General features: G+C 47.8%; 1 protein-coding gene and 1 long non-coding RNA gene across 3 annotated transcripts; both read right to left on the bottom strand.

Moving 5' to 3' along the window:
• Positions 1-6,951: 6,951 nt before the first annotated feature.
• Positions 6,952-16,757, bottom strand: LOC134473104 (uncharacterized). Its single transcript, XR_010043216.1, has 5 exons — positions 16,636-16,757; positions 16,340-16,402; positions 15,810-16,060; positions 7,663-7,789; positions 6,952-7,499 (listed from the first exon to the last, which is right to left on the bottom strand). It is a non-coding gene; the product is annotated as an uncharacterized LOC134473104 (long non-coding RNA).
• Positions 16,758-43,706: 26,949 nt separating this feature from the next.
• Slc30a10 (solute carrier family 30 member 10) lies at positions 43,707-56,965 on the bottom strand. 2 transcript variants are annotated; one of them, XR_010043270.1, is made up of 5 exons: positions 56,340-56,965; positions 55,786-55,860; positions 51,828-52,067; positions 45,441-49,258; positions 43,707-45,068 (listed from the first exon to the last, which is right to left on the bottom strand). XR_010043270.1 is itself a non-coding variant. In XM_003474528.5 (4 exons), exons 1-4 carry the CDS (start codon positions 56,935-56,937, stop codon positions 48,768-48,770), a joined length of 1,404 nt encoding a protein of 467 aa, XP_003474576.1. In that variant the 5' UTR covers positions 56,938-56,965; the 3' UTR covers positions 43,707-48,767. The 2 variants fall into 2 exon arrangements, 1 of the variants encoding a protein (XP_003474576.1); XM_003474528.5 differs by having other exon boundaries at positions 43,707-49,258.
• Positions 56,966-71,364: the final 14,399 nt, after the last annotated feature.

The raw sequence follows: 71,364 nt of genomic DNA, 5'->3' as shown, positions 1-71,364 counted from the left end.
CACACACAAGAATCGAGCCCTGTCATTTGTATGAAACTGGGGGACCTAGCATAAAGTAAAACAGACGAGAGGGAGCAGAAAGACCAAAAGCTCCGGGTCTCACAAGGTCAGTCTTGCAGAAGCTGAGACAGAATCTGAGGTCACCAGAGGCAGGAGCCTGTGGGGAAGAGGGGAGGGGAGGTGGAGAGAGGGGACCCAGCCATGGCTGGGCAAGGGGAAGAAGTGGGCCAGCGCACAGTCGGGGGACTGTGGCCCCCAAGAGCCCACAGAGGGGAGATCCTCAGTCTCTCCCCGCAAGGAAACAGCAAGCACCAGAAGGGCTGGGGCTGCCGATGGTGAGGATCTACTCCTGACCTGGGCACCTCATAAATGCACCCAAGTATGCATAAATCGACCCTTAAAAGTGAAAAATTATTGAAATACATGAGCAATAGCAATGGCTGGAAATACCTATGTGCACTTGGCTCAAGGTCTTTCTGCCCTTTTATAAAGTTGAGGAGATGCCTGGTGCCATTTAGTTTAGAATTCTTCAGGAGTGGAATTAGGCTTGGGGACAAGAGAGGCTAAGGGAGTGCGGATGCTGCTGTACACTAGCAAAAAGAGCTTCATCGTGGCTAGATGACCAAAGTTCCTGTAAGGCTGTTTACAGTTCTGTATGCGTATTTTTTTCCTCAGGGTGACCTAACTGATATGTTGATCAATGCTCCCCCTCTATAAACAATTGTAAATCTCTAAAAACCTAACCTAATTGATGTTAACCATTGTTGCCCTCTACAAATAACAGATGTGGTGCTAAAATAAGCTGACAAAAGATTGCTAATTACTGCTAGACTTCTCTGTTCTCTGCTAAGGAAAACAAAGGTCTCCCTCATTAGCAGACTTCCTGATCCATGCCCATAACCCCTTACTTTGTAAACTGTGATATGTATATAAAGGCTGCAAGTATGGAGGGATGACACACAGCTTTTGCAAACTCCAACTGCACTGTGTTGCTGGGCCCAGGATAAAATAAATCAGCGCTGCTTTTTAAAATATGTTTTTGCCCCATTTTTTGAACTCAAATTTGGGGACTCGTTTGTGGATTACAAGAGATGCCACCCCAAAACCCAGTGCTTTGTGAAGCTGGTGTGCGATAATAATCCATTTAAAAGAAGCAGCCTAGCCAGGGGTACAGCTCAGGGGCCCAGCGCCTGCCAGGAGAGTGTGATTGTGAGTTTGATCCCCAATACAAAAACAAACAAACAAAAAGCAGCCTATCCAATTTCTAGTTTTTAAAATTTATGTTTTCCTTGTAAATCTGCATTAAATGAGTTTTCTTTCTGCGACCATCTGAAAATAATGTGTGTTCCCCACATAATAAATATAAATTTATAGATCACACTGAAAAAAGGAATATGGATTTACTGAACTTTGAGTTACTACAAGAAAAAAAATCTTCGCTAAAACGATTATCCCAGTAAGCACACAAATCCCTCAGCAGCTTTCTTAAAAATGAATGCAGCATTAAAATCTAAAAATACTGCTCAGATTGGATTTTCTGTGTATCCAGCATAAATAATATAGATAATCAAGGAATATCATTTGACTAAGATTTTTATACTGTCTGCAACAAGATTTTAATCTATTTCTTTAAGCCGATGCAGGATTTTATTTTTTGAATAAGGTGCGAGTTGAGTTTAAGATGACTCTTCACCCACCTATGTGTCCCTTGAGCTGGCGACTGTTGTAGAAAAATAACTCTTTCATTTTAACCCACTTTCAAATGCTGGGCCTGTGTTCTCTGCGCAAATAAAACAAACCCTGAACTTCAGCACTGGTGGCTGCTGCTTCGGGAGGGTGACTGTGAGAGAAGGCTCAGGAGAGAAGGAGCGGGCTTCAGAGAAGCCCCTCCTCTTTCCAGGACAAGCAGAGGGAGCCCCCTGACCTCCAAGAGTGGCCCTATCACCCACCTTTGCTGTGACAAAGCCTCTGCTATTGGCTTAATCTTCCTTGTAAATCAAACAAGTAGACCTGCATCTAAAAAGCCTGTCCGTTCCGAGGACTGAGTGGAAGGCTGGGGAGGTCGCTGCTGGCTGGTTTGGTTTCCGAGTTACCCTCACTGAAACAGCATTGCACAGACAAGAGCACACAGCGAGCATTTGAAAACAGGTTGACAGTAAAAACTGCAGATCGATTTTCCACAACAGTTGCCAATCAAGGAAAACATATGATGGCCATGAACTGCACCCAACCCAGCCACAGCGCCTGGCACATTTGGGACTTGGTTCTGGAAAGGACAGTCTCCTCCCTTTTCCTGGACCACCTCAGAACCCCCCTTCACATGACCCTGAAGCCACCTGTCCCAGATTGCCTGTTCCCTGCCTGAGCCTGCAAGGATGCCCTGGGGAGCCCCAGCTCCCTCTCCTGCAGGTCCCTAGGAAAGGGCCACCCTTAGGAGGTGCAGCTGGTGGCTGCTCTCCTCCAACCACCAGTAAGCACAGGGGACTCTCTGTAAGCAGTGAGGCTGTGGAGCAGAAACCCTAGGCAAAAGGTTTTTGCTTGTATAGGTTGCTCTTTGAAAACATTTGGGAATCATCAAACAAAAGGAAAATCACAGGTATTACATTCCATCCCTCCCCCTGGGACCGAAGATCCCTATCTTTGCTGTTGCAAACAGTCAGTAAACATGTGAGTGCAGGTGTTGCAGGGAAGGGGACTTCATGGCCTGGGTCCTCCCATCAAGTCAGGTTGCAGGATCACTGGGCAGTTCCATTTCTGCCTCCGAGCATCACTCCCAAGGAACTGGCAGGCTCCATCTGCGGGGAATTCCAATCCAGCACCTTTATGGGCTCTGTCACACTGGCAGCTGGAACCTGAGGTCAGACAATGTGGGCAGTGATTGCCCACAGTATTTGTTTTGGCAAACCCTGTTTGTAACACTAATTTAGCTCCGTATGATCAAAATGTAATTGTAACTATCAAGTGAGGCGTGACCAACTCTCCACAGCTCAAGCCCATGACAACTGCAGAGCCCAGGAAAATGGAACCCGGACAGGGATGGCGGACAGGGAGGAACCTGCAGGGTCCCCCCACCTGAGGACTGGGAGGTTCAGCATCCCACCACCCCTAAAAGGCTCCCTGATTGCTTGTGAATTATGCATCAGTTCTGTTCCTCTTTATCAGCAGAGACTAAAGGATAGGTCATTGACCCCAGGAATCTAATGAGGAAGGTTAAGGGGGTCTGAATCCCGCCGCCTCCAAAGGTGCAGCATCCAATAGGGCTCTGGGGGCATCAGTAGGAAACAGGTGCTGATCCGAAGTGGGGATGGCGGGGCGGATCTGCAGGGAGATGAGGCCAGAGCCGAGTGCAGAGGGAAGGACCAGGCCTCGATGTTGCTGGAGCCCTGAGAGGTTGTCCAGTTGCAGCTGGGAATTGAGGCTGGAGTTCAGCAGAGGGGCCAGGCTGGGAGCAGAAGCTGAGAGCCAGCAGCACCCAAGGGTGGCTGACACCATGAGCCCAGTCACACCTTCCATTTCTGATCACCAAAAAAGTAAACCATCAGTACGTCGCTGGTCGCTTTGCTGGGTGGGGCTCGAGCACCTCAGGTCTGGGGGGCCTCCCCTGTGTCCAGGCCACCAGCCACCTCTCCGGTGAGTCCTGGCTGCTGTCACTGCCATGCCACTGCACGCCTCCAGGGGGACCAGCCACAGCACCTGCCTTAGCAGGAGCCCAGCAGCCCTGGCGGTAGGGACCAGAGCCCCAAGGCCCTGGCACCTCCCAGAACCTCTGGACTCGAGTGAGGTGCCACCTCCTTGGAGTGAGGAGGGCAGAGGACCAGTGACCAGTCACGTGTTTCTCCCGCTGTGTGCATCCATCCTGCGCCCTACACAAGTCTCTCAGCCACGCAGAACTTCGCAACGCGTGCTGTGCCATTCAGAGCCTCCAGAGAACAGAGGCGAAGGGCTATGCAGAGGGCCACGGAGGCAGAAGAGGTTCATTCCGAGGACCTGAGCTGTGCAGTGGTGGCATTTCCCGGGCTAATTAGATTTTTATCTCACACCTGACAACTAAAAACCACAAACTGCTAGTAAGATAGTAAACTGGCACAAGTTCCAGAGGGAAAAGTGGCGACGTAGGGCAAAGAGACACTTAGATCAAAGGTCAGCCAAAACAGATGACCATCTTAAGAATGGATTGGGCAGGAGGGCAACTGTGTTTGTGCAAGTGTTTGTAGCAACACTGTTTACAAAGGGAAACTCAGAGAGGACCTAAATAGGCGACCTGCATGAACCGGCTAAGTAAATGATGTCACCTCCATAAAATTGTGGCATTAAACAGGGTGATGTTAACACGTTACCACATATCACTAAGTAGATAGAGAACATTACAAAACAATGCGTGTTTTATTTCTTTTTTTAACCTTTGGATTATTTAGAAATATGTCATTTAATATCCAATTACTTGGAAATTTTCGGACAATGTTCTATTTCCTGATGTCTAGTTTAATTTCACAATAGCCTAATAACACGTTCTTCATGATAGCAAACTTTTTAAATTTAGTGGAATGTTGTTTCTCCTCAAGCCTTAAGTTTGTCTGGAAATTCATGAGTACTTAAATGCAAAGAGTGAAACTCGTGATCTAGTGAGGGGTGGCAGACCACTCTGGACTGCAGTGTTGCGTGGGTCGGTAAGGCACTCACTGATTTCTGGTGGCTCCGCCCTGTCAGTAGCTACAGAGTTGGCAGAGTTAACCTAACCCTCAGGGAGGGCTGTGTCTCTCACTGCTGTCCTGCCACCTTTTCCTCCGTGTGTTTTGGAGCGTGCTTACCGGCCACGTGCGTATTTACAGTCTGCTATCTTCCTTCTGGTGTGCTCCTTCTGTGCTGTGTGACGTCCTGCTTTCATTCCTGGACACGGCCTTTATTTCGGGTCCACTTTTTACCAACATTGACACTCTGCTCTTTGGTGAGGGCTTACCCGGTATGGTTTCTAACAGCTTTCATCTCTACCCTACCTAGATCCTCACATTTCAAATATATTTCATGTGGGTAGCACGCTGGGGTCACACTTTTGATCTAGTTGACAATCTCCAATCATCTGTTAATGGCTATACTTCTCTGGCTACTTTAACTCTGCCTTCTTGTGACTAACCCCACCTTCCTGTTGTTAGATTTTTGTTGGACACACAGGTTCTCTCCTCACCCACCCGCACCCCTCCCCACCCCACCCCACCCCCGTTTGCCTCCTTTTGAGTTGAGTGTTTTTAGTTTATTGCCTTCCTGCTCTGTTTTGTTTGCTAAGGATTGCTGCGGGGTTCCAGCGTGCATCTTTCACATGAAGTAGGAGAGAGAAGAGTAACTTAACTTTTACTGCGCTTACGCATTGTTTTCTTCTCACAAATGAATGACTTGTTTAGTGAAATAGTTTCTTTCATTTTTTTAACTTGGGGACTGGAGATGTAATTCTGTGTTAGGGCCCCTGAGACTCGGATTTGACCTCCAGCCCTGCAAGAACAATCAAGCAAAAAAATTAATTTCTCACACTGCAAAGGAAAGAACCAACCGAGTGAAGAGAGCCTACAGAATGGGGCAACACTTTGGACAGAAGATGAACATCTAGAACATATGAAGAATTCAAAAAACGTTACACCAAACATAATAGCGCAGTGAATAAGCAAGCAAATGTTATTAGCTGTTTCCTTGATAACAGCCATTCTTCCTGAAGTGAAATGGAATTTCTGCATCGTTTTAATCTGCATCTGTCTAATAACCAGTGATGTTTCACACTTTTTCATATGTTTAGGGTTGCTGTTTCTACTTCTGAGAAATTTCTAGGCATCCCAGATGCCCGTGTTTGAATTGGGTCTTTGAATTTGGCGGATCTGATTTTTTCCCAGTTTTTTATATGTTCTAGTTTGTTGGTCTGAAGAAGAGCTAGAAAAACACTTTTTCATTCTGTGTCTTTTCGCTTTGGTGGTGATTTCATTTGCTATGCAATAGCTTTTTAATAAGGTCCCAGTTGTTGATTTTTTGTAACATTTCCTGTGTGCTTGTGGTTTTGATCATAAAATCTTTATCTATACCTATCTCTCCCAGAGTTCTACCTGTTCTCTTTCAGTACATTGAGTGCTTCTGTTTTATTTAGATTTTTGATCCATTTTTTATTTTAGTTTAGTGCATGGTTACAGACAAGGATCTAGTTTTAGTCTTCAGCATTTTTGGAGAGCCAGTTTTTCCAGCGCCATTTATTAAAGAGGCTGTCTTTCTTTAGTGAACATTTTGGCCTCTTTGTCAGAGATCAGGAGGCCGAGTGAGTTTGGGTTTGTGTCTGCATCTTCTAATCTGTTCCACTGATCCTCAGGTTTGGTTTTGCCAGTACCAGTCTTTTTTTATCTGTAGTATAATTTAAGTCAGGGATCATGATGCCACTGCTTTGCATTTGTTACTCAGAAGGATTTTTCTATTCTGCGTCCGGTTCCAAATGAATTTTAGAAATTTTTCTCTGATTCTGTGAGGTATGCTAATGGTATTTTGGTTGGGATTGCGTTAATCTGTATAACAGTTTGCGAGTATGGCCATTTTCACTATGTTGGTTCTTCCTACCCAAGGGCAAGGGATATCTTTTCATTTCCTGGTATCCTCCTCCATCTCCTTTGGCAGAGATGTGGGGGGAAAAGAACCCTTCTCAATAGTTGGTGAGAGTGTAGATTGGCACAATCACTGTAGAAATCAGCATGGAGAGTCCTCCAAAAAGTAGGATTAGAAGTACCATTTGACCCAGGTATTCCCCTTGGGTATCTTTCATGAAGAACTAAAAGCATCACACCACAGCAATATATGGGAACCCAGGTTTACAGCAGCACATTTTGTAAACAACAGATCTTGAAAACAACCTAAATGTCCAGCAATCGATGAATAATAAAAAGCATGCGTTTTAAAGAAACGAAATTGAGACATTGATAGCTAATGAATGGACTTTGAGACCATAATCATAAGTGAAATAAATCAGACACACAGGGGTAAATATCCTCTTATCCCTCTGGAGTGAGACACTAAAAATGTAAGAACCAAAACGCACAATAGATATTGTGAAATAGGAAGAAATTGTTCAAAAGGAAACAGGAAACTACGAAAGTGGGGAGGGAGAAAAAAGGAAAGGAAAAATGAGAAAAAGAGGGTAACCTGAAAACTGAGCTTTGTGGACAGGGAAGGGAAGAGGGTGGGGACAAATCAAGGTGTATCCTGTACAGGAACAAACTGCCTGGGATGGATGTGATCACTGTCTATGCTTTATTTAACAAAACAATGGGCAAACGAATTGAACAGACACTTCTCAAAAGAAGTACAGATTACCAATAAAAATAGGGGAGGGTGAGACCAATGTCATCGCCATTAGAGAAACGCAGAACCAGAACCACACTGAGGCAGGCGCCTCTCGCCCAGTCAGCACAACCGTCGTGGAGTACGGAGAAGGTAAGTGTCAGCGAGGGCGTGGAAGAGACAGGACACGCTCTGCGTGGCTGGGAGAGAAGGGATTAGTGCAGTCGCTGTGGAAATGAGGAAGGGGTTTCCTCAGGAAACTAAAGCCACCGCTTCAGTGGAGGCGGCTTTCCCACTCCATGCTGTGTACCCAGCGGAATCAAAGCGAGAGTCCCATGATGCCACCCACAAACCCACACTTACTGAGGCACAACTCACAGCACTGAGGTGTGGGTCCAGCCTGTGTGTGCATCCACAGGTGAATGGACAAAGAAATGGGCACACACGAAGGGGATCTTCCTCAACTGGTGGAAGAGTAACATTGTGTCACCTGCAACAAAATGGATTAAATAAACTGCAGGATATGGTAAACTCAATAAGCCAGACTTAAAACAAGTATCACGTTCTCTGTAAATGTGAAATTAAAAAGAAAAACACTGAAGTAGAAAGGAGACTATGATAAGAAGAAATGAGAAAGGCAAGACAAGAGGCAGCACAATTCCTGACTTGCAATTATACCACAAAACTACTGTGATAAAAACAGCATGGTACTGGGAAAAACACAGACCTGAGGATCAATGGAACAGATCAGAAGATGCAGACACAACTCCAGACACACTCAGGCACCTTATCTCTAATCAAACTGGGTACCTCTTTAATAAATGACGCTGGAAAAATGGCTTTCTACATGCCAAAGACTAAAAGTAGACCCATATTTTATCACCAGCATTAAAGTCAGAATGGATCAAAGATCTAAATAATAAAACAGAAACATGCAGTCTACTGAAGGGGAAGCAGACAGGAGACATGGGTGTAGGCAGAGAATTCATGAACAAAATCCAAACTGTACAGAAGTACCTAAAAGAATCAACAACTGGGACCTCATCTTATTAAAAAGCTTTTGCACATCAAAAGAAATCACCAACAGAGTGAAGAGACAACCAACAGAGTGGGAAACAATTTTAGCTAACTGTCCCTCAGACAAAGGACTTTTTATCTAGAACATACAAAGAACTGAAAAAAATCAAAACCCGTAAATTCAAAGACTCAATCCAAAAATGGGCATCAAAGATGAATACACACTTCTCAGAGGAAATACAAACACAAATAAAGATATTTTTTAAATGTTTTAAATCACTGATCATTCGAGAAAAGCAAATTGAAACAACACTGAGATCCCATCTCACTCCAGAAAGAATGGCCATCACCAAGAAATCAACCAATAACAAATGCTGGAGAGGCTGTGGGGAAGAAGGAACTCTCCTGCACTGTAGGTAGGAGTGCAGCCTGGTGCAACCACTATGGAAATCAGTCTGAAGACTCCTTAAATCTAGGACTAGAGGTCCCATTTGACCCAGCTATTCTCTTTTTTGGTATCGTCTCAGAATTAAAAACATCATACCACAGCTGTATTTGTGCACCATGTTCACAGCACAATTAATCCTGGAATCAACCCAAATGCCCATCAACTGACGAATGGATATGAAGACATGGTATTTTTACACAATGGAGTACTACACAGCCATAAAGAAGGCTAAACTTGAGACTGTTATAGATAAATGGATACAACTTGAGACCTAACTCATTAGTGAAACAAATCAGACTCATGTCTGTTGTCTTCCTGTTGTAAGAAACTGCAAGAGCAAATAAGGTCTAAAATGTACAATAGGTTTTGTGAAATAGGAAGAAATTGCTAAAAAGGAACTAGAATGGGAAAAAGGGTAAAGGAAGGAAAGGAAAAAGAAAAAATGCAAGTTAGTTATACTATCTGTGTCTTTTAGCTCCTAGAAAAAAGATTTGTGGTTACATCGATTGGAGAACTTTTTATACTCATATCTTGTACTCTGAATAACTACCTTAAAGATAAAATATACAAGTATTAGTTATTCTCCTACCATCTTTTTTTTATTTAAAGGGGAAAAAACAGAAGAAAGGGTAGAAATAATACAGAATTTCAGAAAAATAAACAGTAAGAAATCACTAGTTGATACGTTACATATTGTCATCTTCGAAATAGTTGCTCAAGTTACAAAATTAAAGCATACAAAGTGATATTCAAATAATGACACTACCAACAGTTCTGCTCAATGATCCAACAAAAACTTAGTAATATGGTTATCTGTCCTACACACTTGTTTTTTATCTTAAAGAGGGTAAGATTAAACATGACAAAACAAAACAGTTCATAAGGAAACAATTTAAAGTAACACAGATTTCAAAGCAAGTCCACTGGAGATCTTCACTGTCTATCTTATCATCTCTAGTTTTCTTCCAAACAGTTGTCCCCATCTTCACACATATTAAATACATACTGAACATTATAGAACTAATCAGATCATTACAGGATAATGAAGGCTTTTTACATCTTCAAGACCTGATTTTGGGGAAGTCAATGATGACTACCATAATGTCTCTCATTCTCTTCAAAGTAGTTGCCTTTATCTTTACGTATGCTGAAATTGAACATAAGAGACTAGACTAATATCACTCTGAACAGTGAATAATAGTATCGCTAGATTATATCATAATGCTACAGAATTAGCATTGGGTTTCTTAGTATCTTTTCTTCTTCAGAGTATCTGTTCATTACATCATGTATTATATAATCTGTTCCCATAAATAGTTTAGAAATTCTTCCCATGTGTGAATCTCTACATGTATATCTATCCTTTCTGTATTTTAGGGAAAAACAGATCAAAACAAGACAACAAAACAAATTCTTAGAAAAATATGCAATGAAAAAGACATATAAGACCACAATATTAGGTAATCTACAGTAGTTACTATGTTTTTTCTTGTTATTTTGAATAGAATTGTCCACCACATCAGGCATTATATAGTTAAGCATAGCATTACATAGCTATTTTTATAAAAAACACAACTTTGAAGACATTGTGGGACTTGAAAGCAGTTAATGATCAAAACGGTTATGGGTGTCTTTTACATCTTGTCATCTTCAGAGTAGTTGTCTCTACTTTTAGACTTGATACTATCACGCATACCAAATTCAAATAAAATCAGTCAATGCAAAATAGTGGTCTAACAAACCAGCTTCAAATAAGATCAGTCATAGTAAGACAATGTAAGTAATACAGGGTTTTAGTTTAAGTTAATAGGAAATTAAGGATAGTTACCATGGTATAACTTGTTATTTTTGGGTTAGCTTTCTGTGCCCTCAAATCTCATATGAATAGACAGACCTGAACAAAATATAATCAAACTAAACAGAACAGTAAGACTACTGTGGCTTTTAAATTCTGATACACTTTTAGCAATGTCCTCTGCCTTCCTTTTTTAGGCAATTCCTCCCCTTTCCCTTTCTCAGGATGCTTTGTATATTTTGGGTCCCACTAGCTCCTATAGTTTTTAGATTAGGGGTCAACCTGCTATCTATCTGAGTGTTGCTGAACCTTTTTACCCCTGACCTTGATCTCTAGCTTTACTCCATTACTAACTAAAGTCATAGGGTTTTCCTTCCATCCAGTTGTATAGTTCTACACTGCACATAAGTGTCATAGCTTTCCAACCTATCTGTGGCTGCTGGACGAGTTGTCCCTATTTCTCTCTGGTTTCCTGTCACATATAGCATCGTTTTCTCATCTTTGACTTTCAGTTTATTAACCCTCTTTCAGGTTGAGTGTATCTCCTATTCAGAGCCTCTCAATGGATCCTGCCTCCTAGTCTACTCTACCTGTGTTTCTTTTTTTGCTAGTGTATCAGGGCTATCTATATTAAAGATTATAGCTTACCGTCTCTGCCTCATCTCTGCTATTTTATTCTTCTGTCATTATTTGTCCACTTTACTCCTTCATTCCACTGTCTGCCCCATTCATTGAGGCCTCTCTGCCACTGTTGCTGGAATCCTGGTCTTTTTTCCTCTCTCTCTCTGGAATGTCCTTCAGTATTTTTTGTAGGATTGGATTGGTGGCGATGAATCCCCACAGTTCCTCCTTGTCTTGAAAATATCTTGTTTCTCCATTAATTTTGAGAGTTTTTCCAGGTATCAGTAAAGACTGCTTGGTTGGAAGTTATTTTCTTTCAGGGCTTGGACTGTTTCCCCCCAGGCTCCCAGGTTCTTCTTGATTTGAGACTTTGTGTTGATAAGTCTGTCGTTATTTTGATGATTTGTCCTTTGTAGGTGATCTGCTTCTTTTCTCTGGCCACTTTTAATATTCATTCTTGTGGTGGATTTCTGGTATCTTGATTATTATATGTTTGACTGTAGATCTGTTTTGGTTGTAGGTAGCTGGAGTTCTGTATGCCTCATTTATCTGGATATCATTTTTTTCCCTATGCTTGGGAAGTTTTCCTTAATTATATCTGTGAATAGTCTTTGTAGTTCATTTGTGGTTACTCCTGCTTCTTTGTTCACATTTTTTATTCTTAAGTTACAGATCCTCTTGTCGTCTTCTACCCTTTGAATTGTTTCTTCCTGGTTCCTTGTTATTTTTAAGAGATCTTTTCTTTCATGATCACACATCATAAATCTCTCTTCAAGTTTCAAAAGGCTAACTTTAGTTTCTGTCAAGGCATTTTGCCAGCTTTCAATGGAGTTTTTAGTTTCCTGGTAGTCTCTTTGGATCTGTTTCATGTATTCTAGATTTTGTTTATATTCTTCATCAAAGATTTCTCTTCCTTTTCTGAGTTTCTCCACTCTTCCACCTGTGTTCTCTTAGGAGGGACTTGTCATTTCTTAATTAATCTTTTTATATCTTGCCTCACTTGCATCAGAAGTACGGTTTTAAATTCATCTATGAGGTCACAAAGGCATTTCTTTATGTCCACTGATGCTGTGTCTAATATTGCATGATTACTGCACTGGTTCTCTTCTGTATTTACCTCTCCTGGGCTTATTTTCCCAGGGTCAGCAACTGGAGGGGTTTTTTTAATTTCTATCTCTTGTCATGTTTCTGTTTTCTTTCAGACAGGTGTGTCCTAGGGGTCTTTGGCCCTCTCCATATTGCTTAGGGTCTTTCTGAAGCATGCTGACTGGGTTTTGCTGCCCTCCCCAATTTGCTGTTATCTGAGGTACATGCAGGGGCACAAGAATGGTGCAGGCTAGCCTCTAGCCTCGGAACCAGTTGACCCACAAATTCCTTCAGCGATTTAGGATGTCACAGAGTTGGACCTTTTTGTCCCTGGCTATTGGGTGCCCAGAGGCACAGCTCAGCCCCAGCAGAGCCCACCTATCCTCTCTGCACCAGGGGCAGTCGACTGATACTGCCATGGTGCCGGATTCTGCCCAACTCCAAGATGTCCTCCAGCCAGCAACAGCAGCTGTGGGACCCAATCCCCACCACTCACCCAGAATCAATGCAGCTTCTCCTCTTGACTCCACTCCACACCACACTGCGTCCTCCCACCAAGAGCTCAGGACTCAACAGTTCTCCTTATTGGCAGCCATGGCTTCAGCTCCACCTTGAATCACCTGACTCCACGGCACTCCCAGTACAGCATGGACGGTTTCAGTGAGCATGCAGGGCTCCAGCCCTACACTTGCGTTTTTCCTTCCTCTGCAGAGGTAGATTCTAGCTTGATGTGGTTTTTCCACATCTAGATCAGCATCCTGCCTCTTCAGAACACTGCGTGGTGCCACGCTCGGCTTTGGCGCCCAGGCACATGGTCCTCTCCATGGCCTCCTCTGGCTCAGGGCCCCGGGACCCAATTTCCAGTACTCACCAAAAGCCAATAAAGCTCTACCCCTTGGTTCCATTCTAGACTGTGTCGCATCTTCCCATCAAGGTGCCAGGGACTCATCGACTCCCGTTATCAGCAGCTGCGGCTTCAGCGTGACTTTGGATCATCTGACTCCAGGGCACGCCCAGCAAAGCGCAAATGGGTCTCAGTGAGCGCGTCAGGCTACAGCCCTTCACCTGTGCTTTTCCTTCCTCTTCCTAATTGTATTTTTCCCTTCAGTTTCCTCCTGGCTTAATAAAAATCATCCTCCAATCGTCTGGCCCTCTCCATGCTGTCAAATTCTAGCATCTGAGCTGCCTTCCCACAGAGACTCTCCATCCAGCCCTCTATCAAGCCGCCATTTTTCCCTACCTCCTACATCTTTTTTAAATAGAATAAAACTAAACAAAATAAAATAGAATAAATCCAGTCAGAACAGAACAATGAAAGTGATACAGCGCTTTAAAACAAGATAATAGGAAATCAGCAAAGTCTACCATAAGGCCTCTGGTTATCTTTAGAATAGCTGCCTATATCATCAGACATAATAAAATCAAACAAAACACTAAAATCAGCCAAAACAAAATAATGAAATCGTTACAGAACTTCAAAACAAGATAATAGAAAATCAATAATGGCTTCCATAATGTATCTTGCCGTCTTAAAAACAGTTGCCCATTCCATCAGACAAAATAAAATCAAACAAAACAAAGCAATGAAAATGAAACAGGAGTTCAAAACAAGATAACAGAAAATTACAATGTCTACCACCTTTCCTTTTCAGATGTTTCCTCCCCATCACTTTCACAATATCTATTGTACATTTTGGACCCTACTAACTCCCTCAGCTTTCTATACTAGGAAGACACATGGTGTTCACCCATGTGAGTCCAAACCATTTCACCCAAGAGCATGAGCTCACATTGCATCCATTTACCTATAAGAGCCTTGAGATCATCCTTCTTCCTAGCCGAGTAGCTTTCCACTGTATGAAAATACCATGCCTTCCTTTTCCATGCTGTGGCTGATGGGCAAGCTACCCCTGCCTTCTTCTGGGTTCTCATTGCATGAAGCATTGCCTTCTCTTCAGTCTTCAGTGCATGAATTTCCTTTCAAGTCAAATGTGTTTCTTGTATAAAGCATATTGATGAGCCTTGCCTCCCAATCCATTCTGCCTGTGTTTCTTTTTATTCGAGAACTGAGGCCATCTACATTCATGGTTACCATCAACATGCACTGGTTCATCTCTGGGATGCTATCCTCCTGCTGTTGGCTCCCACTTTTCCCCTCCACTCAATTCCTTGCCCCACTTGGTGCTCCCCCTCATAACCAACTTATATCAAACTCCAAATTCCTGGAAACATGATCATCTTTATTTCTCTCTAGAATGTCCTTCAGCACTCTCTGTAGGGTTGGTTTGGTGGTCATGAATTCCTTCAGTTGTTTGTCATGGAAGTATCTTATTCCTCCATTAATTTTGAGAGATAGTTTTGCAGGGTAGATCAATCTGGGTTGGAAGTTTGGGGTTTTTTTTTTTCAGGACTTGAAATACTTCACTCGAAGCTCTTCTTGACTTGATGGTTTGTGTTGAGAAGTCTGTCACGGTTCTGATAGGTTTTCCTTTATAGGTGATCTGTTCTTTTTCTCTAGTAGACTTTAATATTCTGTTCTTGTGCTGAATTTCTGGGCTCTTGATTATTATATGTCTGGGTGTAGATCTATTTTGGTTATGGCTAGTTGGAGTTCTATATGTTTCACTTATTTGTATGTCAGGTCCTTTTCCCATGACTGGGAAGTTTTCTGCTATTACTTCTATAAATGGTATTTTTGTGTCATTTGTGTTGACCCGTGCTATCTTATCATTTTATGAAATTTCATTTTACCTTTTCCCATACAATAAAATAAAAAAGAAGAAGAAAGGAATAATGGAAGGGGAGGTATAAGAGAAGGTGATGGGGTGGATAGGGTCAAAATACATTCCATACACTTGTGAAAATACCACACTGACACCAATATTCATTATAATTAATGTGCATAATAAAATGCATTTTTAAAACTTCAAAGCACTTATTAGGTTCCTATCCTGGTTCCATAACAAAAGAAAGAGCAGAATTTCCAGCTGCACTGCCCTGCTGAAAACCAAAACCAAAGCAGTGCTCTTAGGAGCCCAGACACTGCCTGCACACCCCATGCATTACTAGTGTCTGTGTCTCCTCAATGAGACCCAGGCCACAGGAGCTCCATTTTCTACTTTATTAAGTATATATCACTGAAGACCATAACTATAATCATTCTTATCATTAAAAATAAAAATTATGCCCAGGTACAATGGTGCATGTCTACAATCAGATCTACTCAGGAGGCTGAGGCAGGAGGATCACCAAGTTCAAGGCCAGCTCTCTGAGGCAAATTAGAAAACAAATAAAAACAAAAATTATAGTCCCTCTACTCAAATTTTGAGTCTACATTGTAATTTCTTACGAACTAATTATATCAAAGCCCAATGTGTATACAAGGTAAATGGCATTGACTTACTATGAATAAAGTCTAAGAAATACAGGCGTATTCCTGACCCTTTCCAAACAGTAAAGTCCCTCACTTAGGTATGATTTCTATCCCAGGAGAATTTCACAAGTCGATTCATCCCCACGTCTGACAAAGTGACTCTTAGATACCTTTGACACAAATATGCAATGAGAATCATAAAACTCCAAGCCTCCTCTGCAGCGTGGCTTTCCTCTGCTTGCTGACATCACAGGCTCTGACCAAGCGCTGCACAGTGAGCACACGGCGGCACAAGGCGACAGTGTCCGGCAAACACGGCAGTTCCCACCGTGACTTCTCCGCATCTACGCATCCTCCTAATGTGAGGTCCACTCGCGTGGGTGACAGTCCACAACTAGACTGTCCGTAACTCAGGGGCGCACTGCAGCGTAAAACGATATAAAGTAAGTAAAGGAAGAGAGAGATAAATTACTTTGTTGGTGAACTCATAAGATTTTCCAAGGGCACATAAATATTTTATTTCCTTGCCTCAGTGCCCCCAGTACCACTGTCCAGTTGAGAAGACAGCTTGGAGACCGGTCCCATGCAAGGGAAGTGAAGATTATGACCACTTCGAAGTGATCATATACTCAAAGTGACTTTTCCAAACCAGCTTTTACAAAACTGGTTATCCGTGAAAATCACTCCTGCAAAACCCAACCTGTTCAAGATGAGCTTCCTCTGCGATGTGGCCCACAGGATCCCGGCCAGCTCCATCCATCTGCTATATAAAATAAGAGCTTGTATGAATCGGGTCTCTGTCCACCCACTGGAGACTAAGGTAAGCCACCGTTCTGAGCATTGCCCACCTCTCCTCTGGTTCTCCGAGATACTTGACATTGTTTTTAAGCACCAGTCACTCTGCTCTATCTTAATGGTGAACGACACAGAACCTACTTCCCTCAAACCCCAAACCTGGCCGCAGCTACAGGGGAAACAGCCTTAAACAGCACTCACTTTGCAGGTCAGTAAGAAAACCTGGGTTCAGCTGTCCTCTGCAACACACAGAGAATCAAAAATTTTGTCCCTGATGTTTGCTTCATTGTCCCATGGTGCGATTTGAAATCTCCAAGTTTCCAAGGCCAGATCACAAGACTCTGCACAACTGAACTTCGCTCCCCTAAAATATATGTGCAATAAAAGAATGAAACACCATTACTACGCTGTCAGCATTTACATATATTAAGAAGATAATATATAAATATTATTTATTATTATATTTATATTATTTATATTATTATTTATAATAAATATAAATATTTATTATATATTATAATATATATTATATATTAAATTTATAAATACTGCCCATTCATCTTAAATGCCCATGATGAATAATGGAAAGTTTAATTAATTTAAAAATAAGACACATGGGCGTTTCTGTGTAAATACTTTGTGACCTTCTGGACTCCTGGAAAAGATTGCAAACTCATAAAACCTTTGCTACACCTCGTGATGGGGAGGCTTGGCTCCTTTTGCCAGGTAAAAGTGTCACGTAATAGAGTCATTAAAATGATAACAGCCTAATACCACGCTGTGATCCTGTAATTTATTCTTTTTTATGTGCTTTATTCTTATTTATGAAATAATTCGTGTGGCAGTCAATATTTTTTGCAAGCAAACTTTTTTTTACTTTAAAATCAAGTTTGAAAGTCTCATTAAATGACATACAGGATTTTTTAGCTGAGTTACCATTCAGTAACAGCACAATTTAGTTAAGGTTAGAGAGTGGATGTCAATGAAACCCATATTTAAATCATGTGTGTTGGGATGTGCCGTAGTGGGGGAAATCCATTAAACAGACAAACATAAATTTTCCCTGAAAAAGACATCAGTGAAAGCAATGTCTGTTCTAGCTTAGCATGAAACACATCCTCAGGCTTTTGGCAAAGCTGATGGGAAGTTATCTCCTGACACAGAGGTAGATTATTCCTTTTCTCCAGGGTTTGCGGACCTGGAAAATAAGGTGTCTGCGTGGCTACTAATCACACGCACATCAGCTGGCAGCCTGGCTCATTTCCAGCAGATCTTATCACACAGAGTTTTAGCCTCTTACTAAGCACCCCTCCACTCTTCAGTTCCTAATAAACACAGGGCGAAGCCGTCTCCGTCCTTCTGAAATGAGATGGGATCTGTTTTCATGTCTGAAAGCAAAGGCCTACGTGAATTTAAACTCTCACTGTGGATCAAGACCATCCCTCTTTGGCACTGTCTTCTACAACTAAAAGGTTTCCAGGTTCCCTACTTTGTTAAAGCCAGGACACTGGTCAATGGAAGGAAAACCAGCTCCTCCAAAATAGATCACAAGCTGAACCCCCAAAACACCCCTGTGAACCCTCAGGGCTGTTGAACACTGCTAACCCCTTCTTCTCTGACACAGTCCCGAAGGTCTCCTGACACTCCATGTCCTGAGTCGCAGGTGCTGATCTCTGAGGGCTGAACCCTGGTCACCTTCCTCACCTGGAAGCACTGTGGCTGCCCCCCTGGCTTCAGTGACTAGGGCGCTGTCACCAGAGCTCTTAGGAGGTTAGGATTAAACCCCGCGCTCCTAGGGAAACGCCCTCCCCAATCTGGTTACCTGTTTCATCTCACCAGGAAAAAAAAATCCAGCAGTTTGAAACACTGAGGATTTAGCCATGCAAAGTAAAGATCATTCCAAGACTACAGGGAACACCATCTTTTACCTTTTTATTGAAGTAATGTAAACATTACATAACTTTATCATTTTATGAGCCTTTGAACCCAAGGGCCTTCTCTCCTCCTTTGCTTCCTAAACCCACTGAACCTGAACTCACTGAACCTGTCACCACCACCAGGTTAATGGAAGCGCAGGGTCCAGTGTCCCTGCACTGTGATATCCTGTGATGGACGGGGTGGAACTGCTTCTTCACCAGTGGACACCGCGCTACGCCGAGGAGGTGACCTGCAGTGTGACATTCAGAACATTAGGAATGGCAGGGCATTCAGAAAAGGGCCACTGCCCAGTGAGCGAGCGGGGACTAGGGGGAGAGAGAGGAGCAGGGCAGTAGAGAGGATGCTTAACGGGGTGCCCAAAAACTTAGCCATCAAGATAACCACGCTTTGTTCCAATCCTTTTAAGAATCTGTGAAGAACACTATCAAACAGTCACATAAAAATGGATTTGACCCTGAGCTGACACTGTGATCCCAGAAATCTCCCACTTCCTGGATCCCCTGTTTGTAGCTCTGCCTGCATCAAAACTCCTTGCAAAACTCCAGAGCCTGATGTGAATGAGCCTACCAAGCGTCTTCCAGGAAGATGTTGGGGTGGGGGAGGACAAGAATTTTCTGGGGCTGGGTCTCTGGGGGACACCAGTGGGGTGGCGCCACATTAATGCTGTTTCTGTCACAGGTTGTTGGAATCTAAAGTCACTATTATACTGGCCTCTCAAACTGGACTTCTAGATCCTGGACAGAAGGGGGCACTGCCGAGCCACTGATCGAGGCTTTGAATTAATGTCTGCTTTCAACCTGTAAAATTCGCTAGCGTCCATTGCAGGAGTGAGCAGAAAGAGCACAGGATTTTCCCAACAGACGTGTTTGGCATAGGTTCCTCCGCTGCTGTAAATTTATCTGCCTACAAAAGATCTTAAAAACTGATCCAATTCTGGAAGCAGGGAACCTTGTTTTGGAAGAACAGGTTAAATAATATACAATTGTAATAAAAATATATAATTGTGGTGGTGGTAATTATGGAGATGGTAGTGATATTGGTGATAGAGATGACTGTAACAATGGTGATGAAGATGAAGATGATGGTGATGCCATGATGGTGATGATGGTGATGACGGTGATGCTGATGGTGGTGGTGATAGTGGTGATGACAGTGATGGTATTGATGGCAGTTATGATTGATACATTGTGTCAACTTGAGAAGTTTAGAGGTTTAACTGAGAGACTCAGCAGGGAGCCAGATCCTTACTTTGTAAATATCTTCATCCTGTGCAACAGGAGGGCACAGAGATTTTGTGAGTGCTACATCTGCCCTGAAGGGCAGTGGTCTGAGTACAATATAAGGGAAGAAAAGAGGCTGGCTTCCCCCTCTTTTGCTCTGGCTGCTTCTGCTGGCTGCTGCCTTGAAGTGTTGCCCCTGTGCCATGAGCCACCCTTCCTTGGAGCCAGCTGATTATGAGCTAAAACCTCCACAAACTGTGAGCTAAATAAACCTTTCCTTCCTTCATTTTGGGTATTGGGTAATTTGTCCCATCAATGACAGAAAAGTAATCAAGACGATGGTGCTGTTGCGCTCCTGTTGCTGGTGATGATGATGATGGCGATGGTGATGTTGGTGACAGTGATGGTGACGATGGTGATGATGGTGGTGATGATGGTGATAGTGATGACAATGATGGAGATGATAGACGTAAGGTATCAGTTCTGTTCATCACTACCGTCACTGTAAATGACTTCCTAATTTTTAAGTTGAGCTGTAGTATTTCATCTGAATCTATTTTAAGGATGCCTATCTTAGTTAAACACACAGCAGGTCACCTCCTGAAACACAGTGTCTCAGGTCATTAATGCCAAAAACTGGGCAACAAATAAGAATTTGGTCAAAACCATTCTGTAAGCTTCAATAGGATTCGTCCAGCTACCTTTAAATACAAATCCTTCTCCCCCGAACAGAAAGTGATTGCTCATTTTATTCTTAGCTCAGTTCAGCACCACAAGTCCATAGGCTAAAATACCAAATGGTCTCTTGCTTGCACATAGGGGCTTTTTCCCCTTTCCAAGTGTCTAGAGGTGAAAGAACATGTCCTAATTTACTTCATTTCCTCTTTCCTGGTTCTACAAAAAATATCAAAATGAACAGGATCCACAGAGACTTTTTGAAACTAAAGGACCATTTTAAGCTTTGATGCTTAACTTGAAAGCATCATTTTCCTCAGGGAAATAGCAATGGTTAAACCAGCTCTGGGAAGTTCACAGACCACTCCTGAGAGGCTGGACTAGCTCAGGTCATGCAGTAGTAATACAGACCCTGCCAGTATATCAGGAAGGCTCACGCTAACCAGTTGCATCCTACACACCTAAGCTTTGAGACACACTGTGATGTGTGTGTGATGAAGACCTCACATCAAAGTTACAAAATACTATACAACAAAACAGGGGTTCAGAGCTAGAGGGACCAGCGTCTCCACCAATCACATTGTCTTGCACTTTCGTCTTTAGTCATCACAAGGAAAGGGAGGCACCTGGGAGCACAATATTCACCATTTTTACCATAGACATTGTCTAAAATGCAGAGGACACTTCAAGCTAATTAGCAAAATATCAATAAGTGCAATAGACTAATAGGTTAAACTCTTTACAATGTATAATTTGTCGAAATGCCAGAAAATAATTTCCTAGAAATAATTTAACAAGAAATAGAATTTAAATTTTGAAAAGATCTTGGTCAACTTTTATGCAGATTTGTAAATCACTCTTTAAGATGTCTTTATTCTACCAACTTATCATGTTTCATACTAAAATTCACAGTATGAAATTCATGTTTCATACTAAAAATTTTCTGTCAACAAGATGTTACTTCACCATTTATCCAAATGTTTCTCTGCTTGTTTAGATATTATGCATTGACAACATGAGTAACTGTGAAAAGCTTAGATATTTATAAAATACTCAATTCCTCTGTCAACCTTGGAAATCCTAAGTTTGCTTTGACTACTCCCTTGGCAAACTTGTAAAGCAGTAAGTCTTAGCTCATACTTGAGACTTAAATTCTACATCACACTTTGGAGTTCCGCATTGCCCAGCTGGGCAAAGCCATAATTAGGCTCTTTAAGTTTTCTTCTAAGCCAATATTTTCTACAAATTTTCCTCAGCAAATGGCGAATCTACCAGGTTCTAGTAGCACATATAAAACAACGTCCTAATGAGTAAAAGATTTGAAAAAATTAGCGTTTGATATTAAGGGCTTTTTTTTTTCTTTGTGAACTTCCTGAGTTAATTAATACCCTGATGTATAATGTTACAACCAAAATGAGAATTCTATCAGAAAGATTATTTACTTATGAAATTATCAAATAAATTTTCAGATTATTTTTTGAAAAAAACCAAACAGCTAAATAGTATTTAGTAAATAGAAATATTAAGTTGCAGTACAGTTAGGTAAGCTGATTCTCAATCAAAACTGTTGAGTGACTCCATAGCAGTCACTGTAAGGTCATTTCACTTCAGTTAACACAGAACAAGACCAAGTACAGCCTGACGATTCAACTCCAAAGCACTGAGGACCCTACATGAGAACACAGAGACTTCAATGCACTCAAAGCATTCCAAAGGCCTCCATCTTACTTTGCAGGATATATAAACTCAGTGCTTCAAGGGTACATTAAATACACAAGAATTATCCTCAAAAGAAGTGACGACGCTGGGACCTTTGTTCCACCCCCGCTATTGCCACTGATCATTCCTGCACAGGGGCAGAACTGATTGTAAGGACCACACATTTTAGCTTTGATTGTTCTGCTAACTTCTTCCACATGAGATTTCTAATTAATGTTGTTTGGGTTACATAATTTAATTCACTTGAAAATGGGGGTAGAGGTGGAAATGCTATTAAAAATAACCAAAAGTAATAAATAAGACTGCCTATACTAGAGAAAGCACGAGTTTATTTTGCAGAGCTGTTGGGTATACAATTAAAACACCGACACAGAACTAATGCTATTTAGACATTTACTTTAGAGTTTCAAGGTGGCTGAGAATATTAACCATTCTGATTGAGTAACTGAGAGGAAATGGAACCTTGGCCTTGCTAACGACTTGCACGAGTGCTGAGTGCCGTGCCAGGCAAATGAGCTTCTTATTTTGAAATTTGCTGTTGACATTCATAATTCATTGCATCTCTTAAAACCTTGAGCTTCGCCAAGCTTGCTTAGAAGCTAAGCACTTAAAGGAGGCAGTTTTCAAACTCTACTGAGTATGAAACTCACTAATGAGTTTCAAACTCAAAATATTCTTAAAAGAAAACATTCATTTTAATTTCATGTTTTAGAACCAATAACACTTTTGTTTATAAAAACAATGTGACAGATTAAAAATCATTTACTTGAGCAAGTTCATTTTTGTTCCTAATTTTTGTATCATGCACCATGATATTGATATACAAGACCAGAATGAAGACAGCATGGAATTTGTGGTTTCAGTAGATCTTTTTCTAAATGTATAACGTGCATTAAAAATGCATTAATGAACATGGAATTCAATGTCTTCTTCCTAAACCTTTCTTCCTTGTGCATTCCCTAGGAGTCTAATATCTCTGGAAATCTCATATTATCTGCAATAGTTACAACATTGAAAGCTAGAACTATGAAATGATAACAGTTTGACCGAGCGAGCTGAGTCTCTGAGTGATACTTGAGGGTGAAGAGCATCTGGGGTGCTTGCTACCCTCTCCGAGGAGCAGTACAGCCTCATAGCTGAGACTGGGCGCCCTGGACCAGGCTGGTCCCGCTCCAATCCCCACTCATCACTTACCAGCAGGGTGGCACTGGGGGAACCCATTGGTCTACCCTCCGGTGTCAGGAATTGCCTGTTCAGTGGGGCCTTGCAGAGAGCTAGCGAGCAGAGCCTGGAGTTCTGACAGGTGTGCCGCACCTGTGAGTGCTGACCCTTTTACTTAAATTCCCTTCTTTTTATAAAGTTGCTCTTGTCATCAAAATAGTGGTTCTACCCTCTGCACGTCTCCGCCTCTGCCTCCCCTTTAATACCCCATCACGGCAGGAACAGCTAGTTCCTCCCGGCTTCCTCCCCGACTTCCTCCTGGCCGCCAATCTCACCGTGAAGTAGTAACCTGCCTGGCTTTGGTTAACTCCTTGCCATCAAAAATGAGGCTACGTAACCCTAACACCTGATTAACACATGTGGTCTTGTTTAAAATGCACTTTTTAAATTTCTGTGCAACAATAAAATGCAGTTTGGTGATCGTCAAGGCACACGATACCTGCCAATAAATGGTCGAAATGAAAAAGACCCCTCCCTGTCAGATCATGTGGCCAGCGGTGTCTATGCAAACAGCATCACGCAGGAAGGAGCAGTCCACTCCTTAACTCAGCCAGATGTGTTTAATGATTTCCCTTTGCATCCTAGAGGAAACCAGAATTCAATGCTGAAACTGGTGACTTTCTACTACAGTATCTAGGAGCAGTTCTGTGAGCCCTGATTAGAGCTTTTCTTTTGCACTAAGGAATCAACCTAGCTCTCTGAAAATAATGTTCATTTTGTATTCCGCTTGTGAAGTTGTTGCAGGACTACAATGTTACTGCGATTTCCTGCACCGCGCAGTGCTTTAATAAATGAAGAAGGGTCTTAGATTCAGCCGCAGGGACGATATGAAATCCATGTCCGGCGCCATGCCTGTCATCGTTACTCCCATTCTTAATGGTTTCTGCAGCCTCAGTGAAATAAAACGGATCACTGCAGCCTAATTTTACCCCCTTTCCCCAGCAATGGCCGAGGGAAAAGGATCGGTGTCTTGCAAATCTGCTATCCCAAAGCAAAACCACACCAGCTCCCCTTATGAATCACAGCACACCCCCTCTTCCTGAGCTGAATGAAACCAGCTTGGCAGCCACTCAAAAGTGAGATTCTGCTTCACACTGAGCAGTCACCCGGGCAGCTGGAGCTTTTGAAGGGAGACCTTTGAGAGCCCTCACACGCATCTCGTTAGCCTGGATCAGCACAGTGAGGCTGAGCCGTACACAGAGTCTCTCTGGCAGCACAAGCTGGCTGGGTTCTCAGGGAGCTGAGGAGAGACACAAAGACCCTCTTTCTTACGGGAAAGAATACATTTAAAAGGAAAACTATACGAACACATTTTTTACTGAGTAAAGATCAGATTCTAGAAGCCAAAAAAAGTAGATTTCTATTGCTTGTTAAAATAATATTTATTATAATATGAGGTACATATGAAAAACAAAGTTGTTATGCACTTTAGATCATTCACAGCTTTAAGAATTTAGTCAAAATGTCCACATTAATTTAACCTGAGTGGCCATGTTTTGCGAAAATTCAGTCCCCAGCCCACAGTGTGAAGTTACAGCGGCGGGTTTCTTTGGGGTCCGCATCCCCAAGTTGTGCTGGCCTGAGTGATGTCTTCGCTCAGTGTAAGCTTCTGTAAAACCCCTGTAGCTCAAGGCTGCCACTTCCTGAGCTCTGAATAATTCATTCAGGATGAGTAATTTTCTACCCTATGCCTCAGTTTCCAGATGTGCAAAGTGGGAATCATAATAATGCCCGCTTCACAGGGCTCTTGAGGTAAACATAAAGTGCCCAGTGCAGAGTAAGTGCCTGACTCATGTAAATTACTACCTGTTATTCTCTGAGCTCTGAGTAATGAAACTACCAACATTCAAGCCTCAAACAGAAGCAGACAGTGAGGAGCAGAATTTCAGCTCCCCCGAGGAAACAGGAACTGGACCCAAGCAGGGTCTGCACACAGAGCCAGAGGCCAGGTCTGCACACAAGGCTCTGGCCCCAGCTGCTCCCACATCGAGCCACGGCAAAGAGAGGAGGCCGCTGCCCAGGCCTGCTCACGGCAAGACACAGGCACCCCACGCCCTGGCTGCATTTCCCTAACATGAATCCTACTGAAGGGAGAAGGCTCCAGGATGGGGTTGCCTCCTCCCCCAAGGAGGTCTTCCTGCACATGCACAGGTTCTCAGGAGGAAAAGAGGGAGGGAGGGAGAAGGACAGAGCAAGGGGAGGGGAGGGGAGGGGAGGGGAGGGAAGAAGGGAAGCTGGCAAAGAGGAAGAGAAAGGAAGGGAGAGAGAGAGAGAGAGAACAAGATCAAGGTGTGCTACATATATGTATCAACACCTAAAGTGAATGTATCTCTATGGATGGTAAATATATACTAATTTAAGAGAAAGAAAGAAAGATAGGAAGAAAGAAAGAAAGAAAGAAAGAAAGAAAGAAAGAAAGAAAGAAAGAAAGAAAGAAAGAAAACCTGAAACTTATTCTTTGAAAAGCTCAGGAAAAAAGAGAAGGCACAGTAAGCAGTGTGAGGGCAAAGGGACAGGCTACTGTAAACCAGCAGAAATGTTTTACATCAGAAGAGCACACTAAGAACACGCCTACTACAGCAGATTTGGAAACTTGGATGAAACATGCAAGCAGCTAAAAAACATAAATTACCACGTTTCTCTGTCCCTACCTATTCATCTCAAAACAGTGGCAGACTAGATAGACCAAAAGGTCAGTTGGCCAGGAAGATATTGGAGCAAGGAAGTTTTATTTCCACACCATCTCTTATGTGTCTCTTGTGAGATCATATAGTAACAAGTATTTGAGATCATATAATAACAAAAGGGACAGTCGACCAGGAAGATATAACAACTATAAAATATGTCAGCATCCAATAGTCCAGCACTTAAATATATAAGTAAATACTGATAAAACTAAAGGGAGAAATAGCAATAAAATAACATAGACTTCCACACCTGCTTTCCTGTAATGGACAAAAGATGCAGACGAAGACAGCAAGGAAGGGAGGCCTGCAGGACACACAGACGGTCTGACAGACAGCGCAGGGCCAGCTTCAGGGCACTGGAATCGCGGTAAGGCTCTCCCCAGCGCGGTGGGGTGAAGTCAGAGGTGGACAACAGAGAGAGCCCTACAGAGTCCGCAAAGACGTGGAAATTTAACAACAGACTCCTGAGTAACCAGGGGGCCCGAAAGTCAAAAGGGAAACTGGAAAGTGTCTTGAAATGAATGAAAACAAAATATACACAAACTCTCAGGATACAACAAAGGGAGTGTCAAGAGGGAAAGTTATAACAATAGACACACAGCCAGGAGCAAGATGTCACATCAAAGCCAACTTTACCCCTCAAGGAACTCGAAAAAGAACAAACTAAGCCCAAAGTCAGAAAAAGTAAGAAAGATTAAAACATATAAGTGGGGAAATAGGCAGGGGAAACGCCATCAAGGCAAAGAGTTGCTTTTAAAATTTACATAAATGAATACAATTGACAAACATTTACCTAGACCAAGAAAAGACTGAAATAAGTTGTTGTTAAAACTAATGCTATAGGAGCTGGAGATTTAGCTCAGCGGCATAAGCGCCTGCCTTGCAAGCAGGCAGTCGTGAGTTCGATCCCCGGTACCAATAAAAAGAAAAAAGACAAAAAAAAACTAATGCTATAGAAATAAAAAGGATCTTTAGAGACTGCTATGGGCAGAAATATACCAGAAAATCGGATAATTTAAGGGAATGGACAAACTCTTAGAAGCATACAACATAGCAATACAGAACCACAGGAGAATACAAAATATTAACAGACTTAAAATCAGTAAGGAAATCGAATCAATATCAAAAAAATTCTGAACAGAAAAAGTCAGCACCTCTTGAGAATCAGCCAGGCTGGGACAGGGAGAAGCCCACCAAGCAGCCACTAGCCCACCTCTCTGGTGAGCTGTGGGGGCCAGGGAGAGACAAGCCAGCTGGCAGCTCCCCTAAGCCTACTGGTACAAGAAGCAACTGAACGCTTGCATTGTTGGTTGACTTTGCAAACCTGGGTCCAGCAGTCTGAGCATCCACTGAGAGGATAACAGTGCGCAATATAGCAAATGTGGGGGATTTCCTTCTATCTGGTCTTTGAAATCCAGTATTGTTCTCAACATTTTGTTCCAATTACCTGTTTTAGTTTGTTTGATATTCTGTTTTGATTGGTTTTGTTTTGTTTTAGTTTGATTTTACTATAACTGATGGAACAGACAACTATTGTGAGGATAACAAGATACACTGCGGTAGCTGTTGTTGTTTTCCTAGTATCCTGCTTTGAAGTTCTGTACCAATTTCGCTGCTTTATTTTGATTGGCTTTATTCTGTTTTGTTTTGGTGGATTTTATTATCTTTAGAATAAAAAAAATTCTGAACAAATAAGGCTGAGGACCAAATGGGTTGGTTTATTGATGAATTTTATCAAGTATTCCAAGAAGAATTAACACCAGTTCTCCATTTCTTTTCCCTTTGTGTGTGTAGGGGGTGGTTAGGTAGGCTCTCACAATGCAGCCTAGGCTGGCCAAGATTTCACAGTGATCCTCCTGAGTGCTGGAATTACAGGCACGTATTGCTATACCTAGCTTCTCAATCTCTTCTTTTTAAAAATTGGAACATTCCAAACTTATTTTCTGAGGTCAGCATTACCCTGACACCAAAAGCCTACAAGAAAACTAAGGGTGAGATCCCTGATGAACATTGATAAAAAAATTTTTTTCAGCAAAATCCTAGCAACAACATTCAGCAAGACATTAAAAGGATCAGATGCCACGGCTGGATGGTCTGGGGGCAGGCTCAGGTGTAAGGATTTGTCAGCAGGGGTCTGAATGGGCATCCAGTGCCCTGAACTAGAACCTTGACCAACTGAGGCAGGAGTAGAGCTGAGCCAGAAGCAAACAGACCCTTCAGAGTGGCACTGCAGCCACGAATTCAATCAACCCCAAAAGTTAGAGGACAATGCATTTCCATTGTTCCCCCAAAGGAGCAAAATAAGGAAGATGAGCAAAGATACCTTGGATTATTTATACAGATGCTAAGAATGTCATTCAGGGGAAGAGACCTTGCCTGGTGTGTACAAAGCTCAATCTCTGACACTGAAACTATATGTGCTTGTGTGTACCTATTATGTGTGTGAGTTTAGATGTAACAGAAAATGGTCCCCAGGAGTACACTTCAGCTTCTTAGCTGCCCCAGTGAGAGTTTCTGTTACAGTTCCTGTTACTATTGTTTCCCAGAAATGGCTGGCCACTGAGATACACAGCTGGTCACTATGATATATATTGTAAGAACAGAATTAAAGACAGCCAGTACTCTACCTCTGTATACCCACTGTACATAAAACTTCCCTCCCTGTGTCTTCAGTACCAGATGTTTTGAAAGATAATTGATTTCCTGTCAGTGACCATCCAATGTTAGAATAAATCTGCCTCCGAAGCTTGGGTACCATTTTGGTGTTTCTGTCTGCTGATGCACTTGGTGCATCATCCAGGAAGACTGACCATGCTGACCTCTTTGGTCACCAGTCATGGCTCTCACAGATGGAGCAAGAACCTCTCTAAGTCTTAATGGGAAAGTGTGCCCTTGAGATTTCGTGAGTCCCTTAGAGGTCTTAGGTGGCTCCCTGTGTGGCTCACATCAGATCCCAAAGGGAGGATGATGCAGTCTGTCTGCCTACAGGACTGATTCCGGTAAGACACCTCCAGGGGCAGACCAGTGGTCTGTCTGTCAGCCCTGCTCAGCTCAAGCAGAAGGAGAGACTGGTATCACCTCTCATTGGTCAGGACCATCTTCAAGGGAAGGATGATTGGAATGTTTAACCTCTGAGTGGCTGTTGAATGCATGTGAATGGAGTGAATGGAGCAGAAAGCATAATTAATAGGCTGCTCTGTCTGTGCACCAAGACTAGAAAACATTGGTCACAGTAGCTGGTTGGGCCCTCACCTGTGGGTCCATGGCGACTGACATATGGCACAATGGAGGTCTTGCACCCTTCTAAGTTAGGCTGTGCCTAATTCTACTTGAGTGGCACAGCCAGCTGGGCATCTGAATGCTGTCTACTCTCTCTCTCTCTCTCTCTCTCTCTCTCTCTCTCTCTCTCTCTCTGTGTGTGTGTGTGTGTGTGTGTCCCTCTCCTCTCTCTCAGGAGTACCCCATTTGTCTATTGTGTTACCCAGAAACCTGATAAAAGAAACATACCTGATGTCTATAAGCAAATCCAGTCTGATAGACAACCATATCCTCTTGCTATGATTTTTAAGGGCTATGAACATTTTTTAAAATTTCAGATTAAAAGATAAGAATTCTCAAAAGCTTCCATGTCCATACTGGGGGCCAGTCTATGATTTTCCTGGTAATTAATGGAACTAAACTCTCTACTTTCAAAAGTTCCCTCTGTCAAAAAGTTGGGCCATCATCGGGACAGATGAGATTCTTGCCTCTTACCCCTTCTGCCAGACACAAACTTGCAGTCTAGGAGGACATCTCACCAAACATGAATTCCTGTCACCAAACCAATCAGCTTCCCTCTCATTTAACTCTGCACTATCCCCAAAAGGAAGATGATGCCTGCATCAGTCTAAGACAGATAACCGCAATCCTGAAATACTGAAAACTCTCCTCCCAGAGTATGAGCCAAGACTCACCACTGGGCCTGACCACCAATTATGCCCCAGCCACATCTCAGCCACCTAAAGGAGTTTGGAATCCTGATAGATTGCTGATCACCGTGAAACCCTCCTACCTTTGACTGGGAAGATCCTAGATAGGATGCAAAGGGACAACTCACTTGGATCATTGCCACAAGGGGTTAAGAATTCTCCCACTATTGTGAGGTAGGCTCTGACACCACATTTGGCCACTCTGAGAGAGCCCATTTCTCTGTCCTTTCCTGCTTGCTGTCATGGTCCCGCAAGAAACGAATGCAATTACACATTTAGAAGCTTCAAAACTGCAAAATGCTTATAGACTGTCAAACTGCCAAAATATACTTCTCCTGCCTGTAAAGCCAGCTCAAGACCTGTGAGTTGTGAGCACTGCTGCGACTGCCCCCCACATACATTGCTGCAGTCTTCTGCCCCCCTAGCCTGCGGGCACATCTGTCTGGGCCTAGAGAGATCCCTTTCTCTGCTTTCAATTGGTTGATCATCCAGCTCCTCTTTATTTCTCAATGAAAAGACCCAAGTTGTTAATTCGAAGCTTAATTAACCTGAACTCAACCTCTCAGAGTTCAACAGCTTGTTTACTCTCTCAAAAAAAGCCCTCACAACTGACCTCATTAGTTTCCTATGACAAAGTTTTACTGTACTTCTCATTAATGACCCCCAAGTTGCCAGCTGGAAAAACACGAAAACTCTGCTGCAATATCTGGCAAACTCTGGCTACAAGGTATCTCGGGAAAAGGTCCTGTCTACAGCCCCAACCTTGAGAATTCTAGATGTAACTGGAATTCAACTCCTTTGTTGATAAATGATGACTTGTGGCTTCAAAGACGTTTACTCAGACTGTCTGCGCCTGGGCGCACCTAGTGGCCTATCTGTGCCAATACCTGAACCCAGCTGCTAAGGGCTGCCTCCTCCTTTGCCTCTGTGCTCTAACAACCATTGCCCTTTTGATCAAAACCTGACAAGCTCACCTTAGGCTGAGAGTTACCTGTCCACGTGTCACATGCTGTGCTGGACCTCACCCAGTACCAAGAACCCTTACGCAAAATCCTCACCTGATTCTGTGGCAATAAAACTACTCAGTCATGCTAGGTACCTGCCCACTGGGCTGGGCCCACCAGACCACAACTGCCTGGCACTGATTGGTGAATTGTTCTTGAGCTGACCACATGTAAAAATGAACCCCCTGACAGATACTGAGTACACCCTGTCTAAGGATAGAAGTAGTTCTGTTATGAATGCAGTCAGGCTATATACACATTTATAGTCACACTGGACCAAGTTATTATGGCCAAGACTCTGAACAGGGATGGTCTGCACAATGAATTACTACTGATTCCTGATGCTGTCTGCCAATGATACCAAACTCACACTCAAAACAATCTGGTCCAGAGGCCTGAGCTCCCTCCTGGGATCTCACTCAATAAACAGAGACAGACCTACCCCCACCATATGTTCTGCAAGCTTGAGCCACAGCTCTGGCACAAGCAGCCAACTCAGGCTTCAGTATCTGTGTCACGGACAGTAGACTCTCCCCATTTAAAGATATACAGATAAACTTCCCAGAAATAAAATCTTACAGAGGTTACAAATATCTGTCAGTGCTCATCTGCACCTGTTCAGGCTTCCCCAAGACATCCCCTACCCATGCTGAGACAAAAAGTTTATAGGATCCCTCAGTGAGAAACCATCCCTAGATACAGCCTAACCTTGATTACTGGCAGTGATAATTGGTCTACATCTGTAGCAGAGATACAACTGGCAGAACTATTAAAGGTTAAATAGAAATTGCATACAACATACAGGATATAAATCTCTAAAAGGTTAAAAAATGGAAATACAACCCTACAGGAACAGCTTATAACTTTAAGTTATAAGTTTAGCTAAAAGACCAGCTATCCCATAGACACCCCTGTACACATATGACCCAGATGCATATTAATTACCTCTACAAGTTTAAGAAATCTAGCTTTATACCCACTATTCCAGAGTTAGAAGAGCCTATCCATTGCTGAAGAATTTATCTGGACCAGTAGCTCCTCTGAAGCTCACTCTAAAGAGACAACACTCAAAGCCAAGCTCTGGTCTCTCCAGATGCTGACCAGTCCACACACGGCTGAAGCCTGAAGATGCCATTCACAGGACTGCTCTATATCTCAATGTATTATTCCCTTGATTTTTGTGCCTTTTCAGATTGCCTAGCCCAGTTTTGCTTTCCTGTCAGCTTGTGTATTCATTTGTTTGCTCTCCACTCTCCTGCTAGCAGGCTGTCTCCCTTATTCTACAATTGGCCAAGATTTGACAAGCATCTAAAGTGCACTGGACATGCTCCAGGGCCAAGCTGACTCCCCGGGCAGAGCAGTGTTAAAAAATATCTCTTCCTCAAGGCAACTTATGGAGAGACCCTATAATACGGCAATCTTTTCAATCCTGGGACCTTGGCTAGGGCACATCCTAAGACCACTGACAGCCCTAATGTTACGGTTTCTAGCTGGGCCTTGTCTCAAAAGATCATATCTAACATGCCCAGTAAAGATTTGCTGGGGACACTAAAAGAGGGGGCAAATGCCACCCCCCAGTCAGTGTACTTCAGTTTGTTCGCTGCCCAGGTAACAGTTCCTGTTACTCCTGTCTCCTAGAAACGGCTGGTCACTGTGATGCACAGCTGGTGGCTACCATGCAACCAAAGACAGCCAAGTACTCAGCTTCTTGCTTTCAACCCCATAAAAACCTCCCTCCCTGAGCCTTTGGGACCTGAAATTTTGAAAGATAGTTGATTCCTTGTCAGTACCCATCCAACATTAAATAAATTTGCCTCCAAATCCTGGGTGTTGCTTCAGTGTTTCTGTCCCCCATTGCATCGATACATATTTATACAAAAATTACACAATATACATACATCAATATGGAGTCAGCTACAGTGGCACCTCAGTCCACTGAGTTAATTCTTTCCACAATTCTGGTCACAACCCGAATTGGTTGTGAACCAAATCAAATTTAATGATTAGGTTTAATGTTGGCCTTGTGGCAAAGCTGCCAAAGAGCAGAGAGAAGTCTCAAAAGGAAAGGTTAAGGATAAAGAAAAAGAAAAGAATAAGAAGTAATTGTCTTCAAAAGAGTGAGATGGCAGATATTCTATCAGAAACCACAAAGGTCAAAGACAAAGGAATGACACATTCCCATTCTAAAGGAAAGGGGCTGCAAATGGATCTCTGCCTAATGCAGAGATGCTAGAGGCTATAGACAGCACATAAACAGAGCAGAGCCATGAAACAAACACACATCTGTGTGACCAGGAGATAGGGTCCCTCTAGTGGTGCTGGCTTCACCGGTCAGCCTTGTTAGCAAATGAATGAGTCCAGCCCTTCACACACACTGCTCAGGTGTTAATTCAGGGAGGACAGTGAGCCTATACGTGAATGGCAAATAAATACTTTAGAAAATTCTATAGCTGGTGGTGGTGGTGCACACCTACAATCCCAGTACCTGGGAGGCTGAGGCAGGAGGATTGCAATGAGTTCAACACCAGCCTGGGCTACATAGCAAGACTCTGTTGAAGAAGAAGAAGAAGAAGGAGGAGGAGGAGGAGGAGGAGGAGAAGGAGAAGAAGAAGGAAAAGGAGCAGGAGGAGGAGAAGGAGGAGGAGAAGGAGGAGGAGGAGAAGGAGAAGGAGAAAGGAGAAGGAGAAAGGAGAAGGAGAAGGAAGAGAAGGAGAAGAAGGAGGAGGAGGAGAAGGAGAAGAAGAAAGAGGAGGAGGAAGAAGAGGGGGAGGAGGAGGAGGAGGAGAAGAAGGAGGAGGAGGAGGAGGAGGAGAAGGAGGAGAAGGGGAAGGAGAAGGAGAAGAAAGAGACACAGAGACAGACAGAGAGAAGCAAAACCCAGTAAACATCAATGACATAAAAAAAGAAAAACTGATGAATTGGACAAAATTAAAATTAAGAAATTCTGTCTATCAAAGACACTATCAAAATAGTGGAAAAAGTAAGCCCCAAGTTGGAAAAGAGACTTTTACTGGTTGACTGCAGAATGGCCACATTTCTTCACACACACACACCACACGCACACACACGTTCTGCTCACTACCTCTGCATTCTGACCTACCTGAGGGGGGAGAGAGGAATTTGCACACACTACACTACTTAGCTGCAAGGGATCCTGAGCAGCCACAGGACAGGCCCCGCTTATGGAGAGAATGTGGGTGCTGTGGTGCACCTGGCCATCTCTACTACGTTACTGAGTGGAAAAATTCCTTCTACCAAACCTTTGGGTCATCTTGGTACAGTAGAGCCGATTCATATGGCTCTCCTAAGACTCCAAAGGCTTGTTCTTCCCCATGTTCCTCTCTTTGATTCATACCAGACACAAAACCTTATGAACAACTGTGAGAAAATCTGGTTTTTACCACTGATAATAGGATCACTGATGTTGAAGATTATAAATCAGTGGCTGCAAATATACAATGTCTGGGAAGTATTTTTAACTTGTAAAATACTTCTGAAATAAGGACACTGATATTTGGTTATAACCTGGGATTCTTAAATCAATTAAGTTACCCTTTGGGGCACTAAAATTTCTAGGACTTGAAATTGGCATTTCAAGATAGCTATCCTAAGTTCGAGACCAACCTGGGCTACAAAGGGAGTCCAAGGCCAGTCTGAACTGCATGGCAAGACCCTGTCTCAAAAGGCAAAAATAAAAAAGTATCCTGAGACTCTCCTGCTGCTTTAAGACCTCAGTGATCCCGCACCAGGAAAATGCAGTTGCCAGGTACTCAGAGGAAACCTTCAACCCCAAGCATAAGTGCACAAAGGTAATTGTCACAATCAAATGCTAGGCTTCCTTTCATGAGATCATGAAACCAACATTCAATAAAAGCCCAATAAAATATTGTTTAAAAAAAAAAACTCCTTCTTTTTTTGGCTTGTGCCGTGGGGAAATTCACCTTGCAGTAAAACTAACAAGGAAAAAGAAACAAATACATTTTAAATTCTTGGAAAGCAGATGGAAATTACATGAATTTTAAGAAAAGCGTGCTCATGTTTTGAAGTACACGTCGTCTGTGTGCCAGAGAAGAGTCGCTCTGGTTCACGTGCCTCAGAGTCCTTCAAACGCCTGCTTTTGCCTCCTGGTTTTGCCATTTAACACAAGATGTTTTAGACAAATTGCCTCCCTGTCTGGCTTTGGTTTTCTCACTAAAATCAGACCAAGGAAGGGGTGCTAAGAACAGCAACTTCATATACTCACAATGACTGGTACAGCAACACTTGCTAACCGCCCAGTATTACTATATTCATTATATTACCATATTCAAAGAAAACACACCCAGCTCCACCTCAGGCCAATCACCCAGGACCCTGGCGGTGAGGCCCAGACATAAACTCCCAGCCAGTGGCTCCAGGGTACAGACAGCACTGAGCCACGGGACAAGACATTGTCATAACTTTAGGCTCCAGGTGGAAATTCATATATTATTATGCTAATTGTTTTATGTCTAGATGGTAAAATTACTAGGGATTTCAACTTTCTTTTTCTGTATGTGATTTCAAATTCTTCTATAGTGATTATTAGTAAAATGTTACATTTCTGACATCACACTGACAGGTCTACTATGCAGACATCTCTGTATTATGTGCAAGGCCCCAGCTGTCAACAAAATGACTTTGCATTTGAGATCTAAGCGATCTTAAGCCTATCAGGTGTACAGAGCCTGCTGTAGAAGAACAGCCTGCAGAAATGAATAAATAAAGTCCCACAGGGACTCAGAAAGAAACAGGCTGGGGAGGGGGCTCTGCCTGGGCTTTGAGTGGGAAGTGACCTTTAATGCAGGTGGAAGGGCTCACAGTGCTCCAGCAGGACAAAGGGTCCCCAGGCACAGGAGGAGCAAGTCTGGGTCACCAGCATGGGGAACAAGGAGAAGGGGGTAACAGGAAACGGCCAGAGAAAAGGTGGAGGTGGCCACCCAAGGTTAAATTCAGGAGCCGGGGGCTTTTCCCACAGACAACAGGAATGGTTTGAAGAACTCCAGCCAGGGGCAGGCAGAACCAGCTCTTTTCTTTGTAAAGATGACCGTGAAATTCTGCGCAGGTGGAATGAAAAGAAAACACAACCATCAGGGAGGCAGGTGTAGCCAGCCAGGTGAGCCCCTCCTGCTGTCCAGGCAGGCCACCTCGGAACGGTCCCCTCGGCTGTCCACATCTGCCCCTCTGCCACGCTCCTTCCTGATTTCTTAAACCCTCCACTGCCTCTGTTCTGTCTTCTAAATTCACCATCACCATGGTAAATCCCGTGGTCCCCACAGGTGACTCCTCAGGGGCGCGTCCTCCCTGCCCTGGACTCCAGTGACCTTCACCTCCATTCCCCTGTGGCCGCCCAGCTCACGGCCCCACCCTCAGGCCCAGGAACTTGCTTGCTCTGTGGTCTTAAGCCTGGATTCCTGTACCCACCTGCTCTTCCCTCCCCGTATCACACTCCAACCCTGCGCTCTTCTGAGCAGCTCTGTGACCCTCACATCTCCGCCATCATCCCTCTTTGGTGACCCCTTCTGGCCACAAGTCCACCCACCTCTCAGTGAAGCCAGGGCCATCAGAGGAAGACTCCTAACATACTTTCCTCAGCTACCATGTCACCTGCCCCCTTGCCAATCTTCAGGATGCTTCTCCTCAGATGAAATGGCCAGCTCAGGGTCACCCCATAACCTCCTGAGGGACTGCTCCTGGTAGCCAGGCCTGTGGGACACTAACCTCAGCCCAGCAGGAGGGAGTTTAGGGAGGGCAGAGTGCGGCCCAGTCTGCAGGCCCTTTGTAGACCCCTGCTGTTCTCCCTGCCTGTTCTCTTCTAGGATGCTGGGGACGTTAGCAACAGAGAGAAGAGCATCAAGAGAAGAGATAATTTGCCCAGTGCACGGTGAGTTTTGTTTTTCACTGCTGGATTTGGGGGCCGACGGGAGATCCAGGTGGACGTGGCCACAGGCAGTGAAGATCGGAGCTGCACGGCTCAGGGAAACGCTCAAGCCACCAGCCAGGCACACGCCTTTCACTTAGTAGGAGCTCGGCCTAATGGTAAGAACTTAGCACTGAAGCCAACCTATAGGCTGTTCCTGCCTCTCCCTCCCCCTGGCTCTGTGACCCGGGGCAGCTGACCTGCCCCATGGCTGTGTCCTTATGTCTAAAATGAGAAGCACTCAGGAGGCAGAGGCAGGAGGTCCACCACACCATGGAGACCAGCTGGGATACTGAGGGAGCGTGAGACCAGCCTGAACCACAGCGCAAGATCCTGTCACGAAGAACCTAAATAAATAAATAAAATCTTAAAAATAAATGGCAGTGAAAATTAGCACCAACCTCCTGGGTCATTCTGGGAATTAAGTGACTTACTGTACGTTAGGCACCCAATCAATATTCACCAGTACATTTCAGCATCTTCTGGAAGTTAGGCTTTTCCTCCATAAGTAAAAGAAAGACTCTTATAGCACAACTGACTTTTCAAGTTTGATGTAGTAGCCACCTAAGAGAGGTTCAGATAAAGACACAAAATTCACATAAATTGAATCACTCACCCGAAACCTCTTCCCCAGCCTAGGACCTGTGCTGGGAATGAGGCTCATACCCGCAGCTTCTCACCCACGCCAAGGACACAGACTATGGGGTCATTAAGGCCTAACGGTACGAATAAAGAAAGCAGTTCTGGGCCTTCAAGCTTTAGGGGTGCAGCAAGATCCCCCTCACTGCACAGGGTGCAGGGCAGAGTGCTAGGTGCAGGGAACAGGAGCTCGGAAGGGAGCAGAGCTGGCCAAGGACGGGATCCAAACTCACCTGCCCCAGCCGTCTATGCAGCAGATGCCACGCTGACGGGTGAGACGCACTCAGACATTAAGAAGGACCCAGGGCACCCTGGGGTGGCCTCATGAAGAACTGTTTTGTCAATGAGGGGAAAAGAAAATTAAAATGTTACGAATCTGTTAGGAACTATGTTAGCCTCCAGTAACAGGAAACACCCTCATCATGTCCCTCAAAGAATACAGGTTTACCTTCTCATAGAAAAAGTCTAGAGAGCAGCAGCTTCTGCCCCTGGTGGCAGAGCTCTGTAAGTCAGTTTTCTGTCACTCTAACAACAATGGCCAGATATGGTGATGCACATCTGTAATTCTACAGGGGTGGACTTGGGAGGCTGAGTCAGGAGGGCCACTGTGAGTTTGAGGCCAACTAGACTACAAAGAGAGACCTTGAATTAAAATAAAAAAAAAAGCAAGAGCTGAGAGATGAACTCATTGTGACAGTTGAATTTAACTGCCTTGGGAGCAACCAAGGGCCTGTTACGCAGGCTTGTGGGTGCATCTGGGGCTTACCACGGGGAGACTTGGGTCTAAGTTGGTGCCTCACTGCTTGCCCTCTGCCCTGCTCTGCGCCCTGCGCTCTGTGAGGTGGGCCCTTTCCTCCTCCAGGCCCCTCCCCATGACGGCCTGCACCCAGTGAAAGCATGAGCCAAATTAAGCTTCTCAGTGGGGACCGTAGGCGTCAAGCATTGTGTCCCTGGCTGACAGGGCAGTAAAGAGCTGGCTCTGCCCAGCTGCCCACTCAGAAGCTTCCAGGCCAAGACTCGGTCCCCAGCGAGGAGCAGCAGACCCCGGCAGGGCCCCAGGTCAAAGTGCACACCCAAGTCAGGACAGAGAGGCGGTGAGGAGCTAGGCTCCCTCAGCCCCTGCCAGGGTGGCGCCCGAGACTTCCTGGATACCCAAAAGCACCGCCTGGGGCCAGAGCTTCCAGGGCACTGCTTGCTCCAAGCCACAGCCAAGTGTCTGACCCTGCAAACCTGCACCCAGGGGTCAGCGGGCAAAACCGGCCTGTGGTTCCCCAGCTGCTGCGGTGCCGGGACATGCTGGGGAGGCTGAGACATGCAGGGGACAGCGAGCGGTCAAGTTCCCTGAAGGTTGTGAAAGCGGATGGCAGCAGGCGGCCCAGTGGATCTTCCTGCTCAAGCCAGGCTACCACACGGGAGTGAGAGCTGCTGGTTTCTGTGTTAAACTAACTCCACATGGCAAAAGTTACTTTGCTGTTTCTTGATACCCAGGCCTAATTTTTAGTCGCTGCATCTTTTTGACGTTACTACCAACCATCCATAAAGCATAACTCTCCTCCGACACTGGGGTTGGGTTGTTTCCTTTCCTTTCATTTAGTTTTGGTGTACACAGTACTGGAGATAGAGCCTAGGCCTTCACACTGAAATAGAGCCCAGCCCTTTTTTATTTCCTATTTTGAGACAAATTGTGGGGACTAAATTGCACAGGCTGGGCTAGAACCTGTGGTCCGCCTGCCTCAGCCTTCTAGGGTTTAGAGATTATAGGTGTGTACCACCGAACTCGGTTGGGGTTGGACTTTGAAAAGCTCCAGACTGGAGAATTTTTCAGTGGGCAAAAGACTCAAAATCTCACCTATAAGATTTGCATTTCAGAGAAGTTAAGAAGGAAATATTCTAATAAGCATTGTGTATCCCCCCTAAGAAAAAGTAACGCAGGGTTCGCAGTGATCATAGCTGTGAATGAGCAGCAAAGCGCTGTGGACGATCTCAGGGGTCTCGCGGGTCTCGCTTGCTTGCTGAAAATGCTCTGCTCACCGGTTTTGGGAACGAGTCTGTTTACTCACTGAACATGCGCTCTGCCCGCCACCGCCGTGCCCTTCCCGCCCATATAAGCCTTGAACGCTGGCTCCTGGGCTCAGCCTGGGTCCACCTGGACCAAGCGCTGCCTCCAGCACCTTTGCCCTCCTGGCCCACACTCTGAAGCCAGCCACACCCAGGCCTGCCGGGCCCCTGTGGCACTGGTGCGGTCCGGGGCCAAGGGTTAATTTCCCTCATTCACTGCTATCTTTCCTAAGCCGAGCTTGCGAAGGGCTCTCATTCTGCTCTGCCACTATCTCTTCCTCAGTTCCTAATACCCAGCTCTCTTTTTTCTTCCATTTCTTTCATTTTTTTAAATCTTAGGACAGAGTCTCACTAAATTGCTCAATTTCCCAGGCTGTTCTTAAATATGAGATCCTCCTGCCTCAACCTCACGGAGGGCTGAGGTGCCACCATACCAGCTCAGCTTCATTTCCCACCTGCCTGCCATGGGCACCGATCCTCCTGGGTGCAAACCAGATGCGCGGAAGGCAGTGAGTGTTCACGGGAGGGAGCGACCGGCCGCATCCCTGCATAGCGGAGGTACTGCTCAGAACAGCCAGACAGGTGGGCTCTCTGGGCACCTCTCACCTTCCGGAGCCCAGATGGTCGTGCTGAGGGTGCTGCTCCCTGAGGAGAAGCTGGCTGGAGACATTGAGAAGCCTGCGCATTGCTTGCTGGCAGCTGCCTATGTACGATGAGACCATTGGGGTGCTAATGAGCAGAGCATGGATCAGAAGGTTGTGAACGGGCATCCTGGCCCGCCGACCCTGGCCTCTGCACTCTGTGGATTCCTAGTCAGGGACATCGTGTGACAGTGACCTGGATGGAGGCCGTACCACCGGAGACACTGCCCTGCTGAGAAGTGGATCCTGCAGGCCTGCGCTCCTCTTCCTGCTAAGGAACGGAGGGGCCGACTCTGCGGGCGTTGCAGGGCTTGTGCTGGATCACAGGGGCCCGGGTGGCTGCAGACATGGTGGGCTCCTGCGTGCAGGGCCCCAGGTTCCATCACCAGTGCCACCCAGAAATCATCTGGACCTGGGCCACAGGAGGGCAGGCCCAAGGCTTCAGAGTCCTTATTATTAAAACACAGTCTATGTTCTCACGCACGTTATTTGCTTGAATGGATGGAACAGATAACCAAAGACTAATGCCTTAGAAGTGGTATAAATGCCACTAACAATCAGAACCACAGAAAGCATTTGTGAGTAAATACTAGTAGTACATAACTTTTTACAGAAATTTACAGAAAATTCTTTGGTATAAAGAAGAAATGGTTTGGGGACGTCAAGTCCAAATCCACACAGACATAATACCTGACCAGCCTTGGAGTTCCAGCAATGGCTCTCAAGGTCCGAGCAGTTATCTTAAGTAAAATGGGTCAGCAGGGAGTGAATGTTTGCACAGAGGCTGTGCACAACAGGACGGCTGCAGTTTGAAAACAGATGCGGTTTGAGACCACCATGTTAGGGGAGATAAACACATCAGCTTCAGCACCGCATGGCTTCCCTTCTATGAGAGCCCCAAACTATAAATAGAGCAAACTAAGACAGATAACAGGAAGTAGGGAGGTCGATCTTTCCAGGGGCAGGGGGTCCAGAGAAGGGGGATGGGGGACGATGAAAAAAGGAGCTAAGAGGTGTGGCACACGTGCACCAACTCCACACAGGCGTGTGAGCGTCTTGCACTACAGATATGAACTAATAAAAGCAATTTATTCACATGGGGTAGGTCTCGCCGCCCTGCCTGGAGAAGATGGCCAGAATATGTCATGAATTCTTTTCAAACTGAGCTGCAGAACAAACCGGAATGGTTCCATGAAACATGTTCTCCTGAGTTTGGGATTTTCTGCAACACCGCACATGCCTTCCCCACGTTGTGTTACTTCCACTTCGCAGGAAAACTGTCTCAAGAAAGGCAGAAGGACATGGGAAGAGACTTCAGCCCCCACCTAGACCCCAGGACGCTCCCCTGCCAGCCGCTGTGGCTGAGGCCCAGCCTGAATGGTGTGGGTGTGGCATCTTTCGGCCCTGTGCAATGTAGATAGGACGCCGTTCCCCACCACTGGGCCAGGGCTGTGCCTGCCTGGCCCCCAGCATCACTTCCATGAGGTGCTGGGCATGGGGCCCCGGGGAGCAGCAAAAGGGACACCTGCCATTGAGGACGGACAGACCTCCACTCCAGGGGCCGCACACCTTCACCCTCTCTGAGCACCCACACCCGGCAGGGCCCTGGGCACTGCGAGATGCACTTGAGTCCCCAGGTGGCCCCAGCTCCTCTGCCTGACCCCATCCTGAGGCAAGGGCGACAGTCAAATGAGGGTACAGGAAGTCACGTCACTGTCATTCTCGGGGGTCCCCTCCCTCATGATGCAGTGTGGAGGTGTATGGGCTCTACGGGGAGGTGAGGCTTGTTTCTCAGGGTCACAAAGCTCAGTGGCCTTGGTCAGGGTTCAGTGCACGCACAGGAGCCAGGAAGCAGAGCAAAGCAACCCAGCCTCATGGCCTCACTGGAGGCTGAGGCAGGAGGATCCAAAGTTTGAGCCCAGCCTGGGCAGCTTACTGAGGTAGCAAAACACTACCTCAAAATAACAGTTTTTAAAATGCGCTGGGAATATAGCTCAATGCAAAAGCCCTGGATTCCATCCCCAGTGCCACCAAAGATTCCCTGGCCTGCCAGATCCAACCCAACACCCTAGCTCATGCAAAGCTCCTGGGTGTCACCAAACTCCTCCCATCTGGGCCTGAGCATGAGGCCCAAGGGCCAGGGAGAGACAGACAGCCTCGGGCGGAAGCAGCCCTGGTCAGAGTGACCAGGTTGAACTGGAGAGGAGCAGGGGTGGACACAAAGATAGCGCCAAAGCCAGGCATGGTGGTGGCCCAGAGGATGGTGGCAGGACCCAGCCTCGGCAACTTAACAGTTTAGTGACCCTTGATCAAAATAAAAGATAAGGGTGGGCTGGGCGGTAGGTCAGTGTGGAAGGCCTGGGGTGAGCTGTTTATCCATCCTCATGCTTACTGTGAATACCCATGGAGCTACTGCCACAGGCTGGAACAGGGGCGGATGCTCCCAGTGGTTAGTTAGCAGAGCTGGATTCTAGGAGCAGGAGATAAGCAGTGAGTGCCTGACACGATTCTCCGGAGCACCAACTGCAACAGGGGGAGGGAACAGGCAGACCAGCCACAGACTCATCGCTGGAGGCAGCGAGCTTCACTGCGGGTCTTGCAGCCCTCCCACTGCAGAGGTGCCGAGAGGGAGGAGGTCACAGCAACATTGCACCCCAGGACACAGCCAGCACCAGGTGCCCTGGACCCAGGCTATACACGGCTCCCGCAATCCCGTAGCACTGCCCAGCCTGACGGCACTCCACATCAACCCACAGACTACTTGGGAGCCAGGACGGCTTGCTCACAGCTCTTGTGCCTGTACAGTGATTTATGACTGGATGGGCAAAGGCAAGTGGTGGAAAAACCTGAAAGGCCGTTCCTCTGATTCAGAACTCATAAAGATCATGGGCAGCTGAGGGAGAGACCTGCTAGTCTCAGGAACATGTCCACCGTTCCCTAAAGCCTAGGTGCCCTCTCCCTACCAACCCTGCAGTGAAACCCAGGGCCCAAGTGTCCACCAGAAAGCCAGGTGAGTGCCCTGATTTGTGCCATTTTGGCCAAGATGACCTGCTGGGGTTTGCATCTTTAATGTCCTCCAGAGACCCTGTGCTCAAGGCGAGGCCCCCAGGAGGGGCTGCTGGGAGGCTGGGCCTGGTGGAACATTTTCCAGCCCTTGAGGTGTGGCCTTGAAGGGGATCATGGGAACCCCATTTGTTCTATCTGCTCTAGATCTGCTTCCCAGGCTGAGGTGGTCAGTCGTGTGCTCTGCCCCACGCCTGCCCTGGTCACTGTCTCTCCCTGGGCCGAAAACGATGGGCCAGTTGCTCAGACCTTCTCTGTCTACAAGGGGACAGCTCAGGCATTTGTCACAGTGACGGAATCTGCAGGAAGTGCACATTTGGTGACACTGCACGTGGTCAGGGAAGAGTATGGATAAGAAACTGGCAAGATGGAAAGGAGACGTGGGCCAGTGGATCAGAACCCAACCATTTCTTCATGAGCTGGTATAAATCACCCAAGGGCAGTGGCAAAGACAAAGTGAGTTCCACTTTCTGTTTAATGTCCACAAACACAGGGCCCAGATTTTCACTCTTTAAACATTTTTATTGTCAGAAAGACACATAGATGCACAAACGCAGCAGAGGGGATTCACATGCAATCGGAAATGAGTCATCTGAACACTGCACTTTGACGTTTTAAAGTCCTCCCAGATGTGACAGTCACACTTGGGCAGAATCACCTGTGAGGAGCAAAGGACTTTAAGCAACAAAACTGTAACACAGCCCCGGGCGACCAGGAAGGACGCTGTCTCTAGAGCCACCCTCTCTGGGCTATTCTCAAAATTCAGACATGTACCATGGCTCTGGCCAGCTTTCTGCTAAGAGGTAACGGTGGGTCACTGAGCACACATCCAAGAAAGTCCCAGGTACACAAAACAGGCCAGGGTAAAACAGCTGCAACGGGAAGCCTGGGCAGTGCCAGAGAGCAGCAGCTGAGGGCCATGCCCTCCGGCGCTGGGGTCGCACTGCAGGCTCCAGAGTGGAACCCAATTTCCTGGTTCCGTGACCCCTGGGTTGTAAATATGCCCGGGTTCACACAACAGTGACAGCTCAGAATGGGTGGCCAACTGCCCCTCATCCAATCTCCAGTTCCACATCAGGAAACATAGCCTCACTTCCCCTTGTCTGTCTGTCTGTCACATAGTCTTTTACCTATAAGAGTGGGAAAATCCATGTAAAAGCACACTACTCTGAAATGTAGTCTCTGACTACATTTGCCGTCTCTGAGAAAATAGCATTTGGCGAGATTCAGGGAGCCATGAACAATAAAGCATTTTTTTTTAATGTCAAAACTCCTCCCTAGCACTAAAATGAACTGCTTACCAAGAACTAACAACAAACACCAGGTTTAAAATTGGTGATAAGGGGCTGAGGATTTAGCTCAGCAACATAAGCACCTGCCTTGCAAGCAAGCAGTTGTGAGTTCGGTACCAATAAAAAGGAAAAAGACAAAATAAAATAAAATAAGATTGGTGATGCTAAGTACAGAGTGCACACCTTAACCCTAAGAATCAGTCATGCTGGTATTTGCTGGCCTTGTTTAGCTCCAGGCTCATCAAACTGAGGAAAACCATGAGTCGAAGAAAACAACACTGAAAAATGACAGCAAATACTTTTCCCTTATCAGACTCATGGTCCTAGTGACTGGCTTGCAAAATAGGATTTGCAAAGGCTTTTTATTTTTCAATTTGCATACCTTCCAAAATTCCTGTATCAATATGACAATTTTCATGCATAGTTTTATTTTAAAAAACTTTCACCAGGGGTGGTGGCACACACCTGAAATCCCAGCACCCAGGTGGCTGAGGCAGGAAGATTTCCATGAGTTTGAGGCCAACCCTGGCTACACAGGGAGTGAGACCAGCCTGAGCTGCATACAGAGGCCCTGTCGCAAAAACAAAACAAAAATCTTGTTTAGCAGGGGGTGTTGCTCAGGAGTGGGGTGCATATTTAACATGCAAAAGGTCCTGGGTCCAATCATTAGTACCAAAAAGTAAAGTAAAATCTTGTTTTCAAAGAGTGAATTCTGCAGAACTGGTGAACCGAGAGGTCTGTCGGCCCATGGAGAGGATGCCCTAACCTACCCTTAATTCAGCCAGGGGTTCAGAACAAGGCACGGAAACAACCCCAAGGTCCCCAGCTCCCACTGCGCCGGATGCTGTTGCCTCTCCCTCTTCCAAATCACTCAAGATTGAGGGAGCAGGGCTTCCTCCGTCCCGGGAAGCCCCCGGGTGTAATACAGAGTCTGCCTCCATACCTTGTTGGCGGGATTTTTGTTGTTGTTTGGTTTGGTTTGGAGTTTTTTTGTTTTTTGACATTAAAAACGCTCATTCCCATTAAACTTTGGAGTTGCTGATTTACGCCACTAGCATTTGCTTAATCTGTAGCAAAAAAAATAAAAGTAAGTATATTTTAAATTCTTCACCAAAGAGTGCGTCCCTCTTTTTCTTTTTCCCTCTGGCATCTTATCAACAATGTTGAGGAGCAGTGTTCTTCTGTCAACATTAGAGACCAGAGGCCCCACGGGTAACCTTAACAAGCAAATAGCATGAAAAACTTAACCTCTATTTTCAAAATCCAAGTTGGAAAACCGGGAAGGGAAGCAGTGAGTGTTTCCTCTCACTCATTTAAAATAAGGAAGGAAGGAGCACGGGGCACCGAGTCCTGACGTGTGCACAGAAAGCCACAGACTTCTACAGCTTGGAAGCAGCGTTTCCAGGGTGGGGTTTAGCTCGGTGGTAAAACCTCCACCCAGCATGCGTGAAGCCTTAGGTGTGATTCCCAGAACTACAGGGGGGAAAGAAATTGCTTTCAGAACTGAAAAAAGAATAAATATTCTAGAATGAATCTAGAATATTCTAGAATGAATGAAGAAAGAGAAAGAATATTCTAGAATGAATCTACAGAAACAAGACCACAAACTAAGGATCAGTGTTTTTCTACTACTAAATCTATAGTTTTAAATATGCTGTTCATTCAATAGTGCTGATACAGGAGAAAAACAAAGTCATTTTGCATTTCCTTGGGAAGAGAAGAAGGCTGGACAGCCAGACATGGTGACACAAGATTGTAATCCCAACACTCGGGCTGGAGAACCACTACAAGTTTGAGGCAGTCTGAGTTACGTAGTGAGGTCAGGGCAGCCTGAATTACACAGGGAGACCCTACCTCAGTAAAACAAAACAAAAGGTGAGCCAGCTCACAGGAGAGAAGAACCTGGAAAAACACCACACAGCGGGTATCACGTAACTGGTGGCAAATGCGACCCCATGAACACTACGGCCCTTATGGAGGTTTTCCAGACCCTCAGCCACTCCATCTTAAAACGGTACTTCCTGGTCCATGATTTGAGGTGCTTATAAATATCAATCGAGGGGGCTGGGGATTTAGCTCAGCAGCATAAGAGCCTGCCTTGCAAGCAGACAGTCGTGAGTTCGATCCCCGGTACCGATAAAAAAGAAAAACACACACACACACAAAAAATATCAATCGAGGTAGTCCTCTGAGGTTAGAGTTAATTATTTTGGAATTAAGTGCCCTTCTCTCTCCAGAAAAATACTTTAGAGATTAAAGAACATTACTTAGATGCAAATTAAAATGCATTCCTTGAGCCAGTTGCAGAAAAACTATTTTTAAAAAAACAATAAATTTCATGGGGCTAGGGGTTTAGCTCAGCGGCATAAGCACCGGCCTTGCAAGCAGGCGGTCGTGAGTTCGATCCCCGGTACCGATAAAAATGAAAAAGACAAAAAAAAAAAAAAACTATAAATTTCAGTTTTTCCCATTTAATAAGAGCAACTGTTATGAGATCAAATTAGAGCTTCCAATTTGGAATGGATAAACTTCTCTGCCTGTGGTTGCAGTGTCTCAGGGCACAGGAGATGGGGCTCACCATCCCACATGGTTTTTTCGAGAACCCTGCGTCCTGCACATCACACATGTAATGCTAAAAATCGAGGTGCTGTCTCATGATTTTCTGCCCCTTCAGCTTATAAAGTGCATCTAACCTGTCCTGATGAACTTTCCGAGATAAGAACATTTTTAGGTCCTTTCCTATTTATGGTCAAATGAAACTCACCGAACCTTCGAAGAACAAAGAATTTCCTACTCTACTGATCACAGCTGCTTACTTATCAGCCTTTGAATTCATGATGAAGCCAACAGTTTTGTTTTGTTTTTTTAAGAGAGGGTCTTGCTATGTTGCCCAGGCTGGCCCAAAACTCGTGAGACTAAGTGATCCTCCTGTCGCAGCCTCCTGAGAACCTGGGACCGCACGCTTCTGCTATGCCTGGCAAAGTGAAATTTTTCTAAATAATATGGATACTGTTTCTGTTATCACCCCAGCACTTCGTGGAATCCTGGACAGATTCCAAATAGGGTTCAAAGCTTATAGCCCAGGAGATGATTGTTTTCAATTAATTCTGCAGCCTACTGAAGCAGATACCAATTCTCTAAGACACAGTCTCTTCAAGGCTGTTTAAACCCTGATGCCCAGCCCATGTGTTGAACCAACGACAGATGTTTCTCTACTGCTTAATACAGCTGGGTTATGTGTCTGCATCAGATTATAATAGATTCATTTGAACTTGGTAACAGGTTTATAAAAGAAAGATCTAAGCTCCTCAAAACATCAAACGCAGCAGTTAACTGCCTTCTCCCCTCTTCTCCTGAATACAACACTTCCATCAAGCTACCAGCTAGTAACTACAATCAATACTGTACAGTGTGTCTCATCAAACACAAGGCAATCGAGCTCGTTTATTTGACAAGAATGACCGCTCGGAGTCAGGAATGCTCAGCAAATACTGCACAGATCAATGAGATCACATAGAAGGAGACAGGGAATAAAATCGTCATCAAGGGATAAATGACAAGACAAGCTGGAGATTTTAAAAGACAGCAAATAAGTACTGGGGTCATAAATTAAAAAGGAGAAACACTGCCCACTTCCAAGTGGAGGAGCACGGCACCTGTGGAGACTCGCTGCTCAGTCCCAGGTGGTGGGAGGTGACCTTGCTCTCCCCTCTGCACCACGCCGGCCTCCCCAGGCAGCAACCGCGTCCTACCGAGGGGTCCTTCACTGTCATCAAAAAGTGCACTGAGGATCCTTTCCCAGGACCAGAGCTCTCTAACTCTGCTGGCTTTCGAGGAGCGTAGGGAAGACAGCTGTTTCCACAACTTGAGGCTGAACTCACCCGAGAGCCAGCTGGATGCTGGGCTCAGTTTGCAAACGAGCGGCCCACTGTGAGCTCAAGCCTGAGTGGGGAGGCCCTGGGTCCCCGTCCGGCACCAGAAGAAAACAGAGAGCAAGAGCGGCAGGGAATCTCATGTCCAGGTCCCTGAGTCTCAGCCCACACACTGAGCCCAGTATGGTTCTTTAGAAAACGCATGGGGAGAGCACGATACTCAGGGTCCAGGAAAGGGTCATCGGCATGGCGAGACCAGTGACGTTTCTGACGACCCCTGGCACCAACCCCTCCTGACACAGTCAGTGCCCCTGGCAGTGTGCAGAGCCCATGGTCCGCAGAGCCACGCTGCCGACCCCACAGCCTCCGCCTGCGCAGTCTGAGCCATGGACGCCACGCTAGAAATACGTGCTGTTTTCATAATGCTGGTCCTCCGGCGCCTTGGGAAGGGCTTGTGCCCCATTCCTGACAAGACAGCCGTCCCCGGACACTGTGATGGCCACATCTGTGGAGTCCCTCCTGCTCGGGTAGCTCTCCCAAGCTAGGTCCCCATTCTGCTCGGCACAGCTGTTCACGTGGGCCAAGGGCAGTGCCCTAGGGGGACAGCACTGCTTCTCCACACAGGCCTGGGACACGCAGGGGCTGCTGCACACCTGCAGGAAGTCCCCATGCTCCGAGGACTTCCATGAGTCCTTGCTCTCGAACTGGATGGTCACGCTGTGGATGCCGGCATTGTGGAAGATCTGCCGGACCTTGGCGCTGGTGTCTTGGCACGCTTTGTCCTCCTGGTGCTTGATGTGCAGGGTGGCAATGATCTTCCCGCTCACAAGCTCCCACACGTGGACTTCATGCAGGCTACTGATGCCGGGCACGGTGGAGAGTTTGTTCACTAGGACAAAGAGCAAAGAGCCACTGTGAGTGCCACGGCCAGTGTGGCGCCCTGGTGCCTGGCTCCTGACACACAGTGCCAGGCACTACACACATCTGGCACCCACCACCTTCTCTCCTCTCCAGGGTCCGAACTACACACTGCCATCCCTGAGCTAGGCCTCCAGGGCAGGAAGTTTAAGGAAGAGAAAGGCCCAGGGCCACTGAGCACAGCAACCCAGGACAGCACAGGGGATCTCTGTTTGAAAAACATTCCTTTGGCAAGAAGGATCCAAAACATTTATCAACAATTGTAGGGCCTGGAATTTAACCCAAATGGTTCGGGTCACACTCTTTGTAGTAATGAAAAAAACAACAGCGAAGCCACAAGGAAACTGTTGAACCAATCACACAGCAGAACAGAGTACAGCTGTTAAAACCAAGTTGCATATTTAGGACTATGAGGAAATGCACAGAGGTAAAAGAAAAAGCAAATGGCTAAGCTACGTACACAGCGTGATCTTTGCAATTGTTGTATAGTGTACACAGAACAAAATGCCAAGAGTGGCAATTTCCATGGTGGACTTAAAATAGACTTCTAATGTGGCTTTTCTGCCTTTTCCGTATTTTCCAAAATCAGTGTATATTTCAGAGACAGAGTGCCTGGGCGTGTGGGCACAGACTCTACCAACAGCTAGAGCTGGGACCCCAATAGAGTGAGTGTGTGACCTCAGGGATTTCCCCAGCCCTGCTTATCTGAAAACTGGACGAATACAGAGAGTTCTCCCAGGCTTATGTTAGGAACAGAGGCAAGCTGGTATAAACACTTAGCACAGTACCTAGCCTGCGGTAAATTATGGTGGTCATTTCAGTCTTTCTAAAATCACATTGTAAGGCTGGCAGGGTGGCATACACATGTCATCTATCCCATCACTCAGGAGGCTGAGGCAGGAGTGCCTCAAATTCAAGGCCAGCCTGAAACACAACGCCGGTTCAAGGCCAGCCTGAACTACACAGCAAAACTCTGCCCCATAAATAAATAAATATTTTTTAAAAACAGCTTGAAAGGGGCTAGGGATTTAGCTCAGTGGCATAAGCACCTGCCTTGCAAGCAGGCGGTCGTGAGTTCAATCTCTGGTACCGATAAAAAGAGAAAAAGAAAAAAAAAAGTAAAAAAAAAAAAAACAGCTTGAAAGGCAGGTGGTAGACTGGGTACCACCAGTTTTCTGCGTGGGTATCTTGTGCCCCCACTGGGAAGCAAACTAGAGCCTGGGGTGGCACAGGCACCACCCCTCTGCTCCGCTGCAACCTCTCCCTCCGACCACCTGCATTCCCGACAGACAGCACTACCGGAGAAGAGGCTGAGAGAAAGATGCTTGCAGCATGGGGAGAAGAGTGCAGGGGTGCCACGGGCTCTGGCTAGGGCTCCACAGCCTGGCACCATGGCACCGTGAAACCCAGCCCTGGCCGGGTGCACCCATGCGCTGGGGGCGCCACTGGGGTGGGGTGAGTGCTTAGCATGATACAGCTCAGCAGCAAACAAGAAAAGGCCATGCCAAAGTCACCCTGCAGCAGGGGACAGGAAGCCCCAGCCACATGATGTATCAGCACCCAGGACCACGTGAGCAGAATTCCAGGTGTGCAACCTGACCCAGCTCTTCCTGCCTCCACTCCACTCCTGGCTGAAGCCGAGGTAAATAAAACAACAGGAGACACCTCGGGGAGGTCCTGTTCGGCAAAAGCACAATGCCTGCCTGGAAACGGGGGACAGCATCACCCCTTGCTTCGTCACTCTGTATCTGAGGGGCTCCCATTTAGGGGGCCCACAACACCAAAACCCCGTACGCCACGATGCGTGTAACCAACGTGAGCTTCCGACTTCTACTCAGGCAAAGCAGAGACAGCACTCACTGACCGACACGGGAAGGGCCTGGGTTGAAACCCTGTCCTTGTCACTGCGCTGAGAGGTATAGCGACTGTGTGCCCATAAAAGCTGGGATCTACACTAGGAATCATTTGAGTTTCAAAAGAAAGCAAAGGAATAAAAACCAAGTTCTTGCCCGGCATGCCTGTAATTCCAGCACTCAGGAGGCTGAGGCAGGAGGGTTGTGATTTTGAGTCCAATCTAGGAAACTGAGCAGCTAAGTAGAGACTCTGCCTCAAAATAGGGGACAGGGACCTGGAGATGTAGCTCAGTGCAATCTTGAGTTCCAACTCCAGAGCTGCAAGAGAAAAGAACAAGCCTGGGAGGAGCCTGGGAGGAGAGCCACCCATGCACTGAATTCCCAAAACCACAGTGAAGAGTCATGGGAGGGAAGGACTTTGGTTCCTGCAGCTGTGAATCACCTTGCAAGGCTGCCAACCGTGGGACGGGCCTCTCTATTGCTAGGCAATTCGAGTACTCTCCAGGATAAAACCACATACTGTCTGGGCATGGTGGCCCAGCCTGTAATCCCTACACTTGGGAGGCTGAGGCAGGAGGGTCACAGCAGTTCCAGACCAGCCCGGGCTACATAGCAAGACCCTGTCTCGAAAGGAAGAACCCATACACTGCCCCTGCGCCCCTCAGACTCTCAGTCCCTGCTACTCACTCAGCTCCTCCATGTCGACGCCTGGCGGCACCATCTGCAGCAGGATGCTGGCTGTCTCCTTGATCAGCGGGAAGGCAGAGGACAGGATGATGATGACCATGACAATGGTCAGGCTGGGGTCGATGTAGCACTGCCAGTTACACTGCTCCCCGTTATTCAGAGGACGCACATAGAATATGATGGCCGTAATGACCACGATCACGGAGCCCAAGGCATCACCCATCACATGCAGGAGAACCCCTGCGAGAGAAGAGACACGTGAGGGGCGGGGCCAGGGTGCAGCCACCCAGTGTGGACACTGGGGGCTTCCCACTTCTACCTGCACGGCGATGCCAGCTGCTCCTCAGAAACAGACCCAGGCCACACCCAGCACCCCAGAGAGCCTGGGCAGAGGGAGGCCAGCAAAGGAGACTCGGCCATTGGTCACCTTGCCACCACCAGAGGCCACCAGGCTGGGAGAGAAGGGCTGACCAGGGCATCCCTTCCTCCCGTCCTCCGGACTACTTCAAATGCACAAAGAGGCAGAGATGCATGTTCCTCCCCACTCTGTTCTCGGCCTCCCTTCCCCAAATCAGTCTGTGGCCCCGAAAAAGGGACTCCATTGAGTTCCCGCTGCCCAAGGAGCCACTTGGCAAAACAAAAACGAAAATTCTACAGTTGGGCAGGGTGGCACACACACCTGTACCCCCAGCACCTTAGAAAGCTGAGGCAGGAGGATCACCAAGAGTTTAAGATCAACCTAAAATTACACAGTAAGACTGTCTCCAAACCACCAAAACAATTTTAAGTTCCAAAGACACCATTAGAGGTAGTCATTAGACCATTATCCTTAGATCACCTCTAAGGACAGGAGCTCTCCCTAAAGGCACCCAGGGTGGCCTGGGAAACGCACAATCCTCAGCCAAGAGCAGACATGTAGAGACCTCACTTGCCTGCTGTCCAGACTCCTGTCCACAACCTGTTGCAACCCCAGGGGGACTCGGGAGAGCTCCTGCAGGAGGTCACCTGGGAGACCAAGATGACTCCGCAGACCTCCCAACGGGTCGCCTGATTCATCGCTGTGCTCTGCTCCTCCCGAGCTTCCCTAGGTCAGTCAGGAAACCTCTGCCCCTGCCCTGCCTCCGCTGAAACCGAAAGACCTGGTGTGTCACCGGCTGGTAATCGGGCAGGAATCAACTGACAGTTGCTAAGGGTCCCAGGGCTCTGGAGAACTGGGTGCTATGGCTTCGGGAAAGGCAGTGCCTGGGTGCTGGGCACTCCCAGAAAGTGTTGGAGGTGAAGGGACAGAAAGGACCCTTCTTAGTGGAGGAAACGAGCGATAAGGAAATGATTCAGAAAGCCATTTATTTTCAAGCAGCGCCAAGATCACTGTTCACTGTCAGAACTCAAGGGCTTCCTCGACAGGCAACTCCTTCTTCCTGTCTTCCAGGCTACTTTAAAGGCATAAAGTGAAGGCAGCATCAGTCCGTCCCGACACTGTCACAGCCTTTGTAAAGTGCCACGTCCGATCCCACACAGAACCACGCTGGCACAGAATCAGCCAGAGCACAGCATGCTGAGAAGCTGGCAGGGGTCACGCTGGCACGCGGCACTTCTTACCGCTCTCTATTCTTTTTTTTTTTTTTTTTTTTTTTTGGTCTTTTTTCATTTTTACCGGTACCGGGGATCGAACTGATGACCGCCTGCTTGCAAGGCAGGTGCTTATGCCGCTGAGCTAAACCCCCAGCCCCGCCTGCTCTCTATTCTTATGAGATGACAGCAAGGCGGGGACAAGAACCAAGGACTGTTTCCTGCTCCCCAAAGCCCCAAACGTTTCCTGAGCAGACCCGAGAAGGGGCAGCCTCGTTTACACCGCAGCAATGGAGCCATCCAGCCCAGTCTACACTGGCCAAAGAAGCGGAACCAGGAGCAACGTGCGGTCATGGGAAGAGTCCCAGGTGTGCAGCAGGAGTCCAGGACCTCAGTCCCCTCTGCTGCTGGCCCAGGCGGCCTGGGGATGCTGCCAGACTCCCTGGAGCCCATGCCCCCATCTGCAGTGAGAAAGCGCCAGCCCCCTTCCTCAAGGCCTTTCCAGCTCTGGGTCCTTCTGTGGCCCCTCCCTGGGAGGCAGGGACACCAGGCCCGGGCACTGCGGGCACAGTTACTCCTGCTTCTCCCCAGCTGCTCAGCAGCCTCGGCCTCTGCCCAGTAGGAGCCTGAGAAGCTACATGACGCACCCATGGGAGTTGCCTGGCGCAAAGTCCAAGCACCAAAATGCTTGGCTGGCTGCCACCCTTGAATAAAAGAGGCAGAGATTGTGTGGGGAGGCTCAGCCCTTGGCCTCAGCCCTGCAGACCCAAGGTGGCTGAGCAGGGGCACCCCTGGCAGAGGGAAGCCAAATCCTAGCCTTTCAGCCACTGGATCTTCACCTCCATCCATCCCTGTGGACCAAGCTCAGCCAGGACCATCCGGCTCTCTGCTACTGCCTCTTTCTATGCAGGAACCCTGTGAGCTTTGGGCCAAACATCAGCAAGACTGGGGCTGGGGCTGAGGGTGGGCGCAGTGGGGGAGCTAGGTTCAATCCTCGGCACCCACAAAATTAGCAAAATCATCCAAGTTTCCCAAATTAGGCCACAGTATCCACTGATCTTTTTTACCTCTGTCCACACATGTGCCCTCTCTATAACCTTTGCAGCACAAGGCGAAGATCACTGACACACCATGCTTGGAACAGCTGGAGGACTGCCAAGGTGACTGTCACCTCAAAATCGCTCTCTTCCCACCCCCACCACATACCTTCACACATACCCATAAAACTTACGAAGAGCCTTTAAAACGATGATTTAAAGGACGATGATCTTTCATCACAGGTTTCTCAAAAAGATTCACTACCCACGCTTTAGAAAGTTCCCATCACATTAAAAATATTTAATTCATTTATAATTTTTGGGGACTCTGTATTACTGGTGTTTTGTTTCCTACATTTTCCTATAGTTTATTCTGAGAATCACTTTATAAATCAGAGAGCATACCTGAATTATTATTATTATTTTAGGTTTTTGGTCTTTTCTTTTTTTTTTTTTCTTTTTTTTTTTTTTTGAGATGGGGTCTTGCTATGTAGTACAGGTTGGCCATGAACTCACTGGGTAGCCCAATCTGGTCTCTAATTCATAGCAATTCTCCTGCCTCAGCCTCCCAAGTGCTGAGCTTACAGGCATGTACCACCATGCCTGGCTCAAGTTTCATAATATTACTGCATCTCAGCCCACCAGAGGCTTCCCCCACCCCAGCAAAGCACAGGACAGGAAGCTGATGCATTGCTTCACCTGCCCTAAAGTCCACAGTCTGGCCAGGGTACCCCACCGCAACCCTCCAGAGTTTGCAAGCAGTGTCTCTGCCCCAGGTTGCTGATCTCAAGGAGCAGTGAGAAGAACGTGACTCAGGTGCCCACCAAGTGCCTCCCCAGAATGCCTTTTGGGCCTATAGTGGAGGTTTTAGTGGCTGGAGAATCGCTTCACAAACGCAGATTACCCACAGATATAACCGGAGCCTCAGCGCTCCTGCCACTCCCACAACCTCTCCTCTTCCTAAACTTTATGGGAACCCCACGGGCGGGGCTCAGCAGCATAGAGCCTGTGCCTAGCACGGGATGGAAGCACTGAACCCCCGAAACCAAATAAACATATAAGAAAGAAAGGAAAGGAATCGTACTGCATGTGCGCAAAGCCCGCGGATGGGAGAATCCAGGCCCAGAGCAGCAGCCTCTGAGATGGTGGATCTCGAACCAAGATAAATGATTAGCACCGAGTCCCTCCCTTCCAAAGCTGCGATTAGGCAAGAGCCAGGTCATCACCTGTGTGGGCACCTGGCCAGCTTCAAACGCACCGGCGGCGCCGCGTTCAAAGCCAGCGGCCCTTGGGGGTCTCACTGACCCAGACGCATGGGAGAGGGGAGCAAACGGCCGGCCTGCGGGCCCTACCTCGGATATTCAGGGCTTCGGACTTCTTCTTTTTCACAGCCTCTTCCGGCTCAGGCGGGGTGCTCAGGGAATCACCTGCATTCAAAGAAGAGACCTTGTGTTGTGTATGAGTTCTACAAGCAAAAAGAACCAAAGGACTCAAAACACAGTTCTGTTATTCGGGACACCTAACTAGCCCAGCACCCCTGTCTCTGCACCCACACCACCCACAGCAGGACGGGCGCCTCGCGAGGGCCCCGTCCTCCACCTCTGGCCCCTACTCCACTACCTTTCCGGTAAAACCCAGGAGGGAGCCCGTCCCTACCCCCGCCCGAGCCCACGGTGTCCGGGGACAGAGGCCGGCAGAGAGGAGGACAGAAGCAAAGTTCAGAGCGCAGCCGGGCACCACGTTGCTCAATAGGAATCGATTCTCCCGCAGGGCGGGGTGGCGGGAGGGGAGCGCGCCGCGAGGGGCCAAGGGCCGCGAGCGCCAGGGAAGGGAGGGCGGTGCAGGCAGAAGAGAGACAGAGGGCGGAGTGGGGGAGCGGGAACCCCAGGATGCCACCGGAAGGCACCTGCTACATTGGCGATCACCGTGGCGCCCTTCTCTAGCGCGAGGTCCGGGCCTGGGGCGGGCGGGGCGGTGGGCCGCACAGGTTCCTCGGCACCCCCGGGCCCCCCCAGGGCGTGGGGCGCCCGGTCCTTGTCCCCGGGCTGCCGGCGAGCGCGCCGGGCCCGCGAGCAGCAAGAGAACCACGAGGCGCAGTCCTGGAAGATGAGCAGCCCTACGATGTTGACCGCCAGCCCCAGGGCGCCCACCACCAGCACCAGGAACGGGTCGTCCACGCGCTCGGGCCGCGCCAGGCGCAGCACGGCCTCCACGAAGATGGTGAAGCAGAGCGCGGCGAGGAACACGGCGTTGCTGAGCGCACCCACCACCTCGGCGCGCACGTAGCCGAAGGAGGCGCGGATGCCCCAGCGCGCGCGCCGCGCCAGGTAGCGCGAGGTCAGGCCGACGCACAGCGAGATGAGGTCGGACAGCATGTTGAAAGAGTCCGACAGCAGCGCGATCGAGTTGCCCAGGTAGCCGGACACCAGCTCTGCCACGAAGAAGCTGGCTGTGAGCGCCAGCATGGCCCAGAGCCGGCACGTCGCGCCCGAGTAGCGGCCCATGGCGCGCGCGCGCGCAACGCCGCCGCCGCCGCCTTTTACGCGGGGCCCGGCCCCGCCCCTCGCCCAGCCGCGGGGCCCAGAGTGCGGTGGCCAGGCCTCCCGCCGGCCGCCCCCGCCCGATGTGTAGCCAGCCCGCCTTCTGCGTGCGCGCCCTGGTGCCCTGGGGCCGGGGAGACGTGCCCGGGTGCAGCCGCGGGGCAGATTCCGCTTGGACAGGCCTGGAGCTCGGCCCCGCCTAGCCAGCCACGCCCAGGGGTGCGTCGTGCTGTTCACGGGTCACACTGAGCACACCCTCATTCACCCAGTGCCCGACCCGCTGTCACCCGGGGGAGCCTTTGGAGAGTGGGCACCCCGGCTGGGCACATCCTCTTGGTTCTCCGGAGGAACCTGTTCCCGGGGAGGGCCCTGGGGCAGCCCAGGAAAGCCCCAGGACAGCAGCACGCTAAAGCTGGGACCTCTACAGTGTGTGTGTCCCCCCCCCCCCGCCCCGCCACCTGCCACCTGTGTCCTGGCTCCATTCACCTCTGGAGAGGGCACTCTCCTCACCCAAAGGTCTGCTGCCCGCGGACAGGAGAGTTAGGGTCCTCTCTGTTGACCCACGTGGTTTCTTCCCAACAGGCTCCTGGCCTAGCAGGCAGCGGAAGTGGTCTCCCGAGAGCCAGGAGAGCCTTGTCCAAGCCCCGCCTACATCCAAGACCGCCCCCCTCCCCTATAAGCAGATCTAGAATGCAAAGTGTTTGTCTCTGGTCGGCTGGGGCGGGGGGAGGTGGCTACAGGATTTTAGTCTGTTTGCTTGTTTTACGCTTATCTCATTCCACAAAGGATCTAAGGTAGAGTCTGATAATCTCGACCCTCCCTCCCTCACGCCAAGCCTTGAACTTCACACATTTTGGAGGAAAAAAATTCATTTTGGACTTGAAAATATCTCACTCTAAAAATCCAGAAGCCTGGGGCTGGGATTTAGCTCAGCGGCATAAGCGCGAGTTCGATCCCTGGTACGGGGGGGGGGGGGGGGGACCACCCCCACACAGAAACAAAAAATCCAGAAGCCTATCTGATGGCTTTGCACCTGTAGTCCCAGATACCCTGGAGGCTGAGGTAGGAGACTGCAGGAGCCCAGGAGCTCAAAAGAAAGCTTCAGAGTCCAGTTGCGGACATGCCCTGCTCTAGCACCATCATTGTGCTGCCGGAGAAGCTCAATTCTAGGGTCCCTGGGGACCAGGCCAGATCACCCTTGCCCTGAGGGTTCCGCCTTCCACTAGACAAGCCCCAGACTTGGGAAGCTCCTTAAATTCCCCCTACACCTTGTGCTGAGAACTGGAGGAATTGATCACTTAAACAGTGCTCTTAAAATTAATGTTTAAATGGTTAACAAAGAGGAAGTAAGGAGAGAGGGGCTGGTGGGAGTGTGGAGGCTGTGCGACCTGGTCCAGGTGCTTCATCCTCCCGGGCTGTTTTCCCTGCTAGAAAATGGGAAAAAGAAGAGGAATCACAATAATGATGAGCTCTATGATGGATGTGTGAAGTGCTTCCAACAGCTCCCGGGACACAGCGAGCGTCCGTTTGTGAGAGCCCCTGTTACTGGCACAGGTGTGTGTGTGTGTGTGTGTGTGCGCGCGCGCGTGTGCGTGCATGTGTGTGTGTATGTGTAGAACCCAGCGGAACAACAGTGACAGCTACAACACAGAGACACGATGTGCTCCAGGGCAACAGTCCTCATGGCCCCTTGTCTATGGGGTGTCCAAACTGTGGGCACCCTATGACATCTGACAGGGAGCAAAGCCTGGGAGACGAAAGGGCCAGGCTTCGGTGACTCAGAGCCAAGCCCGTAGCCATCCTCACTGAGGACATTTCCTTGTCATTCACAAGGCCAGAAAGATCTGCAGTCAGCAGAAAGTTCTGGTCTCCTTATCACTCCGGTCTGCTGCACCCATCGGCACGCTCCATGACAGAGGCCGATAGCGAGAGCCATGTCCTAGCCCAGGGGTGGCCTCTGTGGGCCCAGAAAGCCAGGGGCCAAGGGGCGCCGGTCAGAGCATGTCATCAATGTCTGGTGCTCTGCCAGGTTCCAGGTCAGGGTGGCAGCTGCAATCGATAAACTACACTGTAGAAAAGGTTTTCACTAACACACTCCCTATACCTGTGTGTGTATGTGTGTGTGTGTGTGTGTGTGTGTGTGCATAGCCATGCACACAAGTGCCTGTGTGCATCCATACGTATTCCCTTGTGACCTAAGTTAACCAACAGAAATTTAAGTTGCATTCTATGATCGACAGTAAACTGTGAGAACTCAAGTACTTCTGTGCCTTGAGCTCCTGCATGGCCCAGCTCTGTGCTGAGGTCTTTATAGGCATTGCCACACAATTCTCACAAAGCCTGCAGCATATTTTCATACTGCACACTATGTTTAGGTGAAGAGCCTGATGTCAGTGATGTTGAATGGCCTGTCCGAGGCTGGACAATCCACCAGTGAAGGCGTGAGGTCAGGTGCAAGAATTAATCCCTAGAGCCCTATTGCTTACAGGTCCCAAAGGAAGCTGATCTCTGTAATGCTTGTGCGCTAACAAACGCAAGGACGATTTACACTCACCCTTTACAGGTGCAAAAACTTATACACCACAACTCACAAGGACCCTACAAAGCCTTTCCATACTCCTGTTTGTCCCAGAAAGTAACAAAGCATTGTTTGTTTGGGGAGCTGAAAAGGCAGTTAGTTATCTTTGGGGCTCTTCCCCACCCGGCAGTGGAGAGAATGGACCAGATTCTTATTCCAAAGAGGAAAAAGCTCTTTCTCTACTGCAAGTCTCCAGTTCTGCTGGGAGTGCAGAAGCACCCTTAGGTGTGTGCCCTTTGCACGCCGATCCTCCAGGGCTGCCTGCACTGGGGGTGCAGCTCAAGGCTGTGAAGGTCTTGGGTTTAATCCCTAGCACAATACCAAAGTATTTAGAACATTCTGGTTCTCATAAAACCATCTATTTTTCCTTGGTCCAAATAAACTACATGCCTTCATTAGCTGAAGACTAATTAGCTACCAATTAAGAAAATATTTTACAAATGCAAAGCTATTTAAAATCAACTCTCCCTGTGGAGACCCCAAAGGTCTCAGTTTCCACAGTGTCCCCTCTTTGTGCCCCAGACTGAACTGTCTGGAGTCCTGCGGCAGAGGAGAGAGAATGGGGTGTCGGGGTTTCAGGATCTCCTCCTGCTCCCACACATGCAAGAGGCAGTGCTGAAAGCTGAGGTGAGCCCAGAGCAGGCTAAGACCTTGGCTTCTGACCGCAGTGTTTGGACCGACTGATCACCAACCACATCTCTTAGCAATCTGTAAAATGCAAACTCGAGCCAGAGACAGCGGCATATACTTCCTCGGGAGAAAGATCTCAAGCTCCAGGCTGGCCTGAGCAACTTGGTGAGACTGTCTCGAAATTTTAAAAATGTAAAGGCTGGTGATAAAGCTTAATGGTGGAGCACTTGCCTGACAGGCAAGAGAACCTAGATTCAGTTCCCAGAACTGGAAAAAATATATGTATATAACACAGTGTATATGGTGGTTTTGAACGGTAAGATAACGAAGTTATGAATAAACAATAAATAAACAGACACTGGAGAGGCGGAGATGGAGATGTGGATCCCTAATCTGTGTGAGCGCTAGAAAGCAGCTTCTGTGCCCAGAGCAGTCTAAATGGACAGGCCACACTGGAGCCCCCTGCTCAGTCCTGGGACACAGAAGCGTGCTGTCCCTAGCCTATAGTCCTCTGGGGAGGTGGCAGGACCCTCAAGGTTGAGGCCTAGAGCAGGAAGTGAGGTCGGTCACTGGGGTCCTAGAAAGGGGCTATGGGGTTCCCTGTGCTTTCTACCTCTTTCTGTGCTCCCAGGCTTCCTCCAGGACACAGCAGCTCCAGGGCTGCATTACCATGCACTGAACCTCTTAAACCATGAACAAAAAAAAAACTGCCCTCCTGATAAGCTGGTTCTGTCTGGCACTGTGTCCCAGTGACAGAGCTGACTAATGCAGGTGGGCTATTTCCATGTTAATGCCTGCCTTAAGAGAGGGAAACTTAACCCCGGCAGGGCCAGAGTCCTCCCCGAAGGGTTTACAGAATGCAGCTGGGAGACTGGGGAGTCTCGACCCCCCAGCTGGTCACCAGGACATGAGGCCCAGACTCAGAGACCCTGGTAAGCCGGTCCCCCCACCAGCCTTCGGATTGCAAGGCCCTCAGGGACACAGACAGGGATGAGAGTTTGTAACTGGCTCCAGTGGAACTCAGGTCTCTGCTCCCAGTGTGGTTACCTGAACCAGGTAATTGTCCCTTTTTGCTTAAGCAACGAATGTTGGATTTTTATGGGTGGCAAGCAGACACTGCTGGTCACGCTGCACCCATCAGGAAGTGCTAGGAATACCTGTCTCCCCACACTGAGGGCTGCAGAGAAACGGGCATTTAAGCCTCAAAAAAAAAAAAAAAAAAAAAAAAAAAAAAGCAGTGGCCAATTCAGGGGCGGTTTCCCTAATCCCTCCTCCGTGCTGGGAGTTTTCAAGCTCCATCTCTGCTGCCCTCCAAGGGGAAAAACATCTTGAACAGGTTGCACATCCTTTCCCACACTCCATTCTCTCCCGCACACCCCAATTCCACCATCATCAGTGATGGTTTGGATCAAAAATGGCCCCCAAAACTCTCTGGGCTCAGAGGCGGGCTTCTGGAGGATGGAACCTCGGTTCAGCTCTGAGCTTGGTGCGGCATTGGAGAGGCAGTCCCTCTCCCTCCTGGGCTCCGCCCTTTCTCTCTGCTTCCTGGGGCCCTGAGGCCCGCAGCTTCCTCTGGGTCAAGCCCTTCCCTTCCATCTCCAGCCCCTGAGGGGGAAGAACCCAAACCAGGGTCAGAAACACGAGCTGAAATAAGCCCCACCCCCTTTAGTAAGCAGGGTCAGGGGTTTTGTCCCAGTGACTCAGAAGTGATCAACCGAGACACCCCAGAAGAACCCTGGCCATGTCATCCTGGCCTCCCCTTCCCTAACCTTGTGGCTGGAGCTCTGGCCAGTGCTCCCCGGAGGAGCAGTCACTCCCCTTCCCGAGCATGTCCTCTTTTGGACCTACACACTGCACCCTCCGGGTCCTCCCCATCTCACTGCCCTCCCCCTTCCTCCTCCGCTCCCTAGGTAAATGCTGGGGACAGGGCCCAGGCCAGTCCTCCCTGCCCTGTGCTGCCCTGCAGGGACCTTGCTGGTGCATCCCGATGACTCCCAGTCTGGGACCCAGCAACCGTTGCAGCTGATGTCACAAGCCTGCGTCCTCTTCCCCCTCCTCACCCCAGGAACTGTGTCCCTGCAATCCAGGCCACCCGGACCCAAACCTCTGTGACTCTTCCCTCTCTACCAGCAGCCTGAGTCCTCTCCCGGGCTCTCTGTCTCCTCTTACCAGGGTCACCTCAGTGCCCACTCACCACCCTGTCACCAGCACGGAAGGAGACTCAAGTCTGAGCCTGCAGCGCCTCACTGAACCCTGCCTGGCTCCTTCCGGGCCTCTGACCCTGATGCCCACCCTGAGGACCAGCTGCCTGCCCGGCCTCACCTTCCCTTAATGACCCAGTCGGGACCAAGTCCAGCACCTTGGGAGCACTTCCTCTCCTCTTTTGCCCTGCCTCTGCTCTTGCAGCCGGCAGATGGGACTGAGTATGGGCAGGGAGCTGTCATGGAAATGTCCGAACCTCCTCCTTTGCCATTGTCCCCCTCTGCTGCCAGGAGTGCTGGGGCTCTGCTGAGTGTCTCTGTCAGGCTGGAGGGACCCACTGCGAGGGGGCGAGGGTTGAGTTTCCTGCAGTTGCGGTGGGGATGATCTGAGCCTGGCCCAAAGGTACACAGGGTCACACGCACCCTGCCCTCTGCTCCTCTGTCCTCTGTGCTCTTCCCCTCCCCTCTGCATCCTGAGACCCCGCTCTTGCTGTTCCCTGAGCGTAAAGCGCAGTCCCCAGGTCTCTGGGTGGCAGCTCCTCGTCAACCCGGGCTCCAGCCCCGCTGCTACACTCTAAAGACTGAAGGAGACAAGGGCAAGGATGATAAAGAATGAAAGGGGGCTGGGGTACAGCTCAGCTCCATAATTTCCTGCCCAGCAAACACAAGGTCCTGAGTTCAATCCCTGGTTAAAAAAAAAAAAAGGAATGAAAGGGGTTGAAAGGGAGGAGGAAGAACTTCCTGTAAGACACAAGCAGGCCTTTGCAGCTCCATTGTCAGAAAGGGCAGTGTGGTAGGGCATGCATGGCCTCCAAGGTGCCCTCTGACACAGTGTCCCTTCTGATGCGATCCTCAGAACAAGTGCAAAGGTGCCGTGTCACCATGGGCACCACCCCACAGAGTTTGGAAACTATGCGTCAGCAGATTAAGGAATAAGCAAAGTGGCATTTATACACCATGGAGTACTAAAGTGCCATAAAGAAAGGTAAGCCTGAGTAATTGCTAAGAAAATGAATGCACCTTGGGACCATAATGTGACATGAAGTAACTCAGATGCACGGCTTGACTGTCACATTGCTTCTCTTCTATGAGAAACCAAAATTATTACAAGAGCAGGATAAAAGATCCATAGGAGGAAGACAGGCTTTTCCTAAGAGGACAGGAGACTAAGAGACGGAGGGAGGGGGAAGGATGGAAGGTGAAGGCATGAAGAAAGAACCGAGCTGTGTTCTGTGCGTTCCCCAGCTATGATCATGATGCACCACAAAAACGGACAGATACAAACAAATCCTTACCACACAACATACAAGTGCACGGAAAACCGCCTGACGGCTACACATATACACAAGCTTTTCATGTCCATTAAAGCTGGGTGTTTATTAAAGCTGGGTGTTAAGGTCAGGCTGGATGCATCCTCACTGTCCCTGGGGAACACAGAAGCACAGCAAAGCCAGGGAGATGAAGGTGGCACCATGGACTTTAGTGCTGGGTCTGCAGGACACTGGGGGTTCACGAGACACGTGCGTGTCTCCTGCTGTCCCCCCACAGGGCAGTGCCACAGCAAGGGGACCTCTACATGTGTGAGCAGCCCCTGGGACCATTGCGGTGTCCTCTGCTGCCCTGCCTCATCCTGGGCACCATCATCGCCATGACTGGCTGTGAGCTGTCTGCAAACACCCATGCACCTGCCTTTCACTTTCTGCAGAAGGCGCTCTTGCACCTGTTGGCCGAGTGTGGGCACCGCAGCTAGATCAGCGGGGGGTGTGGCGCGGCGCAGAGCTCTTGCCCAGGGAGGGTGAGGCCCTGGGTTTGATCCCCAATGGCAGTAAAAAATAATTATTATTCATTAGGATTAAAATTAAACTATATGTAACTATTGACAAACTGGCATCCAAAGACACTGCCCAAACCTATACTTCTATGACACTTTTATATTATCTTTCTTCTTTGGCATTTTCTGCTTGTTCACTGCTAGTGCACAAGAGCTGATTGTTTCATGTGAACCTTCAACCCGTGCTACACGCCTTTATCAGTTCTTCTCATTGCTGGCTGTTCTGTTTTGATGTGCAGACTGGTATTTCCATCTGGCTCAGCATGAAATCATCTTGGATGTCTTCTCCTGGTGCACCTGTCTGGCCAGGCAGCACCTCGAGTGTGCTGTCGCACCAGGCCCCTGTCACTGGCTTCCATTTCCTGTCTTCTAAACTCATCGCTTCCTCCACTGATTTCCACAGCCTCAAGAGCTTTCAGTGGGGCCGAATCTGTCTCTCTTTCCTGGAGGCTCCACTTTGGAGGTTTCATCTTCTCCCCGCTGAGTTCTGCCAGTCCATGTTATTTGTGTATCTGGAAATTTCCTCTTTTCTGGGGGAGGGGGATGTTATTATTCTTCCATGCTGGGTCCATCTGCCTTCTGACTAGCTCCTCTAACAAATCTGGTCTTCACAGCCCTCCGATGGACCCTTTGCTCTGTGAGTGGGTCCAGCATAGCCAAGCGTGAGGGTATGCAGGAAGTTGCATGGGTGTGGTCAAGCTACAGGTGTCTGCATGTGACCTTGCCTGAACGTGTCATCTCCAGCTCCCTTCCTAACCAACCCTGCACTTCTAGGATGTGAGGGAAACTGACTCAGACTCTGCCCCTGAGCGAGCAGAAGCTTAGTTCTGGGGTGATCTGTGATGAAGCTCTTTGCCACTGCACATCCAAGCCACACCCTCCCATATCTGTAGTACACTAAGATTTTATGTTCACACATCACCATATCCGTGTTAGCCAATTTTTTTGTTACCAGCATAAAAATCCCTGGCACACACAAACTAAAGGAGAAAAGGTTTATTTGGGCTCTTGGTTTCAGAAGGTTCAGTCCATGGTCACTGGCCCCATTGCTTTTAGGTGTGTAGCAAGGCAGAGACATCATGGCAGAAGGGTGTGGAGGAGGAAAGCTGCTTGATTCATGTGGCCAGGAAGCAGAGTTGGGAAGAGCCAGAAAGAGAAGAAATGGCCCCAGGGAATAAGGACATACCCTTCCAAGTGACACCTGAGATCTACCGCCTCCGACCAAGCCCCGCCTCCTGACAGCACTCCACTGTGGGCTCACCAGTAGATAAATATATTGATGAGGTTAGAATCCCTAAGATATGATCACCTTCGAAATGCTCCACCTCGGAACACCTGAGCCATTGGGGGAGATGTCTTGGGAGATTTGGGGGGGTTTGTTTGTTTGTTTGTTTGTTTGTTTTGGTATTGGGGATCGGGCTCATGACCTTGCACTTGCCAGGCAGGCACCTGTGCCACTAAGCTAAGTGCCTGGCTTGGGGGAGATATCTTAAATCATCACATAATGTATGAATTGCTTCCAAAACTAAGAGAATAAGGCAGAAACATCATGAGTGAGCTCCCAAAGCCCCAGCACACTGGTGAGTTCCAGGTACCCTGGGAAAGATACAGATGGGCAGCCAGTGGCCATGGTGTCATGCTTCTGGGAAGTGACTGTGACGGGTCCCCACAGCTTTGTGGCTGCTGAGGATCAGCTGCTCTAGTGGGCCGCAGTGCACGTGAGCTTTAAGGCTGGTATTTACTGTCTGCTTCCACCTCTGGTGCCAAGAAATGAGAGGGAGAGTGATTTGCGTTCAGAAAAGCAGACAGCTGAGGCAGGGAATGACACAGCCTGCCTGATGCTGGAAAGAGGCAGAAAAGCAAAGGAGATGCACAGTCTCGGGCTTTGCAGGCCAGTGCTGCAGACAAGGTCCAGCCGTTCATTTCTGTAGCTCAGATCTTCAAATCCAGGGAAGATGGCATGGGTTGCATCTGAGGACCTGTGCCTGAGATGCGCAGGACCACAGGCTTGGGACTGAGACCACATCGGATGGGCTTCTATGACTCTGGGGGGGTGCATTTTGCATGTGGATGGGACCCCAGGAAAGACAGTGCTGAAGGGTGTTTCCCAAAGCCCGCCTCCTCACACTCTCCTGCAGGTGGACTAGATGCTCCTTTCGCCTGCCTCACCACTGGTTTGTGGTCCACAATCCAAGCCAGGTCAGAAATGACAAGGATGCCAGGCACAGCGTGGCCACTCCCATGTGGGCATGGTCAGCAGTCCCCAACCAGTGCTAGGTAAGTGGCTCTCCTGCAGCCACCTCCTCTGTTAAGCTACCCCCAGCATCTGGGTCCTCCCAGATCCCACCAAGAGCACAGAGCCCAGCAAAATGACTGACTTCCCTCTGTGCCACCCAACTTCAGACAGTTCGCAGAGCAGCAAACGGAAGGACAGGGACCATGCCAGGGCGGGGACAGTCATTGAAAGTGGCAGTGGATGCAGCAGCTGTGGGAGGAGGAGTGGCAGGTGCAGGGAAGCTCAGGTGTTGCAGGTCCAGGCCACACAGTGACCTGGGACAGGAGTTTGTGGTCATGAGCAAACAGCGTGGAAACCGAGTCACAACCTCAAACAGCTGTGGAGTCAAGACACAGGGAAGGGGCTGCACACAACCAACCATGAGAGATGGTCCCGGCCCGGGCTGGTTTCAGGTTCAACTAGGAGATGCCTTGCTCCCGTGATGATGACCCAGCCAGAGGGCGCAGGCTCCAGCCTGCATCTGCACTGCAGGTGCTCTTGGCATCCTGTAGCCCAGCTTCACGCCTCTCGCTGTGAAGGGGACAAATGTCCAGAAAACAGATGTTTGACCCAGAAAACGATGGCCAAGCAAAAGCAAGTCTGTCCAACACAAACACCAGCTTCGCAGCAGTAGGGAGGAGCCTCGAGAGGCAGAGCGTGAGATACTTGGCTATGCATGCAGAGGGGAGACAGAGGATGGTGACAGATGGAGAAGCTGTGCAAGGACAAGGCAGGAGCAGGAGCCACGGCCCAGCCGCAAGAACTCTCTTGGGCTCTGCTCAGGATGCCCCGTGAGGGGTCCCTGTGAAATCACCACAGGAAAGCGGACCTGCAGCCTCCTCCGACTCCTTGGAAACAAGGGAAGGAAGTCACCCAAGCTTCCCCAGGACTAAGGGATCAAAGTATCTGCGTGAGGAGAAAGAACTGCTATCATCAAGAAATCAAGCAATAACAAATGCTGTGAGGCTGTGTGGGAAAGGGAAGCCTTCTCCACTGCTGGTGGGAGTGCAGACTGCTGCAGCCAGTGTGGAAATCAGTGCGGGGATTCTCAGAAAACTAGGAATGGAGGTCCCATTCCACCCAGCTACTCCTCCTTCTTAATATCTTCCCAAAAGAATTAAAAGCATCACATCACAGCAATATATGTGCACCCAGGTTTATAGCAGCACAATTTGTAATAGCCAGACTTTGGAAACAACCTAAATGCCCATCAATCGATGAACAGATAAATAGCATGTATTTTTTAAATAATGGGGTATTACTCATAAAAAGATAAAACTGAAACATTTATAGCTAAATGAATGGACCTTGAGACCATCACCATAAGTGAAATAAATGAGACACACATGGGTAAACAGCCTATCGGCTCCCTCGTATAAGAAACTCAAAGCGTTAATAATTTCCAAAATGTACAATAGATATTGTGAAAGGGGAAGAAACTGCTCAAAAGGAAAGAATCATTGGGATGGGGAAAAAGAGCAAAAGAGGAAGAAAAAGAAAAAATATACATATACATTGAAAGCGAAGTTACACTACCAGTTTCTTTGAGTTCATTGAAAAGCAGTTTGTGCTGATACTGTTTGAACAGATTTACACGGCTGTGTCTTGTAATCTGACCAGCCACTCTGAAGACGACACACAATATACTAATCATTATGAATTTCCTATTATCTTGTTTTGAAATTCTGTATCGTTTTTTATTGTTTTTTTTCCTTTAAAATAAAATAAAAAAATTTTAAATGTTTACAAGAGGAATGAGATAGGATAGAGAAAAAGTAGGTAGAAAGGAGGCAAGGAAAATTATAATTTTAAAATTGTACTTTCAAAGGAGACAGCAAAATAAGGAGATTCAGGACAGGCTCTGTCCATGACAAACGTGATCGTTATGTACTGCATAGAAATAAGATAAAATTTAGTTGTGCTTTTAAAGTCAGGGGTGGTGGCACACACCTGCAGTCCCAGTCTCTTCAAGGCTGAGCCAGGAGGAGCACAAGTCTGAGCCCAGCCTGGTAACTTAGCAAGAACCCATCCCACAGTCTAAGCAGAGGGCATGATGGCCCACTGTGAAGCCCTGGGCTCACTCTTCAGCCCCACACACTCACGCACACGCAATTGTACTTGGAAGAAAAGGTGCAGCTTCAGCTTCTCAGGAAACTCTAAAAAGTAAGTTCCTCGGCAGCTTGAGGACGCAGTAACCTTGGCCCACGTTTCCCACTTGTAAAAAGAGCACTGTCACCGTCCCCCGTGAGCCCCTTCACCCCATATCCCTGTCCACAGACTCCCACCCTGAAAGGACCTGAATGGGCCAGGAGGCTCTCTCCTGAGGGCCCGCCCCTGTGCCCTCTGCTAAAACTCTGCCTAAGAAACCTCCCAGACTCTTATAAAGCAGCGGTCCTGGCAGCTCCAGTCTGCAGCACGCCGGAGGTTCAGGATTCAGCGGAAACTCTCCTCTCAGAACCCAGGAAAAAGAGCAGCGATGTGGAGAGGACAGGGACATGGGCCTTCTCCAGGAGGACCCTGGAGCAGATTCTGTACCGGGCGGGGCTGCAGGAAGCCAGGGAGAGCAGAAAGCCTGGCAGAAAGAGGACCAGCAGAGGGCCCAACGGGGAATTTTACAGCTGGAAGATACAGGAAGCACAATAAAACCACCGTTCATGGGCTTCACAGTAGAAGAGAGAAGCCAGAGGGAAGAATCAGTGGTTTTGAACATAAAAGAAAGTCGTGATAGAACAGAGGAAGGAGGGTCCCAGGATGCGTGTGACCTTAACAGTTCTGAGCATGGAAAAGAAGACACTGAAGCAGGAGGCTCACTGGCTTCCCTGGAGCAGGGTGGAGGGTGGGCATGGGCTCTGCTGAGAGCTGCCCCTGCATGGTGTGATACCCAGAGCCTCTCCCAACCAGGCTGTCCCAGGGGCTCAGAGACACAGCAGGGGCTCAGCGTGGGATCTGAGAAAAATTCAAGGAAAACAGAAGGGACAAAGGTAAACTGAATAACAGGGCCCAGGCAGCTCAGTGGTCGGTGGTGGAGTGCTCGCCCAGCAGGCTCCAGGCCTTGAATTCGATCCCTGGGAGAGCAAAAATAACTAAATAAAACAAAATTGTCAGCTGGGTGCAGTGGCATGCACCTCGAATCCCTGCACTTCAGGAGGCTGAGGTAGGAGGATAGCAAGTTAAAGCCCCACTTGGATAATTTAGCAAGCCCTGTGTCAAAATAAATAAACAGGGCAGCTGATGTAGCTGAGTGCCCTGGGTTCGATCCCCACTCCCACCAAAATAAATAAGCAAATAAAATAAATTGCAGACTTAAGCCCTGCCCTCCAATAACTGCACTGCAAGTGGTCTAATAAATCAATTACAGCCGGCACAGCTGCTGTAAACTACTCATGCACACCGCGAAATGAAAGGAAGCCAGGGCTGTGTCTGTGCAGCACTTGGGTGAGAAATCGTCCCAGAGGTCATGCTCCTGTGTGTCATTTATTGGACATTCTGGAAATTCGAAGGTTTATAACGATGGAAGAGATGTGTGGCTTCTCACTCAGCGATGGAGTGCTACCTGGTGGCAGCAGTGCTGGGTGTGGAAGTGGCAGACATCAGCTCTGTGGCAGTGTCACAGTTGTCTTGATCTTGGGACGGTCACATGAATCCACACAGGCAGTACAAGGCACAGAGCTCTGCTGTACAGGTGTCCACTTCTCGGTTAGGACATTGTACTGCAGCTCCACCGGGCCAGCCCAGGAAAGGCGCAGGGGCCTCCCTCCACTGTCTCTGTAACTCTGAAAGTAAAAGTGTTTCAACATAAAGCTTAAAAAACCTAACTGGTCGTGCTGGTGCACACCTGTAATCCCAGCATTTGGGAGGCTGAGGTAGGAGGATTGTTACAAATTGAAGGCCAGCCTGGACTACATAGTGAAACTTATCTGAAAAAATAACATGAAATGAAAAAGAACAGGAAAGAGAATCTGCAGAGCTGCCAAGAAAGCAGCATATGTCCCTAGAATTCACAGGACTCGTGGCCAGAGGTCTCCCCAGAGCGGGACCACAGAAAGAGGAGCTGGAACTTGTGGTTGCAGATGTGGAAGTGGGGACCCCTGGGTTGGGTGGAAGCCGCACCACACAGCTGGCAGCATCAGAGATGAGATTATCACCGGCAGATGAGCCTAGGGCTGTGGGTTCCAGACAGTTACCCTCGGTGGCACTAGGGACAGGGGCAGTGCCCTGTGATGCCCGGCCTGAGGCTCTGACTCTGCTGTGTCTGATTCTGGGCTCATGGAGCCAGGGTCCAGGGTTGTGATTCCTGGGCCTGTGGAGCCTGGTCCAGAGAACTCAGCTATGTGCAGTGCTGGAACACTGAGTCCTACAGCTTCCTCTGCCGTCTTCCTGCACAGGTCCGCTCCTTCAGCCTTGCGTCCTCTCCTTCTGTGCTGCCAGGCACAGACGGGGATGCAGGCTGGTTTAAGGAGGGACACCAGGGTACTGTCACCCGGTGTCACTCTTGGACCTCGGGGTCCCCATGGCTCAGCGGTGTCCATGGTGCCCACTGAAGATTCTGAGAGGGTGCCAGGCAGACACAGAGCACCTGATTGCTCCTGCCTTGCCCTCAAGGGGCGCAGAGAAAGGGCAACTCACGCTCATTGTTCTGCAGTCCCTGCAGGTGCCCCTCAGTTGGCTCTGCACGACGCCTCACCCCAGGCAGTCTCTGCTCTGCGAGAGCTCATTCCCAAGAGTCAAGGTATCATCCTCCTCCCTCAGATCTTCCTCGAAGGGACCTACACAGGCCAGGTCCCTCTGGTCCCTCCTACCACCACCACTGCCCCCAGAGCCCGATGGTGCCTTCCTGAGCTGAGCACAGGGCTGGGCACTCCAGCATGATCCCCAC

The sequence above is a fragment of the Cavia porcellus genome, unplaced genomic scaffold, assembly GCF_034190915.1.
Source record: "Cavia porcellus strain 051 isolate PalLab524CR breed Dunkin Hartley unplaced genomic scaffold, mCavPor4.1 scaffold_26, whole genome shotgun sequence".
NCBI classification, from domain to species: Eukaryota; Metazoa; Chordata; class Mammalia; order Rodentia; family Caviidae; genus Cavia; species Cavia porcellus.
This window is presented reverse-complemented; position numbering and strand designations above follow the sequence as displayed.

Coding starts and splice junctions, on each gene's coding strand:
- Slc30a10 (XM_003474528.5), bottom strand. CDS start 56,937: ATGGGCCGCTACTCGGGCGCGACGTGCCGGCTCTGGGCCATGCTGGCG. Junction 52,068..55,785: donor CGAAGCCCTGAATATCCGAG/GTAGGGCCCGCA, acceptor CTTCTCTCGCAG/GGGTTCTCCTGCATGTGATG. Junction 49,259..51,827: donor CGTCGACATGGAGGAGCTGA/GTGAGTAGCAGG, acceptor TCTTTGTCCTAG/TGAACAAACTCTCCACCGTG.